General features: G+C 36.6%; 1 pseudogene; it reads left to right on the top strand.

Moving 5' to 3' along the window:
* Window positions 1-817: 817 nt before the first annotated feature.
* Window positions 818-60530, top strand: LOC101145164 (elongin-C-like; annotated as a pseudogene).
* Window positions 60531-72089: the final 11559 nt, after the last annotated feature.

Consider the following 72089-nt stretch of genomic DNA (forward strand, 5'->3'; position numbering starts at 1 on the left):
TTCACAAGCCCCGTATTTCTCTTCCTTTGGCTTTCTTGTTGCCCCTTGATCTTCCTGTCCCCTACTTTCTGAGATGTATGGGGGCAAGCGTGTTAGGGGATTCCAGGGCTTTTCACTGGGCGAAGGCGCTTTACTATGCTCTTTTCTTCCTTTTTAAGGGGGAACATGGGAGTTAATCCACCAATCCAACAAAGCATAACTCATCTCCTCTTATGAGAATGGGGTTTTATTATTCACATAGAGAATTAAAGCTTGGCACACCTCATCTGAGCCAAACTTAGGCTGAAAGACTGAAGGCTGACAAATGGGCTCTTTGGGCCAGATAAAATGCAATACTTCATTATCTTTTGCTTTTCCTTGTCCCTGGTTTGAGGATTATCCCTTCAAACCTACAACGTTTCTCCCCAGTGGGCTATCTGGGAGAATGTCACAAGGGGTCTTTTTAGTTCCCTCTTTCTTTTGTTCCCTAGACCTAGAATTTCTGGTTCCCATTTTCAGTTAGTCTCTGTATCTGAGCTTTACCCTCTGTACTTAACTCCCTTACTGGAGATTTCTTGCACACCTCTTTGTATTCAATCTCCCTGACTGGTGGTTTCTTGCACATCCTGAGTCCTCCAAACATGTCCAACCACCAAGGCAGTACATACAGTCCAATTTTCCTACCTTGGCTAGTGCATGAGATTGCCTGGTTACTGCAGTGCCTGCTTTTCTCCCTGTGTCACTTCTGTTGTCTCCTGAATAACAGTTTCGGGTTTGTCTATGGCTTTTGTGGGGAGCCGGGACTTCCAGAGAGAGCAGGCCACATAAACCAAGTGGGATGCATCTCCCCTCTCAGTCGGAGCTTCACTCCATGCAGGCACAGAGTTCCCCGTATGGGCCATCGGGTTGTGAAAAACAAACTCACCCGTCCAAACCCAAAAATGGACTCAGACCAGAGAACAGCGAAAGTGAGACTTTAATGATGGTCTTGCAAGGTTGGGTGTTTAGTAGCACACCCAGCACAGTTTTAACAAGCAATTTATCCCCTACTGCTCAGGTCTCTCCCCCAGTTCCTTATAGGCTGACTACTATCGGGTTACAATTTTCCCGGACATCGCCTATTGTTGGTTGGGTAGGGGCTTCAGATGGTTTTCTGGGGGAATGTCTTGCTGCATTTTGTTGCAGCCCACAATGCATTACAATCCTAGTTAGCTCAGGGGCTCTTCAAGTATTTGACTTATGACCTAAGTAGCAGGGCAAGCTGATAAGAACAGACAAAGGGAGCTATTTTGCAGACTGATAAACTTTCATTTTAGACTAAACTTCTTTGGTTCAGGTGAGGGCAACTAAGGCTGACAAGCAGGCATTGGCTATCCAAGCAGGGCCTAGTATATCCTGTTTTCTCTGACTAGTTTGCTGACCTAAGCCAATTTAAGGCATTTTGTCTTGGAAACGGAGCACTGTATATATTATTTCCTTCACTTAGTCACAGATAATATTTAATGTAAACCAGTGAAAGACTACGACTTTGTGTGCAGATGATCTAAAAGCTTTGACAGTTTTGAATTGAGATTCCCTTGGCAGAGAATTTTATTGAAGGGTTATGCCTACTGAGGTGAACATAAAGGTCTGGAAGCCAGAAGTCATAACATCTGAAGGGACAACTTTCTATTTTTACCAATAAGTCATATCTATATTATTTTGGTACCTACCACTTAAGAGGCAACTAAAAGCTACCAATATATAGATAAAAAGACAGAAGAGATAGATAGATAGATAGATAGATAGATAGATAGATAGATAGATAGATTGATTGATTTTGGGAGGAAGGGTGTCTTTTTTTTGGTTTGTGTTTTGGCAAGCTAGTGCTAAAATCAAATGTGAAAGCAATTCAGTTAAGACTGTTGAGCATTACTCTGGTGAGTACTAAATACAATACACGTGGTTCTTGCCATGAAAACAAGTGATTTATATTGATTTTTTTTCAACAGCTCCAAAGAATAATGAACTCTTTCTAGTGTCATGTGGACTTCTCTGTTTCTATTTATTTTACATAGGTCTTCACATGTTCTGCTGTGTCTGGCAATATGTGTTGATGAGTTGATTTATTCATCTTGTTTTCCAGTTTGTAATGACAGCTTTTAAATTAAGATACAGTTTTAAAAGGTGGTAAATAAATGGATAAGGAAGCCCCAGTAGACAGAAATAATGCTATTCAAGATCCCAGCATGAAAACCCCTCCCTGAGCTATTCTGCAAAACCAATATGAATAATCTTTAAAATTTCCTCACATCCTGTTTCACCTAGCCTAAAAGGTAATTTAATGGAATGATTCTACAAATGGAATGGACTTACTATTCCCAGCTGGCATCCATGAAAAGTAAAAATCTCCATAGAGTTTCAACTAAAATGTCATCAGATGATTAGACTGAATACTCAGAGGCTAAAAATTTACTCACTGTTTGCTACAGGAAAGTGTTTTTTTGTTTGTTTTGTTTGTTTATTTTTTTGAAACAGAATCTTGTGCTGTCGCCCAGACTGGAGTGCAGTGGCACAATATCGGCTCACTGCAACGTCCGCCTCCTGGGTTCAAGCAATTCTCCTGCATCAGCCTCCTGAGTAGCTGGGATTACAGGCACCCACCACCATGACCGGCTATTTTTGTATTTTTAATAGAGACGGGGCTTCACCATGTTGGCCAGCCTGGTCTCAAACTCATGACCTCGGGCTAACCACCTGATATGGCCTGACAAAATGCTGGGATTGGGATTACAGGTGGGAGCCACCGTGCCCAGTGAAGAAAGTTGTTTTTATTAATTTCTTTTTTCTTTTTTCTTTTTTTTTGAGACGAAGTCTCGCTCTGTCGCCCAGGCTGGAGTGCAGTGGCGCGATCTCAGCTCACTGCAAGCTCCACCTCTTGGGTTCACGCCATTCTCCTGCCTCAGCCTCCCGAGGAGCTGGGACTACAGGCGCCCATCACCACGCCCGGCTAATTTTTTTGTATTTTTAGTAGAGACGGGGTTTCACCTGTTAGCCAGGATGGTCTCAATCTCCTGACCTCGTAATCCGCCAGCCTCGGCTTCCCAAACTGCTGGGATTACAGGGGTGAACCACTGTGCCCGGCCGTTTTTAATAATTTTTTTTTCCCATTTGACATAGTTTTGTTTTCCTGCGTGTGTCTTTTCAGAGTGGCTTTAACAATAGCTCAGGCTCCTGGAAATGAGGTTTAAAAAGTAAGATGGCTTGGAAATGCAAGACGTCAAATATACAGAGGGAAAAGTCTCTAAGAGTACTCTGGTGAAGAGTGTATATTTTATTTCCTAAGAAGTCATTTCTGAGAGAGTACAAAAATAATAATTAATATTAATTAATTGATAAAACAAAAAGTATTTCTACAAACCCCAAGAGGAAACCTCTCGTTACCTTTTTATGTCATTTTGGTGATGACCTAGTTTAAAATTCAAAGGAGATAAAAGTACAGTGATGCTTGTTTTTTCCTTGTCTCTTGCTTCTTTGCACCTCCTATTCCTCTCGTGCTTTCTAAAGCCTCTTTCATGGCTGACTCCTGCAGTTTTACCATTTTGTCTCAGCAGTCCTGTCCCTTTCCTTATTTTCCATATATTCCTTCTTTGTAATACAAACATGTTTTGTTGCTCATATTTGCATTAGGGGTTCTACCATTTTAACAATATCCACAGGATTCTCCTGCTTTTTTATTTTTTTGTCATTTATAGTTCTTGAAGAGCTTTTTTACTTACCCCAGAGGATAATCTACCACTTGTATTACTTCTGACAGATGAGGATTTTAAATCTTTGCTTATTGTTTGTCTTAGTTTTACTTGTAGTTGGCCCCCACAGCCCTAGATGCAATCTCTTGTGTTTTCACTTACGCAGATGTCTGTAATGAAAGGAAACACTTGGGAACACCACAGAGAAAACACAGCTATTCTACTATAACCAGAGCCACAGTGTTAAATGATCTCCAGCAAAAAATAAAAATAAAATAAAACAGAAGGCGAATTGAAAGAAGTGAAAGGCTTGCATTGCAATTCAAAAGAACTAAACAGATGAGGTATTTATAAGGTCATGCACACACCAGCATAAATACTGAAGTAGTCCCCATAACACTCATACTCTGGAATAACTTGTACATTTTCTTTTTGTGAATATGCTTCAGCCTATAATCTCATAATATAATAGGGATAAGAGTTCTAACAACCTTTTTATCTTCACATGTTGGTGGGTGTTACATTAAACAAGAAGAATTTCACTTTTCTGATTAAATGGACAAAAATGATACTATGCTGAAGGGTTGCACAAAATATTTTCAGCATCCCAAAGCCCAGTTAAAAGGGATAGATTCAGCTGGGCATAGTGGCTCACGCCTGTAATCCCAGCACTCTGGGAGGCTGAGGTGGGCGGATCACCTGAGGTTAGGAGTTCGAGACCAGCCTGATCAACATGGAGAAACCCCATATCTACTAAAAATACAAAATTTGCCAGGCGTGGTGGCACATGCCTATAATCCCAGCTACTCAGGAGGCTGAGGCAGGAGAATCTCTTGAACCCGGGAGGTGAAGGCTGCAGTGAGCCGAGGTCACACCATTGCACTCCAGCCTGGGCAACAAAAGCAAGTCTCAAAAAAAAAAAAAAAAAAAAAAAAAAAAAAAAAAGGCGGGAGGAGTGGATTCATGCAATTGTCATCACAAATGCTGTAGAAATTCATTGACTTTTCTTGTTTTGTAGGTTAGACAGAACTGACAGTGACCTACTGAATCACTTTCAAAGCCAAAATCTAATGCTTTTACTTTGAAATATCACCAGAATAAACCGGCCACTATCATCCTGTATATAAAATTTTCTCATCTAACATATAATTCCCTTTTTTCAAATACTGAAACATGTATATACTTTCATTATACATGTAAACATGTAAAAATAATGGAACATGTAAATAGTTCAATTATTTCAGAGGCCAAACATTTGGACAATTTAGGTAAAATTACTCTTCTATATGTATCCTTCTAAAATTAATCCTTAAAGTGGCCTATAGATTTAGTTTTCTTGAAATTTCTGAGTTACAAACACATTCAATGTTTCTTTTGGGCTCTTTGTTTATTGTCATATAGCAATGTAAATTACTTGAGAATGAAATAGTGGTTAGGTAGAATCATGAATACATGTAAATAAAACCAGCTACTGCTACTCATTAGATGTACTGTTCTGTCAAGAAACAACCACGACGTCACATTTATTAAAAGTAATGATAATACTTAGACAATTAATAAGGTCTGGACTGTTTTCAGATACTTTGAAACCCACAAATAACCATTTAAAAGGAAATCTGGGAAAAACTGGAATCTAAAAGACACGCTTAAAAATCGAATATGAAAAAAACAGCATTTTAAAATATACATTCTATCATGACAATTGAAATTATTTTAACTCGTTAATATTCATCATTTTGTGCTCAGAAATATTTGAAGGGTAATGTTCTAAATAGTGCTTTTTGCTATTAATACATTAACATTATTGCTACATCTTAAATATGTTTATCAAAAAATTTCTAATCCAAAAATTCAACACCAATGTTGCCCTTGAGGGACATTACTTCTAATCATACTTATATAATGTGGCCTTAGGAATTACTTCTCTAGCGAACTAAAAACCAGTTCAAGCCCTAAACCATGAGGCAAGTGTATAAATCCCGCCTACAAAAAGAAAAGTGTTTGCAGCTAACTGGTAGACAAATCAATGAGTTCCTTGATCCATGTAGATATGAAACATTAACAAATGATGCAGTGAGAAAAAGGACTTTCTCAGTTAGTTGTCGGTGTATTTTGTGACAAGGCAAAAATAACGTTTAGATGAAAGAAGACCTAAGGTGAAATGTGTGGAATTGATCTCATCCCCACAGGCCTGGCTTGACTTTAAGAGACTTTGTGTGTGAATGCATATGTTTTCATTTGTCAGTGGTGATTCTTAAAAGGTTTGTGAATAAGTGATTTTCTCTCATCAGTAGACTTGAATTAAGTGAAGCATTAAGGAAATAAATTTGTCTCCACTGAAAAGACAAGTTTCTAACTATTTTGTAAAATCTCATCTAAATGAATAGAGTTTCACTTTGGTGAAGAGGTTTATTCTTAGAAAGAACTCCCAATTCTTTATACTCCAGTTCTGTAAAAAAAAAAAAAAAAAAATCAGGTGCTTTACATGTGCTTGACAAATAGTAAATGTTTAATGAATACTGTTGAATTTCATAAAGAAATTCAAAATTCAATGTTGACATAGAATAGAGTTTGGTTAGTGTTAACAATAAATGAAAGAAAACAATGGAAAATGAAGCAAACTTTCTAGATTAAGGAAATGTATAATTGCATTTAATCTGGAATAATGTACAGAAAGTCAGAAAATATATAAAAAATTGCAGTGGTTGCATCTTAAAGAGATTACAAAAAGTGAATATTTAGACTTACAAAATCAATTACTAATATTATGAAACACACCTGTATTTTAAACATAATATATTAAAAATATCTCATAAAAATTATTGCAATATTTCATTAACATGTTTTTTCATGAAGTGTTAATTACACTGAAGAGGAGCAAAAATGGAGGGAGCAATAATAAAGCAATTCTACCATATTAGAATTGATTAAAAATCAATAATGCAATAGATTAAACACCTCTTAAATGGTAATATGGGAATAGAAAAATGCAACATGGTTTGCTAAACTTCCGGTTATACATATTTTTCCAGAGAGGTGGCAGGATATATTGGAAAGGGCACTCTCCCACTACCTGGGTTTGGTGATGTTTCTTGTACCCACAAGAATGGCATGATTGTGGCAGTAGCTTTGCCAACCTCTCAGGGTAATATCTGAAGTCCAAGCTTTGCCGACCTCTCAGGCTAATATCTGAAGTCCAGTCAACTTGTAAAACAAATATTTACGTTTGTCAGTGTCAGGTTGTTGAACCCCAGACAAGTCAGTTAACAAGCTCTCTGCACTTTGTAGGTGTAGCAGTAGAGCCATGACCTACAATAGCTCTTTTTCATAACTGAAAATAATTATTATCACCATTTCACAGATTAAAAATCTGAGCTTTACAGAGGTGCAGTAACTTGCCCAAGGCCACCATCAGTAGAGCTGTGATTCTGAACTCAGGCCTGATTCCCAACAACATATATTAATACTTTCCCTTTCTGACTTTCGATTTTCTTGATGTCTCAAAGTTTGCTGCCTTGTTTGTAAAATGAACAACATATCATCTAATTCAAAACCTTGTCAGGATGAAATTAGGAACAATAGATGATACATAAAGGGCATAACTCAATCCCTGGCATATATAAAGTTCTTTTAAAAAACAAATATTTGTTACTCTAAGATCAAATGGCTAGCAAGGAAACACTACAGAATCATGGTCAAAGGGGCCTGCTTTAGGCTGAGACTCACTGGGCTGGGGCCATGTCCCACCTTTGCCCCTTATTACATATAACCTTGAGCAACACATCAGCTCCCCTGTGGCTCTCTTTTGTAAATGGGAGTTATAACTTGATCTCTCTCATTAACCTGTTTGAGGATTAAATGAAATAACACATGAAAAGTATGTTACCTGAGACATAAGGAGCACCTGTGGTAATGCAGAAATATTTTGTAAAGCATTTAAATGTTCTACATTATTTGTCTTCATTTAAATTTATAATCATAGACAGAAAGCTAAAATAAGATTTCAGAAAACAATCATTTTTCCATGACATGTAATTCAATACAATAACATCCCTTTATGAAAACTAATAGTACCGCAGCTAAAAATAAGGAAGCTGTGCAAATGATATGACACATTTTATAGTGGATACATACAGGGTTCATATTTTAATTTAAAAAATTTCTTTGTGTTTTTTTTAGATGAAAAAAAGTTCCAAAGACCATGTATGAAAAGTCAGTCTTTAAATGTGTTCCAGTAATTACCCAGGCAATCTAAAATTGTTATGATTGATTGAAATAATTGATTGCAGCCTGCCAACTTTACCTTTCTTAATTATAAAATACAATTTCAGTTTCGTGCCTTCCAAACCAAGGTTTACAAAAGCTAAGAGAACTATTCCGTTCAGCCTCTGATTATATCAGCAGTGCCATTTTTCAGGTCCTATCAGATTGGGTTTGGATGATAATTACTTGGAGAGTGTTTGATCTCAATGATGAATACATGATTAGTTTTTCATGAAATCAGTCAACCACACCGCACAGCACTACTCATGTGAGACCTTGTTGATTTAGCTGTTAGAAAGCACACATTTCCCTCGGTTCATATATGGGACATCAGTCTTTGGGGAAAAGAGGGTAGAAAAAGGCCAAGTTCATGGGTAATGATATTGCAGAGTCAGGTATTTAAGATTTGCTAATTTTCTTCTCAGTTATACTCATGACTTACCTCGTTGTCATGCCTACTACATGACCACAGATTCTATCTCAGTTGTGGCATATATTGTTTTGTTTTTTCAAAAGAAAGAAAAAGATTTTATGACACTATTGTTATCTCTCAACCCGTTAGAGGGTTTTGCCTTGATGAATAATATTTTATATGTGAAATGTTTATGTGATTTTTCATGGAGTGATAACCCCACTACTGCTTAACTTTGATGCATTGCAATCACTGGTTTTCTTCACTAAAGTGCTTTTACACACCCCTCCCATAAATTGACTTAAGAGTTAGAAATGGAACATTCGACACAACTTGGATGTTCAATGGAAAATTGCCTAAGAAAGTATTTTATGTTAGGTTTACAAAGTAATACACACACACACACACACACACACACACACACACACACTTTTTCTAGAAGGCCTGGTTTGAGGATGTTGTGTTTCTTTGTTGATTTGTGTCTGTGTATATGTGTGTTTTTCTATGATATAAGCTGTTTCTCTGAGTCAATATAACTTGCATTTTCTTAAATTTCAAGTGATCGTATTCAAAGATCAGATAAAAGGATCCAGTTGTCAGTCTTTAAACAGCATGCATTTGTTTAAAAAGATAGAAGCATTGAACTTTGAAAGAAAAAGAAAATAAATTCTGTTTATTTTCTGTATTTGTCTGATGTTATTGACTTAAGAAAAGTCCTACAATAAAAATTCTTTAGATTATTTTTAATGAAAAGATACTTTATAAATGTAAAGTTTTAAATTTTTAGCTAATTTTCATAATTAAAAAGTCACTTTGAAGAAAGATTATATATACCATGTATTTCTATTTAATTTGGATTATTCTGTCTCAAAAAAAAATCTTCATCACAGTGTCAAATAATACTTTTGCCAAGACATGTCCAGTTTTTTTAGCGTAAAGGAGGTAACTATTTTGGAAACCTATCTGAATGTTTTGGAATCTAAACTCTAGTTTCAATTCCATAACTGAGACATTGGGACATTTTATACCAGGGTTTCTCAACCTGAAAGCTACTGACATTTTAGACCAGATCGTGACACTTCTTTGTTGTGAAGGACTGTCCTGTGCATTTTTACCAGGTTCCCCTCTACCCATTAGATGCCAGTGGCACCCCCATGCCAATCTTATCACGTCTCTAGATATTGACAAATGTCCTTTGGGGTCAGTGTTGCCCCAACTGAGAAATATTTTAGACAAAAAGCACTGGAGAGATGGGCTTAAATTATTCAAATAATGAGAACCTAATTTTTCTTATTGGAAGGGGTGGGGGTGGTAAAGAATGATACAGACTTATATTATTTCTTTCACAGAAATCAGTCACTGGTGCATGTTAATAAACGATGTTTGTCCAATAGATTAAGAATAGGCCCTGAATAATATGCAAATGCCAGTGGCTACTTAGTACCATAGCCTCTCTTCCATTATATAAGGCAGTTCTACATCTGAAACTTAGCATTTTGCATAAAAAAAGATTAGAAAAATAAGTTCACAAAACATAAGAATTAAAAGAGCAGACAGTTTATTTGGATGATAGTCTTTAATAAAACTGATAAATTACTATGAGGTCATTTATTAATGTAAATTATTTAAGCATATTCTTATTGCACTAGGAAAAGATATAATGCCTTTACAATATTGTGAATATAGCCAAATTTATAAAATGAGCAGAAACCCTGATGTAGTTGAGCAAAGATTATCTCAATGCTATAAAATCTTCATTGACTCTGACTTAGCTATTATCTCATTATTCCTTTCCAAAGGAAGAACACTGTCAGGATGACAATACAAACAAACCTATAGTGGAGTCCAGTTTTTGTCATTTGGAACTAGGAAATGCATGTCTGTATTGAATAGCAACCACCATAGCAAAGACATAAATGCCACTGATTTGGAATAATAAATTTTAGGACATGGCAGACTCAGATTGGTGTAATAAACTCAAACATTGATTTAACATTTAGAAAACATATGTCTAACACTAGACCATAAGAGATACCTGGGATTGGTTTCTCTTCCAGCAGAGTCATAGGACTTTGAAAGAGAATCTATAGTACTTATCTTATTTTAGTCTAAAATGAAACTGAAATGCAATTATGACAAATAGATTCTTGTTACTATTGCCAAAGATATGGGTTGACTATCAATGCAATTACTTGTTGTATTAAAAATGATGTTGATAACATTGGTTTGAAAAAGTTTTTCCAGAACTAAAAAAATAAAATAAAATAAAAGTTTTTCCAATGTTCTACTCTAATATTTCTTCAAGATCTTTAAACCAGCCTGTTAGCTAGTTTAAAGAATGGTTTAATAATAGCTAAAATAGGTAACACAAAATAAGCTTTTGCAATGTACCAAGCAGTGCCATAAACTCTTGACATATATCATCTCATTTAATCTTTAAAACAACCCTATGTAGTAGGTCCCTCATTACTACCCTTATTTGCCAATGAGGAACCCGCAGGGAAGAGATATTAAGCAATGCTTCCCTTGGTCAACTAGTTAGAAATGCAGATGGGATTTGAACAAGACAGACTATCCCCAGAATTTGCTCTCTTAACTAATAACCTATAGCTATATCATCTATATTGATATGTCTGTAAAATAAATGGTGTAAAACTATTACTTAAGCCATGACTTTGGTGAACTGAGGCCCAGAAAGATTAAGTAATATGCTTAGATCAAATAACTGAAACAAAGGCCATCAATTTTGAACAGAATTTTTAATCCTTAATTCATAACTAGAATACCACTAATCTACCATGGACACGCATATGCATCTATATCATTCTTCCAAATAGCGGTAATGGTTTTGCTTTGATCCACATCCAGACACACTTTCTTGGAGGAGTACTATTTGTGACCAAGAGCACACATTTGTGAGCTGGCTCTCGTTGAGGAGTTAGCCTATGGCCTGGAAACACAGCAATGCTGAACAGCAGACACAGAATGAACTGCCACCTTGACCTCGTTAGCCATACCAGCTGAACTAACTGGCTGCAGAGAAGTGAAAGTATGCTAAAACAGGGAACTAAAAAAAAAAAAGTGGAGAAACACAGTACATTGTCTTCTTTTGCTGGGTGATGTTTCTTTCTTGGTTATTAATCACAAATTATAATGGAATTCTAATTTCTAACTAGATCCCTAGAGATCAACTCTGGGTCTTAATGAATTGTCACCATTCCACTGATATCAAGAAAAATGGATAAAAGTGCACAAAGTCTTATAATATCAGTACTGTCCCAGGAATGAATACTAGCAAAGGTAGCAGCATGATAGCCCACTCCCATGTCACAAGGAGTTACTGCTAAGCTAAATGCTCCTTCACCTCACACATATTGAAAAACTTTGTGGACAAAACTATACTTCTTTAGTCTGACTCACATTTAAATCAAGTGCTTTGGAATGATGAATAGATTCATTGCTTAGGGTAAGGAGGCAGCTGCTTGGCGCACCATGACTGGAGGGCTGGGGCTTCAACTACTTTTGCCACGAGATGCTTCCCCTCAGGCATTGTGGATCATTTCTGCATAAGGAGTTGCCTTGGGTGGTAGGCTAATAGGAGCAACACCAGGGTTCCCGTGACAGTGTTCATATAAGTAAGTGACTGGAGATAGATTTATTAATAGAAACAATAAGGAGGGAAACAATAAGGAGGTTAGGAAACAGGAGAAAAATTATTCTAGTAATAATGTGGGGTCTCCAATCAAGCCCAGGTTAAGGGAGACTTGTCTTTAAATAACAGTGAAAAATCAGGCTTTCTCTATTTATGAGACCAGAGTAAAGCCACCTTTCTATATAGGAATTTAAAATGTTTATAGCCCTAGGGAATAAACACAGACCTCTGAATCAAGGACAGGTGTGCAATATAAGACTTGCCTACATATCACACACAAAAATAAGAAATTTACATTAAGCATCCTTCTGAGCAAGAGATGATCCAGCTAAGATGCTGCTTCTGACTGCCGAGAAAATAGAGGCTAAAATTACAGACCAATAAACAATCTTCACATAATGAAAGGATGGAGAGGACTCTGTTCCAGCTGAATGAGGATGGCAGTGGTAGAATCTGTAGATCAAAGGGAAATCAGAACCAGAAAGAAAATCAGCTTTTCTAAAACTATGAAAGACAACGCAGTGAGTAAGGACAATGCCAGGTCTTGATAGCAAGATCTCCTTAATTTGAAATTCAGGGAGCCAAACAATAGAGTTTGAATTATCCAAGTTTCAGATGATCCTTTTTTTTAAAAAAAAATGAAGAATAGCATAAAAGTCACCTTGAATTTCACTTTGTTTTAAATAAAATGATATTGAAGTAACAGGGTCTTAACACATTGTTTTACAAAGTAATCAAAGTTCCTCCAAAATAATTTCTCCATTCATGAGTTGCCTACGATGTCACTCCATGGGGTTAGTGATCTTCATGGGTCGGCTTCACCTTTTGAGGGAAAGGCCTCCCTTGTGCCAGCAGGATAGTGACTCAAAGTAGGATCTGATGAAGTTGAGGAATATATTTTTTCTTGTCCTGACCTGACCAGACATTCACCATGTCCACAAAAAAATAATTTACTCACAGGAATTAGGAACAAATTGCTGCCAAAAATTCTGTGCTTCAGAAAGAAACAATATTCATTCACAGAATTGGTTATTTTTACTTCCTCTTCAAAGAGCATGTGGCCCAGTGACTGATAGAAGAGGCTTATCCAGGGTCTGGTTCTTGGGGACAGACCTGAAGAGTCGTTTTGGCAAATGAATGGCTCTGAGAAAACTGTAGGGCTCCCTAAAGGAACTGTCAAAGGTACCGTAATGTTGCCTACAGAATGTTATATGCAACTTAAGTGCGCACTTTAATTATCATTCTTGCTTAGGAATAAAATGACAGCAAAGTTTTAAATGAATTAATTGGAAAATAGACAATCAAAATCTAGGTATCTCCAAGACCTGAATAGCCTAATACAATAGCCATTAATATCAACCACTTGAAATGTGACTACTCCAAAATGATAAAATACACACCAAATTTCAAAGAATATAGAAAAGAATGCACAGTATCTTATTAATAATTGTACATGTTTTACATTTTGAAATGATGACATTATGAACCTGCTGTATTGGATTAAATAAAACCATTTTTTAATTAACTTCATCTTTTTTTTTTTTTTTTTTACTTTTTGATGTGACTACTAGAAAAATTGAAATTGCACATGTGACCCATATTGGTATACATCACCTTTCTACTGGATAGCATTATCCTGGATAAGTCCATGAAATATAGTACACTGTGTTTTTCTAGTTGAAAGGATTCCTTATCTTCTTAAATCCACACTACAACCCAAAGGCTTTGCTATCACCATTCTTCATTTTATAGGTGAGAAAACATAGAGATGTTTTGAAGCATGCCCTAAATCACACAACTAATAACTCATGGAACCAACTAACCCTGCCTCACACTAAAATCCATGTTTTCTTGTCATCCTTGTTCAGGCACCTAATATTCTATTGAGGTGGTCTTTTAACTTAGAAATGTGTAAGATATGTTGAAAACAACTGAATATTCTGTGTGGAATTAAATATGTACAACTTGTTAAACATATTTAAAACAACTACAAACAGCACATAATTAAGAGTAGCGTATCAGTGTTTCCTGAGAACTGCCCTTCATGAATTAATAGGAGGGACTAGAGTGTGTGGAAAGGTGGGAGTCCCATTATGTGTCTTACAGATTCTAGGCATCTTCCTTGAGTCATTTCATTGACTCCTGAAAATAACTCTTAAAAGTGAAAAAAATGAAGGCTCAGAATGATGAAGCAATTTGTCTGGGATCTCAGGGTTTAGCTAGTAAGTAGTAGAGAGAAGAGTAAACTCAAGTCTGGCTTCTTTTCCTATATCAAACTTTCTTTGGTCCTTCTTTTGATCTAGGCCAACATTTTAGTATCTTTCCTAGATCGTGTGTCACTGGCTGCTCTGTTTTCATCATCTACTCTCTAGCCCATGGCCCAGACTGATTGGGTCATTCTCTTCAGTCAGTTACATCCCAGGGAAGGGAAGACACCGTCATAGCTTTCCCGGAGGTGAGCAAGATACAGGAATCAGACCTCTCTTGCCTATAGTTGTGGTATTTAGAGGTGGAAGAAAATAATGAATCTGTTGTCTTGATGGAACACAAAGGTCAGAGACAAGATAAACAGGAATTTTATCTGAGGAATTCCGAAGGCAGCAAGCAGAAACTGGGGATGGCCTTACATGAGGTTTTCCCAGGCTGACTTGAATGGACCTTTCAGATACATCTAAAAGGTCCAAAATGAAATGGACCCTGGTTTCAATACTGATCCATGCTATTTACAATGGACCGATCAGTTTCTGTGGCAGAAGTAAAACACCAGTAAGAAAGAATTTTCCATCTGTGTATGGAAACTATACTGTTCCCCTTTGATTATTCAGTCTTTGTTATTTCATATGGTTCCTTAACTCTGCCTATTTCAGTCCCCATTAGCACTTCACAGATTTCAAAAAGTGCTGGAAGTCAATCATGCCCTCATTGCTGTCTAATACTAGTGACAATGCTCCACAGCTGCTCTTTCCAGATTCAGTGGGAGTGTGAAAAATGCTGCTCCACCCACAGCCCCTAAGCCTTTGGCAACTTAATATTTTGAAGTTTAAGCTCTGCTCCCTGAAAGGCTCAATCCCATTATCAGCGGATTCCTTACTATATGGCATAACATATATTCCTTACAATACTCCTTACTATATAGCATAACATACTATACTAACATATAGTGTGTTATGTTATTCTGGCTGAAGTCATTTCAGTCTACAGGAGCTATGGTTGGAACAATCCAATGCTCTCAATTGCACTATTTGCATATTGCCCCCTCATACATAGGCCTCAGGATTATATTTAAGGCTCTGAGCTAGACTGGGAGGAAAACAAGGAAATCTAATAAATGGTTTCTGCCCTGAAGGCCTCTGTTCATCTAGTTGAATAAACAGGCAAACTTTAAACCAAAGGAGCGGGAGTTCTGAGAATGTTGTTCGAATGCCAATCCTAGGTACACAACCTTGATTGTTTTCTCTTTGTCCCCCATTAAATGTTAGAAGGTGGCACTGGATAAATGACTGTAAAAATTTTATATAATAATGGAATTATTTTGTTGGTGAATTCTTACTGGAATCTCAGTATTTAATTTTACAAGATGGGTTTCGATAATAACAGTAATGATGAAGAAATAGTTGAAAGATTGCTGTTTTAATAAGTATTGGGGATGAGACTCAGAGCCTTATTTACTTGACATCCTCCAAAAACCACTACACTTCACCTTATCCTACCATGATATCTCCCAAGGAAGCTCCAAAGGACACAGTGTAGGATCCACTTAGTCTGATCATGCGTTTATTTCCTTCTAGCTCCTATCCACAGCTTCTTAAGCAGCTAACCCTGACCATAAAATAGCTACATGGAAAGATAAACTATGAGAGAAGACCGTCAGAGATAATATAAGACGATACATTTTTACAAGAATAGTACAGAAAATAAGAACTGTGAGTTCAGAGAGCAAGCAATCATTGTACTCCTGCAAAGCAGGCTTTCAGGGCTTCACGTAGAAGGAGAAGCTTTAAATGATGAGTAGACAGAAAAATGGACTTTTCAGGGAGTTCCAAGGAAGGGCACAAAGATGCCGAGGCTGAACTTAAAAGGACATGCTTTGGCAGGATGCAGTGGCTCCCTCGTATAATCCCAGCACTTTGTGAGGCCATGGCTGGAGGATCTCTTGAGCTCAGGAGTTCGAGACCGGCCTGGCCAACGTGGTGAAACCCTGTCTCTACAAAAAATACAAAAATTAGCCGGTCATGGTGGTACATTCCTGTAGGTCCAGCTACTCAGGAGACTGAAGTGGGAAGATCATGAATCCGGGAGGCAGAGGTTGCTGTGAGCTGAGATCACACCACTGTACTCCAGCCTGGGTGATACAGCAAGACCCTGTCTCAAAAAAAAAAAAAAAAAAAAAAGACACGCTTAAGGAATGATAATAGTGCCTTAAATTATTGGAAACTCCCGACTGCCAGGGACGATGTGGAGTTTTGACATAACCACAATCCTCACAGCCATCCAGTGAGATAGGTACGATTAACCCAAGATAGGAGAACTGAGGCTCAGGAAGCTGAATAGAAACCTCTCCAAAGTCACACAACTCTAGGAATTAGTGGTTTCTCAATTGGCTCTGCCTGACTTGAGTTCACACTGTTGTAAATCATTCTGCTGTCACACCGGGTGTGCATATCAGATTAGACAAAAATAAAGCTATGAAGACCGGTTGGGGTCAGAGTGCAGAAGAACATGATTTCCTGGGTGTGGAGTTGTTTGCTGTTTATCCTCTAGGTGAGGAAGAGACATCAAAGTTTTGTGGACAGTGAAATAGCATGCTCAAATTGTATTTTAAGATGATTTTGTTCTAGTTTTGTTGGACTTGTTTTGATAGGATGCATGCACTAAAATCAGGAGTGTTGTTAATTGTACTGTGTTGTTTTACTAAAATCTAGTTTACAATGACATTATCTGTCATAGATTACCAAGCACACAGTGATTACATTGGAAGGACAAAATCAAAACTTTCTACATTGTTAGCTTTTATTTCTCTTTTAGAGAAAGTTCTTTTCTGTATATAACACATTAAATTTTATTTATTTTTTATAACTTCAACTTTCATTTTAGATTCAAGAGGTACACATATAGGTTTGTGTAATAGTTACTTTACACTGCTAATAAAGACATACCTGAGACTGGGTAATTCATCAAGAAAAAGAGATTTAATGGACTCACAGTTCCTCATGGCTGGGGAGGCCTCACAATCATGGTGGGAGGCAAAGGAGAAGCAAAGGCATGTCTTATACAGCGACAGGCAAGACAGAATGAGAACCAAGGGAAAGGGGAAATATAGAACCATCAGATCTCGTGAGACTTATTCACTACCATGAGGACAGTATGGGGGAAATTGCCCCATGATTCAATTATCTCCCACCAGGTCCCTCCCACAACACGTGGGAATTATGGGAGCTATAATTCACGATGAAATTTGGGTGCATATTGTGTGCTGTTGAGGTTTGGGGTACAATTGATCCTGTCATCCAGATACTGAGCATAGTACCCAATAATTATTCAACCTTTCTCCCTGCACCCGCCTAATACTCCCCAGCATCTACTGTTGCCATCCTTATGTCCATGAGTACCCAATATTTAGCTTCCACTTATAAATGAGAACATGTAGTATTTGGTTTTCTGTTCCTGCATTAATTTGCTTAGGATAATGACCTTCAGCTCTATCTAATGCTTGAAAGCTTTAAAGTTAAGTTACCATTGGAATATATTGAGCTAGAATTGTTCGTGTGTCCTATATTTTCCGTCAATCAATAGCCACATTTGCTATTTGTTTCCTAAGTCAAAATGATCATTGAAATGAGCCAATTCTGCTCTTTAAAACTTTAACATATTCTAGCTAGATGAAAAACTTTATAAAAGTTTGTGCCTATTGTTTTTATATCCTATAATTATAGAGAAATAGCTAGAAATTATAGTTTATTTAAACACTACCATATTTAAACAATAATAGGGAGGTAAGTAAAATAGAAAGTCCTAAGAATCTATGGCAGAATTTTTGCTGTCGAATTTTAAAGAAATGCCAAACACATAAAACCAGATAACCACTGAAATGTGTACATACCAGTTTCCCAGACTTCAATGATACATATAATGTTTTTAGACAGCCTTTGTGTACACTTGTTTGGAATCCTTTTGTCACTTTTAACAAATATCATGTTCAAAAATTGTCAGTTTCATAATAGCTGATTTTGACTAAGCTTATGCTATGATCCAGATATCATTAATTCATTCATTCATTTGACAAATATTTGTTGAAAATTTAATAGATGCTAGGACACTGTTAGCAGTATCTAAATGCTGGGTAAATAGTACTGAATAAGACACATAAATACCTTGGCATCATGGGGCTTTCATCTAATAAGGGACCCTGGCAGGTATGTGTCTCATCCAGAGCATTTTCAAGATATGAAGTCAGTATTACATGTTTTATGCTGATGGGAATGATAGAAGAAACTATGATGGGGGGCAGCAATTGTAGGTATTGATGTCTTGATTAGATAAGAAAGGAGGAAATTAGAGCATACATGCATTTATCTGGCTCTAAAATTTTCATTCTTTACATACCATTATAGCAATATTTTTTTTAAAAAGATTTAAGTGTTTGGGACTTTAGGAAATATACATATATATTTTATATTTTTAAATATATATATTTTTCTATATATATATATGTATGTAAACTTCCAAGGAAAATGAATACAGAATGGTTTAGCATCTAGCTCAAGAGGGATGCCATTCAGCATGCATGAAAAAGAGAACAAGCATATGTTAAAATTTGAGATACATCATGATGAGAGTCCAAGTGGGACTATGTGAATGGAAAGATGGAGTTGAAAGAAAGCAGAGAGACACAGACATGAAAGGAGAGAGAAGCAGATGGCTAAATATCCCTAAAGTGGAGAAGTTATTTACCAAAGTGAGTCATTTAACAAAGGTCCATTCATTTACAAAGGACCACAATGATGTGTTTTAATTTTTTTTTAAAGTTGTCCTTTCAAAGCATTTTGAGCTTTCACCACCTCAAAAGGCACATGTTAGTAAATTAAGCATAAATGTTATAGATGCAAGTATAGTCATTTTAAACACAAAGTTGTAGAATGGATGATTCTATGATTTACGCATTTGACATTTCTATATAACATTCATTGATAGAACATACTCATTTGAGTTGATACATAATCACATGATATTTGCTTGTTAGAAATAATCAAAATTCTATTATTATGTTTACACTAACTAGAGGTGAAGATTTAAGAAAATTCTTCATTTTCCAGGTAATAAAGGCAGTACCGATCTGGATCCCTTGATACCAGAAAAGCTTTTTGCAAGATTAAATGGGATTACCATCAATAGGCCCTCAGGGTGTTTGGATTTGAATTAAAATATGGAAACCTTATTAACAAAATTTACATTCCTCCCTTAACCTTAATCTAATTTTACTGGTATCTTGGCCTCTAATATACAGCAATTCTGCAGAAAGGTGCATGGCTTATAACCCATTTTTGTCATCCTAATCAGAAGTCACTGATCATTCCAGAGGAAAATAGATGCATGAATTTTAAACTGGTCATCACGTTCACGTTTTTTAAAAAATGTATTACAAACCAATATTTTATTCATGAAAACATTAAATATTATATTACTAGCAAAACATTTTCTGGTGCCTTGAAATTTATTCTAGAAGGAAGAGTTTTCTTTTACTTCTCACCTAAGTGCTGTTCTTCAGCTGACTATGCTCCATATTCCCCAAGACCACTGACAGTGGCTTCATTCTCTAACAGGAACAATTTACCTGGACCCTCTGCAGACAAGGCCTTCACCCCCAGGGAATTGCATTAATAGTGATAATTTCATGCACTGACACTGGCAACAGGCTTTATGGAGAAGACAAAGGGGCCTTGGAATTTCACTTTCTCTTACAGGGAATTACTTCTACTGTCATTTGTAGGAGCCAGGACAGAAAGGGTGGGGCCCCAAGGTGAAATATGGAAATAAATTGCTTGGAGACATTCTCAATGATCCATGTTTCAACAGTCACGGAAATAGCCACTTATAAATAGTCACTCATATTTAAATGGCCAAGCAAATGAAATAATTGAATCTGGAGAGGGAGGCCACATTATTGAGTCCAATATGCTTATCCTCATAATTTAAGTACTGCAGAACAATATACTGACAGTTACGTCTCAAAATCAATGAAAATATATTCATTTTACAATAAAATTGCCATAGATTCTAATTCAGAATTCCAATTCAGAAAACATTCATACAGAATATCTTCTAAGTTTCAAAAATGTATCCATCCAGAATTTTCTACATGACTATCCTAGCCAAGCTTTTATAAAGCTAAGAAAAATTAGATAGAAGACAATATCCTCAGCTTGTTTGTTCTCTAGAAAAGAGGATAGTTTTGTGTATTCTACTCTTAATTTATGGTAGAGACAGACAATTCACCAAGTTTTTTTTTAAGTATATGAAACTGGAGGTGTATATGTGCACTAAGATATCTTAGATATATTCTCCCAAAGCATGAGTGCCATGTGACCATATCCTTTGGAGGTGACATCTTATAATGCCTGGTTCTCAACAGAGAATTTGGAAGAGCAGTTTTTGTGATTATATTAAGAGTTACAATTATCAGAATGAAAAAGTCTAAGAATTGGGAGGGTGGGGATGGGGGATCCTGCCAACTTCTGTTTTGCTACAGATAAGCTTTGTCTACAGCTAACTCAGAGAGAGAATATGAGGTCAAAGGAAAATTCGTTCTGAAAAATTGAAAAAGCAACTCCAGCTTATTGTGACGTTACAGAATAGTGCTAAGAGACATATAATACAAGTCATAAATTGAGTCACACATCGTTTTACATATTCTAATAGTCACTTTTTAAAAAGTAAAAAACAGATAAAACTAACTTTCATAAAATCTATAACCCAATGTATTCAGAATAATATCATTTTAACATATAATTCATATAAAAATTAATGAGATATTTACATTATTTTCCCATACTAAGTCTTCAAAATACATTGTATTTACACATACACCACAGCTTCATTTGGGCTAACCATCTTTCAAGTGTTCAACACCCCACGTGTGGCCAGTGGCTACCAACATAGATAGCACAGTTTTATAGTATAAACACACACAAATAATTTCTCTTTCTTTTGTTCTGAGTTCATGCCTTGTTTCCTCCCTCCCTCTTTTCCTATCTCCCTTCCTTTCTCTATTTTATCCCTTTCTTCTTTCCTTCCTGTCTCCTTCTCTTCATCTTCCTTCCTCCTAGTCATTCTTTCTCTCTCTCTCTCTCTCTTTCTTTCTCTCTTTCTCTGTCTCCTTCTGTCTATGAGTGCTCTATATGCTAAGGATACAATAGTAATAACTACAGGCCTGGACTCAAAATCATGAAAATGATTTTTTTAATAAAAAACACTAAAGATACCATTTAAAGACACATGAAATCATACTCACTAGTTAAAAATCCAGCCACAAATATGGCTACAAGAGAAAGTGAGCAGCATGACCAATTACACAATTCACAGTATACATGGTCCAGCATTGCTAAAATAACTCAAACCAATTGCTCTAGAGAACTATCCTCTTCTGTCTTTATAAATCTGAACTATTATACCAAGTTAAAATATGAATACAAAATGGTGGCCTACTCTATAAAGGGTGTCTGTGGTGCTTTTTTCAGATTTACTTGAAGAATTAAGACTCTGCTCTACAACACACTAGAAACCAGAGTCTATCAGTACTATCTGAAACCTTTATGCAATATCTGTGATAAAAACTGATCTTTATGAAAAGACTTGGATCATGAAAAATTTAAGAAAAATTGAACTGGTAGTATTGTTTTATTATTCCATGCTTTTTCTGCAATTCAAATTATCTAACAGGTGGCCAACCTTCTTATTATATGTCCAAAACAATAAGCCTCTTACTCTCTAACCCCGAAAGATTACAGTGGTATCATGGAGCCAGAACTAAACTTTGTGAACATAAAATGATGAAAATCCATTAAAAATGTAATGCAAAAAATAAACTATAAAACAAAAATGTCATAACTCCATTCAAAAAAGAAATGCACTATATTTTTAAAAATCAGTAAGTAAATATATTAGAGCAAATTTTATTTACCACACAAAATATGAAGAACTCAACAGTAAAATAAGAAATGATAAATTCTTGGGGTGACAGATGCCCCATTTACCCTAAAGTGTCTATTACACATTGTATGCCTGTATCAAAATATCTCATATATCCCATAAATGTATGCATCTATTATGTATCCATACAAAATAAAAATTAAAAAAAATTTAAAACAGAACATTTATCAAGATTTTCAAAAATAATGATAGCAATTTTAAGCGCATTGGATGTCTTCAAACCAATATTCAGGTTCTTTAAAAACTGAAGCTTGGCTGGGTACAGTTGTTCACACTTGTAATTCCAGCACTTTGGGAGGCTGAGGTGCTTAAGGCCAGGAGTTCAAGGCAAGCATGGGTAACAGGGCAATATCTCTACATTTTTTTTTTTTTTAGTTAGTTAGTAGGGAGTGGTGGCACATGCCTGTGGTCATAGCTATGCCAGAGACTGAGGCAGGAGGATATTTGAGCCCAGGAGTTCCAGGCTACAGTGAGCTATGATCATGCCACTTTACTCCAGCCTAGGTGACAAAGCAAGACCCTGCCTCTTAAAAAAAAAAAAAAAGAAAGAAACTCATCTCTTACGTGACATAAAGGGAAAGATTCATATACATTTAACTATAAAAAGTATTAGAAATATTTACTTATGCTACAGAATATCATTTTTAAATAGAATGTTAACACTTCTAAACAAACTACATTAACATGTACTTCTCTAATCAGGTAACCAAGGCTGAATATGCAACTCCTCAAAATGGGGAGCTACCTTAGGATCAGGACTAGACTCTCCTTTAATAAGAAAAGGTCTCAGATAGATAGTCTCAATCACTCCTAAAAATAAAAATTTAGGATTTTAATAGATCCTAAGGCTCACAAAGTGTGGCCATCCTCCCCCATCCCAAGCACACACAATAGACCATGAATTACTCTACCTTGACTTTAGTCTCATCCAAAGGCGAAAGGGACAAAAGAAAAGAATTGCAGGCATTATATTTAAAATATATATATATTGATATTATGTACCATTATGTTCACTAGAAGACAACAACTAAAATATCAATACTTCCCAAAGGCAAAATGAAATGGCTAAAGATGTATTTATTGATTTCTAAAGAAATATTACTAAGACACTGGAATAATAACTCACCACCGTTGTCATTGAAAAGGTCTTGGCTCTTTCCAAAGCTGGGGACAGACATCCAGAATATATGATGGTGTTCAAATGTTGTGTTGTGGAACATACTTGAATTGAGGACAGAGAGATTTAACCTGAACCCAATCTATTCTTTATATTTTCTCTTATTGTTGTTCTCTATTTCTTTTAAAACACTGAAAATTGTAATTAATTACTTTGAAATCCAGTGTGAAGCCACAATCACTATCCATCAACTTGTGTTGACATAATGCATTTATACATTGAAACCTTTCTAAAAATACATGCAGGATGGGTATAGAGAAACTTGTATACACAGGAAAATTGCCACACACTCTATGGGGAACTGGAATTTTTTTCTCAAATAAAAGGAATACATGTAATGACATATTTTTTTCTTTTTGGTTGACAATTGTCTCCCTTTGCTGTAGATCCTAATGGTCAAATAATGGATCTTGCCAACCATTATGAGCTTCACCCCAGCTGGGGACCCATAACTTTTATTGTGGTCCATTATCTGGCCATTAGAGGCCACAAGTGTCTTCAACACAATTGTGTAACATTTTGCTGAGGAAAAGGTGTGGAAAGTGTGGAGGCAGCAGGTTTTCTAGTATCTAAACCCATGGAAACTCCAAAACCTCCTATATTGAGACCATTCATTTTCCTTATGCTGAAATTTTTACAGTGTATGCCTCTTAAATAAAGTTTGCTTATCCAGCCTTATCGGGAAACCAAATATTCAACTCAGAACTGGCATGAAACCATTCCCCTTTTCCTTTTTTGGAGCAATTCTGATGCTAAGTGGATTTGTTATATCTATTTAGCTTTTAAGCTCTAATTAGCTTAGAAACAATATTCTTTTGTTTCATTTGTTTCCTATTTTTGTTGTTGTTGTTGTTTGAGACAGGGTTTCACTCTGTTGCTGAGGTTGGAGTGCAATGGCATGATCTCAGCTCACTGCAACCTCTGCCTTCTGGGTTCAAGTGATTCTCCCACCTCAGCCTCCCAAGTAGCTGGAACTACAGACATGTGCCATCACACTCAGCTAATTTTTTTGTATTTTTTGGTAGAAATGGGGCTTCACCATGTTGGCTAGGCTGGTCTTGAACTCCTGACCTCAAGTGATCCACCCGCCTCGGCCTCCCAAAGTGCTGGGATTACAGGCATGAGCCACCATGCCCAACCTTGTTTGTTTCCTGTTTTTTAAGCTTTATTGAGGTACAACTGACATACAAAAAAATTGCACACATTTAATTTATTCATCTTGATGAGTTTGGACATATGCATACACACCCATGAAATTATCACTACAAAGATGGTACTAAGCATATCCATCACCTCCAAAAATTTTGTGTTCTTTTGTGAGTTTGTCCGATTTTTAGTTGTTTTTGCAAAATCACTTAACATGACATCTATCCTCTTAGCATATTTTAAAGTGCACAATGCCATATTGTTAACTGTAGGTATTATGTGTACAGCAGATCGCTAGGACTTATTAGAGAAGAGAAACTTTACTACCATTGAGGAACAATTCCCCATATCCCTTGCCCTCATCCCCTGGTGATTATCATTCTATTCTCTGTATCTACAAGTTTGACTATTTTAGGTACCTCATGTAAGTAGAATGCTTCTGTTTTTGTCCTTCTGTGACTGTCTTTTTTCACTTACCATTAATGTCCTCTAGTCATAACCATATTATTGCAAATAGCAAGACTTTTTTTCTTTTCAAAGACTAAATAATATTCCATTGTATGTACATACCACATTTTTATTCGTCTGTTGATGGACAGTTGTGTTGTTCCCATATCTTGGCTACTGTGAACAATGCTGCAATGAACAAGGGATAGAAATACCTTTTTGAGATCCTGATTTCAATTATTTTGTATCTATACCCACAAGTGGGATTGCTGAATCATATGGTATTTTTTAATTTGGAGAGAAACATCAAACTTTTCTGTGGAGGCTACACCATTCTACATTCCCACCAACAGTGTTTAAGGGTGCCAGTTTCTCTACATCCTTGCTAACATTTATCTTTGGTTTGATTTGTTTCTTGGCTAGTTTGTTTTTTATAGTAGCCATCCTAACCAATGTAGTTTTAATTCACATTTCTCTGAAGTGATGTTGAGCACCTTTTCATATACCTCTTGGCCATTTGTATATCTTCTTTGGAGAAATGCCTGAATAGACAATATGTTCTGACCTTAGAGAAGATCACAGTTAGGTCAGTGGAGTAAATCTGCTGACCTGACTGTGAGTGAAACAGTTAGAATGAGGATGACTTGCAGCTCTCAAGACCAGCACTAAATACACATGGCCTGCCCTAAGATTTTATGACTGCTGCAAAAATAGGAGAAACTCAAATAACATTAAGTAAAGCCTCTTGTCTGTATGTATTTCCTTGTTTAAGAAAACAAGCACACCATTTTAGCTACTGTTCCCTTTGTTAGCTATTGGCAAACTCTTTGTTACACCTTCCAATCACCAACGTCATGATTACTTTCTATTTGTATTACCCCTTTGATCATTTCCACACACTTTGATTAACTTAAAAAGAAGCATAGTTCAAGATGCTGCATCTTTCGATGCCGATTTTGGCCCATCTTTCATCTAGAGCGTGGGAAGAGCAGATTGCTGTATTTTTTGAGCATAATGTAGAGTATATGGAGCTTAGTAATAGCTCAAGTGCTTCATAAGTAATAAAGTAAATGCTTCTCACTTCTCTTGTCATCCATCTCCCAATTCTCTAATAATTTTGAAAAGCCTTATGGCTGGCAAAAATTGGTGATTATCCCCAGCTTAATTCTTACATCAAACATTACATCTTCCATTAGCAGGAGCGTAAGTGGGAAGTCTTTAGGTTAAGCCCATTCTCTGTAACATCCTGACCCAAGGGCAAAGAGACCATTACTGACACTGCTCTAATGGTTTTCTCCTGCTTTCTGTGAAGCTAAAAGTCTGGAAGCTTAATTAGGAAAGGGCCAACATATCACTTCATGGGTATTCCCCAAAGAGGGTCATTTGTGTTTTCACTGTGAAATACCATCTATATCCAATGGCCATTCAAAAATATGTAATCAACTACATTTAGTAAGCAACTACTGTGTGCCAGACCGTGTTTTGGATGTCAGGCTATTGTGTTAAAAAAGATGGATAAAAATTCTTCCTCTACTAGTGTTTTCTCCCAGTGAAGAAAAGCAGAAAAAATAGAAATAATTAGATAAGAAATATCAGACAATTGCTATAAGGAGAATGGAAATATTTTATTGAGGGATGTCCATTTTATATTAGGTAGATAGGAAAGACCTGTGTTTGAGATGGTGACATTTATTATAAGAAGCAAGCTGCCATAAAATATCTGATAATAAACATTTCATGCAGAAGGAAGTTGGGGAAAAGGCTCCAGGACTTCATGAGTTTAACATCCTCTGGGAATAGATAGTGTGGCAGGAGCAGAGAGACCAGACGTGAAGATAGAGGAGGAACAATCATAAAGTGGGAAGAAAGCTAGATGGGATGGTGCCAGGCAAGGTTAGCCAGGAGGGCAGGAGCCAAAAAATGGTTTCGATGTTATTGCAACTAAGTGTAACTGAAAGTCTTAGAAGTGTTCAAGCAGGGTTGTAGTTTTGTACAATTTTTTTCTTTTCTAAAAAAGGCCATTCTTTTCACCTTGTGGAGGATTAATTTTCTGAAAGGGGATGTGGTTAAGACTGGGTATGAAAGATCGGTTAGGAGACCACTGCAATAATCCAGGAACTACTAAACTCATCCTGGTTTAAACTGGGGTAGAAGTGATGATGACGGAAAAAAGGGTAAGGGTTCAGGATATAGTCTAGCTATAAAGTTGAAAGAGTTGCTAGAGTTTTAGAAGTGAATAAGATAAAAGAAACAAGAAAATTATAATTTGTCTTTAACAACTTGGTAGTTTATTGAGATGAGGGGAAGAGTAGCATGGAGGTGTGAATTCTGTGCTTACACATTCCATTTAATGTGGAAACACACCCACAGCCACCTAGTCACATGTGCACATGTGTGGACACACACACAATCTCTATTATGTTATATATACCATATACAATATGGTATGTACATGTTTATGTATATATTTGAGAGACAGATATAGGTCTGCACTTTCACAGAGCCCAAGGTTTCAAGGCATTTCTTTCCTTTAAAATGCATTCACCAAATTTAGTGGTTATATTGGTGTTGACAGTTTATTAATCCATATATATACACACATATATAATTCTATATTGTGGCAGTTATATTATTATCCAGAGAATGAGAAGTTATTCAAAGAGAATTTTCCAATAATTGCATTCAGAGCCTGTGGCATAACACTTAATATATGCTTCCTAATCACTTTTCCTTAATATGAGAATGCCTGATTAAATTATACACACACAAACCTGCATATGTATAAAAATACATTCCCATATGTATATACATATGTATGTATTATGTATACTCATATGTACAAATGCATGAAGTATTTTTTATTAAAATACATTTATACACTTTACTATTGGACAAAAAAATTTTACTTACACAGTTTTTAGCCCTTTCTATGGTTCTATGCAATTCTTGTTTATTTTCTTTATGCATAATTACTAATATTTTCTGCCCATGCCTATATCCTGAATGGTATTGCCTAGGTTTTCTTCTAGGATTTTTATGGTTTGGGGTTTACATTTAAGTCTGTAATCCATCCTGAGTTAATTTTTGTATAAGGTGTAAGGAAGGGGTCCAATTTCAGTTTTCTGCATATGGCTAGCCAGACTTTATGAAAAAAAAAAAAACAGCAAAAGCAATTGCAACAAAAGCCAAAATTTACAACTGGGATCTAATTAAACTAAAGGGTTTCTGCACAGCAAAAGAAACTACCATCAGAATGAACAGGAAACCTACAGAATGGGAGAAAATTTTTGCAATCTACCCATCTGACAAAGGTCTAATACCCAGAATTTACAAGGAATTTAAACAAATTTACAAGAAAAAAAAACCTCATCAAAAAGTGGGCAAAGGATATGAACAGACACTTCTCAAAAGAAGACGTTTACATGCCAACAAACATGTGAAAAAAAGCTCAACATCTGGGCACCTGTAGTCCCAGCTACTGGGGAGGCTGAGGCAGGAGATGGCGTGAACCCAGGAGGCGGAGCTTGCAGTGAGCCTAGATAGCGCCACTGCACTCCGGCCTGGGCGCGAAAGAGCGAGACTCCGTCTCAAAAAAAAAAAAAAAAGCTCAACATCACTGACCATCAGAGAAATGCAAATCAAAACCACAATGAGATACCATCTCATGCCAGTCAGAATGGTGATTATTAAAAAGTCAGGAAACAATAGATGCTGGCAAGGCTGTAGAGAAATCGGAACACTTTTACGTTGTTGGTGGGACTGTAAATTAGTTCGACCATTGTGGAAAACAGTATGGTGATTCCTCAAGGATCTAGAACCAGAGATACAATTTGACCCAGCAATCCTATTACTGGGTACATACCCAAAGTAATATAAATCATTCTACTGTAAAGACACATGCACACATATGTTTACTGCAGCACTATTTACAATAGCAAAGACTTGAAACCAACCCAAATGCCCATCAGTGATAGACTGGATAAAGAAAATGTGGCCCATATACACCATGGAATACTATGCAGCCATGAAAAAAGAGAACATTTCTTTTGCAGGGCATGGATGAAGCTGGAAGCCATCATCCTCAGCAAACTAACACAGGAACAGAAAACCAAACACCACATGTTCTCACTCATAATTGGGAGTTGAACAATAAGAACACATGGACACAGACAAGGAAATGACACACACCAGGGCCTGTTGGGGGGTAGGGGGTGAGGGGAGGGAACCTAGAGGATGGGTCAATAGGTGCAGCAAACCACCATAGCATACATATACCTGTGTAACAAACCTGCACGTTCTGCACATGTGTCCCGTTTTTTTTGTTTTCTTTTTTTAAGAAAAAAGAAAGATGTTTTCTGGAGAATGTTCTTGCTTTTTTTGAAAAGGTACATCTAGAACATCTGGCTCTATCATATTTTATTGTCATAACTAGTAAACCAGAGTGTTCATACCTACCAGAGTAACTTTTCTAAAACACATACCCAATCACATTTTCACCATCAAAGCTCTTCCCTGTCTTCTTACTGCCGTGAGACCAAGTTCTAACAATACTATAGGTTATATAAAGCCTTTTCTCACTCAGACTCTGGCTGCTTTTACAGCCTCTTCTATCATCAGACAAGCTAACATCCTGTGTTTTAGTTGTGAGAATCCTATGTGCCATTTGTGCCTAAAGATGCAGATGCCTGATTCTGTTTTATACCATTAACCCTTTACTCAGCACCACTCTTTCTTCTTGCAAAGCATTTCCCTGTCCCTCAGCATTCCCTGCCCTTAGACCATTCCCAGTTTTATTTTATGTTATTAATTTTTTTTAGAGACAGGGTATTGCTTTGTGGCCCAGGCTGGACTATAGTGATGCAATTGTAGCTCACTGGAGCCTCAAACTCCTGAGCTCATGAGATCCTCCTGCCTCAGCCTCCCATGTAGCTAGGACAACAGGCATGCAACACCATGCTCAGCTAATTTTATTTTTTATTTTCATACAGACATGGTCTTGCTATGTTGCCCAGCTGGTCTAGAACCACTGGTCTCAAGTGACCCTCCCTCCTTCACCTCCCAATGTGCTAGGATTACAGGCATGAGGCACCACTCCTGGCTTTATCTACAATTTTATACTTTTTACTCTGTACTCTGCTACTCATAGCTTATTTATCCATCTCTGTCTTCTCAGAGCTTTGGACAGTCCTTGACCCATAATATGCATTTCAGTATATGTACAGATGAGCCCTCCATATCCCTGGGTTCTGCATCTAGAGATCCAACCTTCTACATCTAGAAAATGCTCAGGAAAAAATAATTTCACATGAGAAATAGAACTACCATTCCATCCAGCAATCCCATTACTGGCTGTATACTCAAAGGAAAATAAATTGTTCCACCAAAAAGACACATAAACCCGTATCTTCATCACAGCACTATTCACAATAGCAAAGATATGGCAACAACCTAGGTGCCCATCAATGGTGTATTGGAGAAAGAAAATGTGGTACATATACACCATAGAATACCAGACAGCCATAAAAAAGAATGAAATCATGTTCTTTGCAGCAACATGGATGCAGCTGGAGGCCATTATCCCAAGCAAATTAATGAAGAAACATAAAACCAAATATTGCATGTTCTTACTTATAAGTGGGAGCTAAACCATGGGTACACATGCACATAAAGTTGGAAACAATAGACACTAGGGATCACCAAATGAGAGAGTGAGGGAGCGGGGGAAAGGGTGAAAAACTTCCTATCGGGTACCATGTTCACTAGCTGGGTGACAGAATCAATAGAAACTCACAAGTCAGCATCACACAATATATTGTTGTAATAAACCTGCACATGGAACACTTGAATATAAAATAAAAATTTAAATGAAAAAAGAAGTTTCACAAAGTTTCATAAAGCAAAGCAAACTTGTCATGCATGAAGTATCACATTGAATCCATATGAATGAAGTGATATGCGGCATTATGTCAGGTACTATAAGTAATCTAGAGGCAGGACTGTATATAACATTGAAATGAACTGAAACAGAGTGTCACATCTTCCATGAAGATTTCTTAAACCTCTTTCCTGTGTACTCTCCATCTTGTGTCTCCACTCTATCTCATGCATAAGCTGACAAAGCACCTCAGTCACACTACTGTCTTCTCTGTTAGTCTATGCGTTCCTTAAAGAATCCTGTTTTATGCTTTCATCTTCTGTGCCTAGAACAGTACCTAGCATAAAGTATCATGGAAGACACAAAATAAGAAAATAATTACATAGTGATATAATTTGACAAGGTCATCAGAATCAGAAATGAGGTAATGTGAAGTTTTCAACTGTCTTTAACAAAATAAAAGACTGAAAAATATCTCATCAATGACCACTTTTATGACACTAACTTTTCTATTTGGCACAACAGTAAAGAAAATAAAAGAAACAAAAAAGGGCTGTACCAATACTAAATTCATTCAACCAAATTTTATTGATCACTTTTTCCATATGAGATGTGATTTCTGAATTCAAAGTGATTACTTTGATCCCAAAGAGTGGGATGTATACATAAATTACCACCACACAGGGGTCATATGATAATTATCACTGAAAGGCTAGAAAAGCTCACAAGGAATAAACCAGAAGAGTTTCAATCTGAACAGACCATGAAAGGCTCACAACAAAGATGGCCTCTGAGCTTGACCGGGAAAAGACAACAGGAGTTTTAAAGATAACAGCAAAATGTGGAAAGCATTTCAGTAGGAGGATAAAACAGCATTTGTAATCACATAGGAGAAGGAAATAGGAACTTGAAAAAAAGAATTGTCACCAAGCAGTTCTAAACCAGAGATGTCCCTCTCTTGCCCAGGCTGAAGGGCAGTGGTGAGATCTTAGCTCAGTGAATCCTCAACCTTCCCGGCTCAAGTAATCCTCCCACCTCAGCCTCCCAAGTAGTTAGGACTACAGTTGTGGGTCACCATGCCCAGCTATTTTTTTTTTTTTGTATTTTTTATAGAGATAGGGTCTCATTACGTTGCCCAGGCTGGTCTCAAACTCCTGGGCTCAAGTGATCCTCCTTCCTCGTCCTCCCAAGATGCTGGGATTATAGGCAAGAGACACTGCTCCTGGCCCACACAAGGATATTTTAGATCAGTAGGACTAGATAGAGCCAATGGTGTAGTTTTTGAAAAGGTTCCACTGGTGATCTGAGGCCAGTCATTGGCAGAGGATGTGAAAGGCAAATAAAGGCGACCATGTTAGAGATGCAATTAATAATCTGTAGAGGTAGGAGTCAACTCTTCTTTTTTTTACTGAAAAATAGAAATGAATATATTTATGGTGTACAACATGTTTTGAAATATGTATACATTGTGAAATTGCTAAATCAAGCTAATTAACATATGCATTACCTCACATACTAATTATTTTTTGTGGTGAGAAAACATCAAATCTACTCTCTTAGTAATGTTCAAGTATATATACTACATTTTTATAAACTAGAGTCACCATGTTACACAATAGATCTCCTGAACTTATTTGTTCTATCTAACTGAAACTTTTTATCCTTTGACCAACATTTCCCCAATCCCCCACCCTCAGCTCCTGGCAAACACTATTTTACTCTCTGCCTCTGTGACTTCCACTTTTCTACATTCCACATGTAAATGACATCATGCAGTATTTGTCTTTCTGTGCCTAGCTTATTTCACTTAATATAGTGTCCTCCAGGTTCAATCACGTTGTTACAAATGAATTTCCTTCTTTTTTAGGGCTGAATAGTAACCCATTGTATATGTATGCTACATTTTATTTATCCATTCATGACAGGCATCGATTCTTAAGCTAAGCGTTTGGAATTTTAAATTGGGAGCCATCATTCCTCCAGAAACTTAAAATCTAGTTAGAGAAATCGGACACTACTTCAAGACAAGCATTATCACACTTTGGATTAAGTGCTAAATGAGAGATATAGACTATGTTTGCTATGGAAACTCAGAGAGGAGCTAATTTAGTTAGGGAAGACTTGATGAAATGGTACTAACTGAGCCTGGAAACATTAAGTCTGGGATGGCAGATGCTTGGCCACGATTGAGCCCACAACTCCTTCCCAGACCATACAAGACATACATAAGCATGGCAGAGTCTTTCCAATTTAACCCAGACAGAGCATCAGAATCCTTCTCAACATAGTCCACTCCAATTGGGTAGAGTTGGCCTTCAAGGTAAAATTCTTTGGCATCCCTGATATAAAAAAGCAGAGAGGAAAGTTCAATGCATTTCAAGCAGGAGTAAGAAATGTAAGCCAAAGTGGAGCCAGCCAAGTTCATAGCATGTTTTCAGCTTGGAAAGCAGAAATCACACAGGATAGAAATAAGAGAAAACTTTAGATTGCTAAGGGCTGTAACAATTGCCTCATTTTTATACTGCTTTCAGGTTACTAGGGTCTATTATCCAATTGCCTACTTATGTAATGTTCTCGTATGCGTACTTGTTTCATTCCTTATTTCCTAGGCTATAATTGAAGCTGTATGTAAAGAAAAAAAAATGCACTGCCCTCTTTAGCCTTCAGCCTATGATTTCTGCATTCTATCTTTTCCTACATGGTGCCATTTCTCAATGCAGTGTCTCCAGAAATCTCCTCTCTCTCTTGAAGCCCCACCCCCACCCCATCAAAAACTCTGGCCAAAAGTAAGGGTAAATTCACACTAAAATGTAAATGACTGATATGACTCAAATCATTAGTATTCCCTGTTTCAAGGGTACTGAGCTTTTTTTATTTTATTTGTGCAAATTTATGGAGTACATGTACAATTTTGTTACATGTATAGACTATATCATAGTCAAGGCAGGAATTTTAGGGTATCCATCACCAAAGTAACATACATAGTACCCATTAACCAATTTCTTATCATCCTCACCACCACTGTCCCCCCGCAACTTCCTCACCCTTCCCAGTCTCCATTATCTATTGTTCTACTCTTATGTTCATGTAAACACATTTTTTAGCAGCCACTTATAAGTGAGAATATATGATATTTGTCTTTGTGCCTGGCTTGTTTCACTTAAGATAATGACCTCAAGTTCCATCTATGTTGCTGCAGAAGACATTATTTTATTCTTTTTTATGGCTGAGTAGTATTCCATTGTGTATCTATACATGCCATATTTTTTAATCCATTTTATCCATTGATGGACATTTAGGTTAATTCCATACCTAGGCTATTGTGAATAGTGCTGAGATAAACATATTAGTGGAGGTATCTTTTGATATATTGATTTATTTTCCTTTGAGTAGATACTCAGCAGTGGGATTGCTGGATCAAATGGTAGTTCTATTTTTAGATCTTTGAGAAATCTCCCTACTGTTCTCCATGGAGGCTGTACTAATTTACATTCCCACCAACAATGTGTAAGCGTTCCCTTTTTTCCACATCCTCATGAACATGTTACATCTTGTCTTTTTAATAATAACCATCCTAACTAGGGGAAGATGATACCTCATTGTGGATTTGATTTGCATTTCTCTGATGATTAGTGATGTTGGGCACTGTTTCTTATACCTGTTGGCCATTTGCATGTCTTCTTTTGAAAAATGTCTATTCATATCCTTTGAAGGGCACTGGCCTTTTAATAGAAAGGCAGCGCCTTAAACTAAGCAGACTATCACAACCATGGCACTATTACATTTTGAACCAGATAAGTCTTGATTGTGTGGGCTGTCCTATACATTGTAGGATGTTTAGCAGCATCCCTGACCCTCTTACCCATTAGATGCCAGTAGCATCCCCCAGTCCTGACAACCAAAAAAGTCTCCAGACATTACTACATGTCCCCTTGGCAACAAAATCACTCCTAATTGAGAACAACCAAGTTAATGTAATACGTCTCATAATATACAATTTATTATATTTGGATACTCCTGAAATCTCTTTATCAGGCAACTAACAAAGCTGACCCAGACTCTATAAATCAACCCTTGCTGGTTGTCAAACTAGCAACATCCAAGGAAGCTTTAAAAACTCAATGATTTTTTTTTTTGAAACGGTTTCTTGGCATCAATTCAAATAGAAACCAATGTAAATTGACATTCGTACTGACATTCCATGCATTATCATTGGCTTAACGTTTGGCAAGACAAGTTTTGCAAAACATTGTGGTAAAAGGTGCTTTGTATAAATAAAGACAAATAGAGGGTTTCAGGCAAAACACAAAGACTTTGTCAGTATTTCCCATGAGCCATAAATAGTCTGACATTCTAGTCTGACAATGGAGAGCCTAATATCAAATATATTTCAACATGTGTTTGAAAGGATTTCCTGTGCTTTTAAACATCAGGCAATATATTTGCTACTTTTCAAGAAGTGCAAATATAAATACTAAAACACTATTTTTTTTACTTCCTAGCTTTCCCTTTTTATATTTTTAAGAGCTTGACACACATTTCCAATGGTTAATTAATAGAAAAAGACATATGTCAGAATGAAATAACAATTTCATTTGTAACACTAGAATTTCATGTTGATGAATACCAAATTTTCATTTGATCAGAATTATCTAAGAAGTAACAGCCCTGATATGTCTAAAATAGTTTTAGATTCTTAACTATACTTAACAACATCTTAGTTTTTACCTTCTATATTCTTGGTATTAAAATAGAAATATTCATCCACCCTGAATGAACATATGCAAGTCATTTTTATAAGTTAGTTTATACTATGAGTATACCATAACATCTCTGGACAAGTGCTTCCACTCTTAAGCTAAGGATTCGGGATTTAAAATTGGCAGCCATCTTTCCTCTAAAGCTTAAAATCTAGTTAGAGAATTTGAACGCTGCACAAAAAACATTAATACACTTTGGGGTAAGTACCAAATGAGAGGTATAGACTATGTATGCTAAGGGAATTCTAAATATTATGGGGTAAATATTATGATTATATTGCTAGAAAACTTGACTACCTTATTGAGAGAGTATTATTATTCCAGAGTGGTTGAAAGCATTGACTTTAGGGCCAGAGGGCCTGGGTTTTTACCCTAGTTTCACCCTTATTGGCTGTGTGGTTTGACACATCTTGCTTATACTCTCTAGGCATCCATTGTCTTATCAGCATAATGAGAAAAATACTAGAACCTCCATGAGAAGGTTGATAAGAGAAGATATGAGTATTGATTGATCTATGCAATGTGCTTAGAACAATAGCTGGCAAACAGTAAGTGCTACGCAAGTGTTTGCTACTGTTATTCATTAAAAATCAAACAGTGCAATGTGTCTGTCTGAGAGGCAGACTAGTAGAATAGTTAGGAATCTGACCTGGGTCAAAACATCAGGTGCTTCACCTCTTATCAACTTTTGGCAAGTCATATGACTTTTCTGAGCTTCAGCTTCCTCACCTCTGCAATGGAGATAATAACTGTATCTACTTCTTGGGGTTATTTGAGAAATAAAAGTAATAATGCACATAGAGTGCATGGCAACATGCCTGTTGCAGTACTCAATAAATGTTTCTTTTTAATGTTTACATGTACATTAGAAACAGAAGGGAAAAAGGAGGAGAAAGAATTCGTCTTCTACAGTCATTTCAACAAATTCTTACTTAGTGTCTCCTCCGTGCCAGGCAGTCGGCGATATGAAGGTGACCAAAGCTGAGTATGGTGGCTCAAACCTGCAATCTGAGCACTTTGGGAGGCCAAGGAGGGAGGATCACTTGAGCCCAGAAGTTCAAGACCAGCCTGGGCAACATAGTGAGACCTGTCTCTATAAAAAATGTAAACCTTAACCTGGCATGGTGGTGTACACCTGTAGTCCCAGCTGCTTGGGGGATGGAAATGGGAGGATCACTTGAGTGCAGAAGGTTGAGGCTGAAGTGAGCCACGGTCATGCCACTGCACTCCAGCCTGGACAACAAAGCGAGACCCTGCCTCAAAAAACAAACAAACAACAACAAAGGTGAACAAGACATGATTTATGTTATAAGAAAGGCAGGCTCTGAAAAGAGTTCCCAAATTCTCTAAAATTTGACAAAGGTAGTAGTTGTCGCAGTGTTTTCTGTTCATTTATAGAGAGTTTTATCAATAGCATCTAGTCTGCTTATGGCTCTCCTTTTGATTTCTAGTGCTTCTATTCACTCATCTGTTTATTCCTGTGACTGGTATTTATTGAACATCTGTTCTGGGTCAGAGGTGGTGCTAGACCAGGGTACACATACAAGAGTGGGTAAGAGAAACATATTTCTGAAACAAAGGAAAATTAAAATCAAAAACAATATGTGATTAAATAAATCCATGTAAGCATATTAGGGGACTACTGGAAGAAAAGGAGGATATTCTCAGTAGGAATAAGAGTTTAGTTAGTCACCAATTAATAGTAATGTGTTAAGTGAAGAGAAGATGCAGCAAACACTGTTTCTATCCTTGCTAACTTTAAAATGGAACAGTAATTGCTGAGATAGGTTATGAAAGTATGGCAATTCTAGAATGAGGTTACCTAAGACAGCATTCAGTCACGACTCTGCAAGTGTGTAGTTTTGGTGTCAGAATGGTTTATTTCTGGTTCTGGGATAAGAAAGTCAGACTAAAAGATAGGGTGCTTGAGTTCTAATTCTGATTCTAACATTAATTATCTTTACGACCTTAGACAATCTCAGAGCCCCTGTGTGTATCTTTGTTTTTGCATTCTTTATATGGGAACCATGACACTTGGACTTTCTACTTCACAGGACTATTTTAAAGCCTCAAGGCACATGATATATACAACTGTCTTAAAAACATCATATAAATGAAAGGGACTGAGACATTTTAAGGTCATAATACAGGGTTTGCAAAAAGAATGCAAAGGTATCACTCGAAAATAAAATAATTTTAAAAAATTCAACTCAAATCCATGTGCTGGTTGTTCATGATCTAAATTATATTTAAATTAGTGCATGTTCTATGTGCTGTGTTGCAGTGAGGCCAGCATTGTAGAAAAAGGCACCTTCCACGCTAGATAGAGTTTGCATTTTCTTTAATGTAGAGGAAGGCAGCTGTAGCTTCCTACTGCAAGTGCAAGGCTAACTTTTGTGGTGCCTGGCAATATTAGAAATCTTCTTTTCTTCTCTTCCCTGAATGTTGAGTGATCTGGAATGAAAAACTAACAAGCGCCTGTCAAATCTGAAGCCTCAGCTTTTCTGACAGAAGGTCCACTGGACTTTCTTATCAAGAGAGCCTTTACAAGGAAGCTGGAACTCTCTCTCTCCCAGAAAGGAAACAGAGCTCATCAGAATCTCTGGACCCTTGACTTAGAGGGCATGCTGTCTCCAATGAAGGTCTTTTTTATTCAGATTTGACTTCACATTATGGCTAATCAATACCTCACAACTGTCCATGCCCCAGTCAGATGCACGTCTCTCCATCAGGCAGGGAGGCTTCCTAATTGAGAAAAAGTCAGAGACCCAGGTACCAAGCCCTCGGGCCATAGTCCGGCACCCACTCTCTTTTCATAGCATTCTAGAGATGGTGGAAATAAAATTTAGAGACATGACAGGCACAGCCAAGGAGGATCAATTCCTGTCACTTGCCACCAGTGTTTACTGCTTCCCCAGGTCTTCAGAGGGCGTTTTTCTTTCATAGCTTAGAGGAACTTAACCTTTTAAAAATGGGAAGATGGTGTCTTCATGAATTTTAAATTATTTTTATCTCCGGTGACTAGGATTGTTGATTAGATTAAAATGATTTTTTGTTTTCTCCCCCTACCCCAATACCAAATTTTGTTCAGTCACACATGGCTGGGGGAAAATGTAAATGATAGTACTCATATTTGTGGCTACAGATTGAGGGAGACCTATTAGTAAGTACTTGTGTAATAATGTGCCTAAAGAAAATAGCACATTTTCATAACTCCAGTATTGAAGAGGAAGTAGACAAATTTTATTCTCAAATTTGTGACTGATGTTATCCAATCTATTTACTTATCTAGAAATGATTAAATGAGGTCCAATATCTTGGTGAAACGTAAAGCACCTGGCTATTATTTCTAGTTATTTGATAATATGCAAATGCTGTATAATAAGAGATCTGCAGAAGTAAGATTATTTTTAACTTTTCATTTAATTATTTGAGTATCTTTCAAGCATGGCTTAATTTCTCTGTATTTAGACCAGAAGAGAAAATATAATTTTGAAAGTATTTTTGAGACAGTTACATAAAAATGTCTGCATCATCAATAAGTCTATGATTTTATTGCATTTTTATGACTAGTAAACAAAACTTGTTCAAAATACTAATATTCCTTGTGGTTTATGATAGCCTTACAAATAGATAAAAATCTTCTCTCGTCAACCCCAGGAATACTACAACCAAAGAATAAAAACATTAGCTGGTTAGCCAATCAATATGTGTTATAGTTTTGATTAGACTGATTTAGTTGTTTCCTATCCCCTTTGCTGTATATTTACATGCATATGAAGTTGACTACATTGTTGGATATTGAGTAAATAAAAGTGACAACATTTTGTAGCTGACAAAAATGTTTTACAAAGCAACTTTCCAGAAGGTAATATGTAAGAAGAAATTTAGATGAGGTCTCTATTCTTTGCTATTACCCTAAAAAGAAATTCTTACCCACACAAAGAAACTCACATTTAAAAGACAGAATTTGGGGCTTAATGAAATTAACCAGGATGTTTAAGGAATTAAATATCTAGATTTTCAGATTACGTTTTTAAGCAGAGTTATTATTCCCCCCAAGATTTTTAGCTATGAAATCTTTCTAAGCCATACTACACATTCCTGCTTTAGTTAGACCAGTGCGCTGAATGGAATCTATTTTTCTTTGATGAATCATGAAAGAATTCAAAGTCCTTTGGGCCTCGGGATCATTATTTTTAACATCAGTTCTCCCTGAACAGAAATGTGGGGATAAAGATCTAAAAAATTTAGTAGCATGGATATCAGTCCTCAGGACATATCCCATAAGCTGCTCTTTAAAAAAATAATAATAATAAATAAATAAACCCCTATTGCCCATTTAATTTATTTCCACTTGCCTCTTTCTCCTAGGTTGATTGCAAAAAAGTCAATTGAGTGAAGTTTCTGGTTAACTACCCACTCATCAATCTAGACTTTTCCTATGCTATGTGTCTACATTTTAACCAGCATTTGTATGAGCTGAGCAATTTTTATAAGTTGAAAAATACATACAGCCAAACTAACTTCAAAGAAACCTGACTGTATGTTGAGCAAAACACCTTCTGGGGAATCTCACTGGCATGAGATAGCTGACCTTGTGTGCCCTGTTCCAATGATTCATAGAAGATACCCATACTTAATAGAAGCTCTTCTTGAAGTCCTGGAATAGGTCATCTACCTCCTCTGGGTTTAGAAAATATCTATGTATTCTAACTCAAGTACCTATCATTATTCTCTTACAGAAACTTCTATGTGTTCTTTAATTTTTTGAATTGTTGCCTTGCTGAAAAGAGTAACACAAAGAGGCCTTTTGTAACGAGGTGTTATCTCAATATGGTAACCTTCCCTCCCCCCAGTGTGATTTTGATGTTCGGTCTCCTACTTAGCTCTAGAATTCGGAAGATTGCATTGTATTTTGAGGCTTTTGTTATACCTGTCTATCTTTTCAATAAGATTCCATTAATTATATTCCATTCTTTCCACTTTGATATCTCATTAAAATCTTATAAATGATCATGCAGTGACCTTGAAGGCTATGCATAATACATGAAAGTAAACCTGCAGTAAAATGTATTCTTTCACTCCTGACTGGCTACATCCCATGCTTCTTTTCCTCTCCCAAGTGACTCCAATTGGGAGAGCTTTGCTAACTGAGCCAAGGTATGCAGGGATGCGCACATCTCCCAGCTCCAGTATCTTTCTTAGTCATGACAGCTGCAATATGTTAATGGCTTCTGTTTGGATGTGATGGCCTGGTTACTACTTAGGGCACTATGCTAATTAACATAGGATGGTGACAACAGGTGCAAATGTCATTTTACATCAGCATCATGCACATGCAAAGATAGCTAGCAGCCCAGAAGCAAGCCAAGAAAATGTTAACTTGAGTCAGCAGCCTTGCAATCTCTGAACAGATCATCTTTAATGCCTATGATTAAAGGATTCACAGGCTGCTGATGCTTTTTTTCCCCTGCAAGAATGATATTTCTGAATATATGGGATGTCTTCATAAGCTTTTTAAAGTTATGTTTCAACAAAATGCACTTCTATGGCAGATAAGTAAAATGCACAAGGTGTGTATTTATGAAGGTTTCCTTCTTGAATAAAAGTTCTGCTGAGCCACATTTATTGCACTGAGCATCATCTGAAATGGACATGGTTTTGCACAAAGTGAAATCCTATCAGTTGGCACTGGATGATTTTCCCAGCAGATTTACTGCATTTTACTTTATGTATTTGTATGTTTATTTGGAGATTTGGTTTTTTTAGTCATATTCTTCTTACATTTTAATGAAATTGAATAAAAGTGGAAACATAGAAATTCCTCTTAAGACATTACTGCATATATTCAGCTTAACAATGAAATAGGTTCTTTACCCAAGTAAAGGGAAAATTCACATACTAACATCTTAAATAAGTAACAAATAATCTTATTCTCTAAAACATAATTTATTATCATTTATACCAAATGATCTAGCTTATGTTTAATAAAGATCACTGATATACTTTACAAATTGTCCCAAAGAGATTTGTTCATTTACTTCTCTTTAACAATTCAAATTCTGAGATTTATATTTATTATACAATCCAAGAACATTGGAGATTAACAAAGACAGGTGAGAAAATCATGGTAATAACACAAATACATCCTATGGGTTGAATTGGCTACCCTCGTTCCCCACTCACTAGCTGTGAAACCTTGGCCACATCACTTTCTCTCTGAGCTTCATTCAGGTTCCTTATTTGTAAAACAGGAATGCTGGAATTACCTCAGGTATTACAGAATCGCAATTGGGATGCTGAATTAAATTCAATTTAGAAGATTTGCATTTTGTTTGTATCTCTGCAATAGCAGTACTAAGTATACCATGATTATGTTTACATGTCATTAACAGGTAAACTTTGGAGCTACTCCAAGCCTAAGACTATGTCAGATTTACCTTTTTATTTCCACCTGGCACAATGCTTGAGCATAATGGGTGTTCAAAAGTACACTAAATGGATTTGTAAATAACTATATCAGTGGTTCTCAAGCCTTTATGTCTGGGAACCAAAAAAGCTTTTATTTACATTGATATTTATAGTACTGAAAATTAAAACTGAGAATTTTTAAAATACTAATTTATTGAGTAATTAAAATGACTTAATAAATAAACTTACTATACAGTAACATACTAACATATTTTTATTAACAATTATATTTTCCAAAGCAAAAAAGTTTGTAAGAAAAGAAGCAGTTTTAAATTTTGTAAATTTCTTTAGCATCTATCTTAATAGAAGACAGCAAGATTTTAATGTCTGCATCTGCAGACATGTGGTGTGGGGACTTCAAAGACCTCCTAAAATCGTCACAGGGATCTCAGAGTTCCCCAACGACACTTTGAGAACCACAATGAGTCTCTAAAAAGGCAGAATCCAGAAAATCCAGTATGTTGGCAACTTATGTAACTGCAATCCAAGTGCATTTTGAAGAGCACAAAGGGATAAACAAAAATCATGTGGTATGAATCATTAGCCGTATCATAGAACAGAGAGCATCAATTCCCAGTAGTTTCATGGTTGAACTTTATTATTAAACATTTTTAATTAATATCTTCAAGTGTATTACATAGAACTTAAGAATCTGAATTTTTGCATTAGGTGCAGCTATGGTCAAATCCTGTGTCTGTCACTGTGTGACTTGGATAAGCAACTTTACCTCTCTCAGCTTTGTTTTTCTCTTTGGAATAATATAAGTAATAATTTCTGCCTCTGAGTGTTACTGTGAAAACTAAATATGATCATGCAAATATTTAACACAGTGTCTGGGACAGAGTAAACTTCAATGAATGTTAGTGACTAGCAGAGAGAGGAAAAGAAGATGGGATCTTCCTATAAAGGAAGCTCACTCTCTTATAGCCCTTTTAACACATTACAACTCTGTTAAGCCATGACTATTGTTTTAAAGAAATTTAGTCAAAACACACAAAGAAAATATAAATAAAAAGCAAGGAATGCCATTTTTCACTTGTGTGGTTTAAAACTTTAAAGAGAATTCTGTTCATAACCACCAGCCAAACTTCTCGTAACTATTCTTCCTAGTTCATTTTTTGCACCTCATATGCTTGCAAACCTGGATTATTCCAGCCACCACTCCCCACCAATTCTACTGTCCATCCAGCCTCTGACTCCCTCCCCCACCACTTCTGGTCCACCAACTTTTTTCTTCATCTGAGACCTCTCCCTCAACCTCCAGCCTCTTAGATCTATTGTTTTCCTGCCTGTGCTCGGTTTTGGCATTCCAAACTCCAGGAACCACTGTGGCCAAGACAGATATCCACGGAAGGGAAAAACAAGGAAGAGGAGGAGGAAGGCAGACAAGCAGGAATGAAATTGGATTGAATGAGAAAAAAACTATAATTCTCTGAACATTCCTGTATTCATTAATTTTATGATTTCCCAACATCCAGATATTTATTGCACGCCTCCTATATGTCCATTGCCATGTTAGATGCTGGAACAAAACAGACACTGTCTCATTACTCAAGAAACTGAGTGTAGGAGGAGGTAAGCTGAAAACCTGAGACCACAATGAGCCCTCACCAAAATTCATGTAAATGCTTTTTTGAGTTTTATTTTTGATATTAAACAGAGAATAGCAGAGGAAACAGACAGAAGGTAAAGAGAGCAGACAGGCAAATGCCTTTCAACGACACTCAGTAGAAAGCTTGTATGTATTTAGCCCAAAACACAGAGTAAACTATCCCCACACACTCCTTTAAATGAGGCAGGATAGTTTCCAATATATTTTTTACATTCTGTCAATCCTGTCTCCCTGTGAGTTCCCTTTCATTAAATCAATGGCATTTCTCACTTTCAAGATGAGTCACAGTCTAAAACAGAGCAGTTCTTGCCCAGTTTTAAGTCTCCAATTAGACTTTTTTCTAAGATTATAGCCTTAAAAGTCAGATTTGTTAAAAAAGAAATGGATTTTCTAAGTTCTAATAGCTTGAGAGCAATACAAATCCAAAACAAACCTGGGAGATTAGAGCACAGGGTAGTGTAGAGAGGTAGAGAGACGTAACTTCAGACCAACTTTCCTACAACAGTAAAAGGAAATAGAAGTTTAGTCAAATAGAAAAGTAAAGATGACTGGAGGGGGCAAAACAGCCTTAGATTCTGCCAGGATCCTCAAGAAGAGACTCTGTCCTAATGCCACACAGCACCCCTCCCTCTTTCCTCTGCTGACATCTGCCCTCACTTCCCAAAGACGTCTGTTCCTCTAGGCCTTCGTTTCCTCATCATGAAGTTCAGAAGAAAAGACTGACCTAATTGGTAGGGTTGTTGTTGTGAGGACTGCATTCGATAAGTGCTTAAAACGATGCCTGATATGGGAATCACTTAAAAAAATTAGCTGTCATTATAAACAGTATTATGATTATTGTTGTTGTTTTTATCCACATTTAGTTGTGTGTAATCAGCTCCAGTGACCACACTGAGAAGAGAATCAGAGACACTGTGGGAGGAAAACATCATAAGGTGTCGGAAAGGGAAATTAGCATGTTAGAGGACACCTTTTTTTAATTTTATTCAACTGAATATTAATTGAACACCTATTAGTGCAGGTCCCTGACCAGGATGTAAACATAACCACAAAGAACCAGCTGAATCCTAACCAAACCCATCTGCCCTGAAGGAAACGAACGCTCCCGCAGACTACAGATAGCAAATGCTGCTCTCTTCCTTCCTGCAGCAGCATTTACCACTGGTCGGATGACCAGTAAGAACCAACAGAGATTGTCAGGAAGCCTCATCCTTCCCTTCCCTCCACACTGGGGCTCACTCACTGCACCCTCCATTGGTCCCCTGTCACCAAGAAAGCAAGGCAGCAGTAGAAAAAAGGGTCTGTTTTATGAAAGTTGTGTTGCTATGGAGGTAGATTATAGACAATAATGACTCATGTCAGGCATTGCAGGATTTTGAAGAAAGAAATAAAATAAGTTTTAAGGCTTTTTGTAGAATATGGAGTTTCCTTTATAGGCAAGGAGAATTTGACACAGAAGTTACCCCCCAAATTTGTTCTAACAGTTTCACTATTTTGAAGCGCACATTTAAATACACAAAACTGAATGAGGACCTCACACGTCTTTACTGACTCCTCAACTTGCACAATTCTTTTCTTTTTGTATTTTTATTTTTATTTTTTTATTTTATTATTATTATACTTTAAGTTTTAGGGTATATGTGCACAATGTGCAGGTTAGTTACATATATATACATGACTCGCACAATTCTTAAGCCTATGTGCTCTAGAGTTGTAGTAACTTGTATTACCATTCCAATCCTAACTGGCTCCCAAAATTCCACCCAATCCATTTCTCACTTGACTATCATATAAATAATGTACAGAGGACTGCAGAAGCCTCATGTCTACCTACGGATACATGGGAATCACTTGGAATACAGGAGCTATTGCTGAGAATTGTTTTCTCACTGCAGCTTATTTCTTTATCTTATGCTTCTGTTTTCCACTCCTAACTATTTATTCCTCTTAGAATTCTTTTTTCGTCCATTAAATATGTATATTATATACCAGAAAGTTATTACTGTGCTTTTCTGTTGCACTTCTCTAGCCATGGATCTGTCTTTTCATCATTAGCATTAGGCACTCTCAGGTTCAAAATGTTTGGTGAAAAGAATTTATTGGCTTTTTCTCATCATGACTTATGAGGTGAAATTAAAAGTTCATGTTTATTTCACATATAAGTAACTTTTCCCATGATCCAATACATGTAGGATGAGAGGCCAGACATAAGTCACTTTTGTTTTGCAATTTTTTTTTCTTTCGAGACAGAGTTTTGCTTTTGTTGTCCAGGCTGGAGTGCAACGGCTCTATCTCGGCTCACCGCAACCTCTGCCACCTGGGTTCAAGCGATTCTCCTGCCTCAGCCTCCCGAGTAGCTGGGATTACAGACATGTGCCACCATGCCCAGCTAATTTTTTGTGTGTTTTTAGTAGAGACAGGGTTTCTCCATGTTGGTCAGGCTGGTCTCGAACTCCCTACCTCAGGTGATCCACCCACCTCGGCCTCCCAAAGTGCTGGGATTACAGGCGTGAGCCATTGCTCCTGGCTCATTTTGCATCTTATCACACATGGCTGAACACCACATACATGCAACAGCCACTTTGTAAGTGGGCACTGGCTAGGAGAGAAAAGAAAGGGGATGAGAAAGGAAAAGAAGAGTGAAAATGGAATGGGAGCAGCCGCCCCTGCATCCACATATACTGGCAACCTGCCTGTTGGCCAAGCTCAAATTATGTGTTTTCCAAGGGCACTCTGTGCAATGAATCCCCTAGTCTATCAATTTATTAATGAGATCTTTTAAAAAATAAACTTTTGTATATACTTTTTTTAAGCTACAACATTTTTAAATAGAGACTGTTGACCTAAAAATAATTAACCTGTGGAATTTCTCCCTGGAAAATTATCAAATGCCACTGGATTTTGGAAATGAGTAGCTCAACATCTTATCCCAAATGGACTCTGAAATATGAGATGATACTTTCTGACTGTTTAGATTTGAACATTTTGTCTCAAGTAATTTGTTGACAGTTCTGGTTACTACTGCTACATAACAAATTATAGTCATTCCTCTGTATCCGTGGGTGACTGGTTCCAGGAACCCCTGCAGATACCAAAAATCTGCAGACATTCAAGTCTGCTATATAAAATGGTGCAGTTTTTGCCTATAACCTACACACACCCTCCTGTATACTTGGCATTACCTCTATCTCTATAGCTAATACAATGTAAATGTTGTATAAATAGTTGTTATACTGTAATTTTGTAATTTTTTTTTCAAGTGTTTGATCTGCAGTTTATTGAAACCAGAGATGTGGCCCATAGATACAGAGGGAGGGGTAACTGTAACCCAAAACTTAGCAGGAAACATACACCTTATATTGAGCTATTAGGTTCTGTGAGTCAGTAATTCAGGCATGGCTTCCTGGGAATGGCTTGTCTCTGCTCTGTAATGTCAGGGTTCCCAGCTAGAAGACTCAAAGGCTGGGGGTGAATCAATAACTGGGGGCTGAAGTCATCTGGAGGCATCTTCGCCACATGCCTGGTGGTGGATGCTGGCTGCCACCTGGCACCTCAGCCTGTTGGCAGGAGCACCTACAAGTGGCCTCTACCTGTCCCTGGGCTTCCTCATTGCATGGAAGCTTAGGATGATTAGACTTCTACATGGCGGATCAGGGTTTCGGGAGTTGAGTGTCCTGGCCAACAAAGCAATGCCGCAATGTCTCTTCTAACTCAGCCTCAGAAATCACAAGCGTTACTTCCACTGCATTCTCCCATCGATAAGCAACTCACAAGTAGCCCAGGTTCACAGAGGAGAGAATTTGACATTCTTTCCTGAAAGGACTGTGGCAAGGTTCTAGAATAGCATGTAGGATACGAAGTTGCGTTGCAGCCCTCTTTGGAAAATTCAATCTGCCACCTCAATTCAAGAAAATCACTGATGAGAAATAATGGGGAAAACGTCATTTGACTCACTCGTTACTCAGTATATACCAATTCCAGTTGATTGATTCAGTTTTTCACTTGTTAATCAGTTGTTTTGCATTTGGAAGGTCCAATAAAATCTCCCTTTCCCCCTTGTATTCTTTTTCATTTAAAAAAATAGTGTTGAGAAAAGATAAACAATGTATAAGAAAGCAGAAATTCCTAAATGATACTTCAGAATAGCTTAACTAAGAAAATTATTTTGTGAAAATGCAAATTGAAAAATACATTTTAGGATTTTGTGCTTGTGTCATGAAAGGCAAGATTCAGACTTCAGACTCTGTGAGCTGGGAGGTTTTAAAAGATTCTAGAACAATTAGAGAGACTGGAAGTCACTTCTTAAGCCATGGCTAGAAGATTTCTGGCAAGAAGAAATTAATAGATTCCTCAAAATATGGATATGTGTGTGAGCATAGCTATAAGACATATGCAGTAGAATACTGCACTGGTAAAATGGTAAATAGATTTCCTAAAGTATTAAAATATTATGTGTCCTCTGAGAGGAAGTTTGGCTCTGTGTAATTACTAATCTTTGCTAATTTTTGTAATCCTTTGCATTTCAGATATTATTTGGCAATATAACCCTGAATGTTTAAGCTCTCACTTTTGTTTTTCATAACTATATAACCTTTCCAGTGACACTTTAAGAGGAAATGGAAAGTAGCACCGTACATCTCAAACCCATAACATATTAGTAAATAGTTCAGAGCCAAAAGTTAGCTTATACCATATCCTAGTAAAATGTCGCCTTTTAAACCATTCTGCAAGTCCAAGTCCTTTAAAAAAATCTATTGTCTTCACAAAGGGATATTTAGCTAGTGGAATTATAACTCCTTGGCTTGGCTCATGAATTGTGCTTGCTAAATGAAGCTTCCTCAGAAATCCATGCGGCATTTACAGGGCTTTTAACTCCAAAAAGGCAAACCCTGGCTGGGCCCACTAATACCGAGCACATATTATTTTCATGCACTTCCATTTGCGTGTGCAAATACCCATATTTGCTCATGGAAATTGCCCAGGCAAGCAGATGATAATTTGGAAAAAGGACAGCCCTATTCAGCATGCACCAATGCATGAAGAAACACACGCTTTCAGTGCGTGAAGATTGCCCAATCTGTGGGTAGTTCAAGGAGAAAAAAAAAAAATGAATGTTCTTGTATGCTTGGCAGGTGAATTGACAAATAAGGAGGATGCACTTAAAGGAGGCTGCTAAAAAGTTAGCATTATTTCACAGTAATTTTATTCTAGCTTTGCTTATATAATTTGCAGTCGTTTTTCAGCTTGGGGAAAAAGACTAGGCTGAAGACAAGAATTAACTACTCTATTTCCTCCTCTTTAATTTCCAGTGTCGGTTTTCATGGTTATTTTTGTTCTCTGTTTCTGCCTTCTGTGAATACATGTATGTGAATAACTCTCCTTTTTGCTCAGTTGAAATATATTTGGCAATGTGAAAACCAGCTTCTCTCGCTTCTGCTACTTTAATTACCTTTGTTAATTCTGCTGGCTCTTTTCCACCCCCACGCTTCACCATCCATCCTCTTCCTTATCAAACTGGTGACCTATTTTTCTTTCCGTAAGACTCATTATTCTATCTCTTAAAAAGTGGGCTGAATGGAAATGGGATGGGGAACTAAAATATTGATGCATGGCAGCGTATTGTGTGCTGCTTCTGTGGCCCAGTTTCTTCAGGAGTCACACTGGTAGCAAGTAGAGTCTGTAATAATAACACAAATATCACTCTTTTTCCCCTCCAATAATTAAGACCTCTGTAAAGCCCCTCACCTCCAGGTATTTCAGGTGCCTCCAATTGGCTCATACATGGGTGTGGTTCCCCAGCATGCTATACCTGCTGACTTCAGCACCACACATTGCATCTGTACAACATGCCATTGCCCCTCCAGAACATACATCTGTAGTTGCCAGACACTGCGTCTGCTGGATACGGCACTAACTTTGGGCACTAATGTCCTTACACACACTGTAACTTACTACTACTGCTAATACATCTGAGCCCATGAAGAACCAGTTTCATTGGCTGTTGACCTGTAAAATGGATAAGATTGTCTCTCTCTCTCTCCTCATGTATTACATTATGTTAAACGGCTGCAACCAAAACATTATACTGTGTCTCCATTCTTCACTTTGTCAAACATGTCTTTTTATTTTAACTTACAGATCCTGTTCAAGAGTCACTGTAAGACTCAGGCATGAGTCCAGTTGGTACAGGGGGAAGAATTCCCCTGGGTAATAGACACTGCCACCTGAGAAAGGCCCAGAGACTCTCTTTCCTTCAGGAGTCCTAGGTGTTGTTATTGGATCAAGCTTCTTATGCATGGCAACTCCTTTGCATAGGATGAGTTATCTATTAGTAAGATCCCTAGTCCCTCTCAAAAAGAGATTTTTGGGGGACCACCCCTTCCAGTCCAGCTGACAGGCTCACACATCTTTGAACCTCAGCAATCAACACAACTTGAGCTATAGCCAGGACCCCTATCACACTTTGTATTCATTTCTATTGGTTCTTCTGTCTAAAGTGATCATTTAGCTCATTGTTTCTCAGAGGAACAATATTAGCATTAAAGTTTTCATGGGAGTTTTGTCATTTCATATGTCATTAAGAATTACTTTTTTGGCTAAAAAGAAAAGAAAAGGGAAAAGGAATAAAAGAGAGGCAGAGGGAGATAGATAACTTGCAGAGTCAGCATTAGGAGTAATCTCCCAGCCACCCACTGTGAGGGGATTTACTCACTGTACCTTCAGATTCACAAGTCACTTCAGAGAGAGAGGCAAGAAGATAGCTCCTGTAAATGTCAGTCTCTTAGATTACCCTGTTGTTAAAAGGGTTATTTTACACGCTGAATATTTTTTTAATCTGATTAAGATAAAATTAAGATTGAGATTAAGATAAGACTAAGTGGGTATCCACTTGTTTAAAAGAAAATGGTAATAAGGGAAGAAAAGATTTAAAAGGTTAGAAGAGGGGAGAAGAAGGGTGGAAGAGAGAGAGATTTTTCTTTTTTAATTTTTCTTTCTTTCTTTCTTTCTTTTTATTTATTTATTTATCTTTTTTTTTTGAGACAGAGTCTCCCTCTGTCGCCCAGGCTGGAGTGCAGTGGCGCAATCTCAGGTCATTGCAACCTCTGCCTCCAGGTTTACAGGCCTGTACCACCACACCCTGCTAATTTTTGTATTTTTAGTACAGACAGAGTTTCCCCATGTTGCCCAGGCTTGTTTTGGGGTTTTTGGTTTTTGTTTTGTTTTGTTTTGTTGCTGTGACAGAGTCTCGCTCTGTCACCCAGGCTGGAGTGCGGTGGTGTGATGTTGGCTCACTACAACCGCTGCCTCTTGGGTTCAAGAGATTCTCATGCCTCAGCCTCCCAAGTAGCTGGTATAACAGGCGTGTGCCACCATGCCTGGCTAACTTTTGTATTTTTAGTAGAGATGGGGTTTCACCATGTTGACCAGGCTGGTCTGGCCCTCAAGTTACCATAAGTGATCAGCCTGCCTCGGCCTCCCAAAGTGCTGGGATTATGGGTGTGAGCCACCACGCCTGACCTGAGGCTGGTCTTGAAATGCTGGACTCAAGTGGTCTCCCACCTTGGCCTCCAAAGTGTTGGGATTACAGGCATGAGCCACCACACCCCAACCTTGAGGTATTTCTTTGATAAGGTATTTATCCAAAAAAGTTTGAATAGGTACATCAAACATATTAGTTTAAAAAGGTCATAGTTTTGGTCAGGGTACAAAAACTGTACCATAAATAGGGCAACCATTAGGCTGGCCAAATTATCTCAGCTTATACGGGAAAATGAAAACAAAAGATAAAGAAATATATAATGACTTATCTCTGAAACCAACGTAAGCTGTCATCATGCAAATTTTTAGTTTCTTCATGGAGGTGGCCCAGTTGTATAAAAAAATGCACAATTTTATTATAAAAATAACTATAACTCTGATGCACAAATGTTAATAAACCATGTCTTATTGGTAACAAATAAAGTTCCCTTCATCCAACTTTTCAAAATTAAGGTTTATTTAAAAAAGGAGGATATTAAAAATTACCTATTTAAATCATGTTTTATTTGCTGTTCTTAATTTAAAGAATACTTTCATTTAGCAATAATAGTCTATTTTAAAACTATTACATGGATATATCAACCATTCCAAATTTCTACTAATGGAAACCATAGTTATTTTGACTGAGCATAATTTGTTCTAACTTTGATGAAGAGTGTGTGTATGTGTGTTTTAATAAAGTCTGTATCATAGCTCTAATATTAAAACTAGGACTAAAACAAGACACACATGATTAATAAATATCCTTGGGCAACTGGAAAGCTTATTTCATATATGAGAATGTGTACTAAGTAGACATTCTAAAAGTTGCTCATAGAAGGACTCTATCATTCCCAATTGTTGAACCATTAAATCCATTACATGATGATACAGCATTTTAGATATTTATTATAAATTTTCCTTATATTTTTCCGTATATATTTTATATATATATAAATATATATTTATATATATTTCCTTATATATTTCCTTAACATACAGCATAACTTTGGGCAATCATGTAAATGTGGGTGTTTCACTTCTGGTAAGAAAATGTAAAATATGAAATGTGTTTAACCATGCTGGATCATTTTCATGTATTGAAAAGAATAAACAGTGAACTTCTGTTTCCAAATTGCTCACTATTTAAAACTCAGTGTAACTCTTCATTTATCAGATTTATCTTGCTCATTCTTTGTTAATTAAGAAATGCTTAAAAAAAATCAATCTCTGGTCAAATTCATTTTGCAGTTAATAGGTGCCCATATAGCAGCTTACTGTCTAATTACTCCATGTATGTGTTACCCGGCCTATGTTCCATTAGTAAACATTTAAAATTTAAACAGGGTAATTTGTTCATATTACAATAAAATCTTTACTTCTTTTCACCTGAAGCATATTCAGCATGGGTCAGAGGTTAATGAAAGTCTAGATGAACATCAATAGTGAGGTTAACTTCAGTTAAGCTGTAGAATCTGAGGTCCAGGGTCATGTACCCTTTGGTAGCTTATTTTTCCTACCTGCGTAGTGGGGTTATAGAAAAATTATAATTTTAATTGAATATAAAATTGACCATGGTAAGGACCTGTCTCATTTTCAGCTTCCCCTCTAAAAACCTAAAACACTCTAAATTTGCTATACTTTAACCAGGTAACCTCCCCGGCATTCACCAAAGTTGCCAATGGTCTGTCTTCCTAAATACCTGGCACTAAGATATAGTAGATGCTATATTAATATTGAATGAATAAATGAATGGAAATGTCCTGTTTAAAAGGCCAAACAATTCCTTCCTAAAATCCAGTCCAAATTTATTTAATCCAATCCTGTTTGTTTCTCCTGAATGATTTTTGGTACCTGAGTGATGTGTTAATATTGATGCTGAAAATAAGATGTTATTGCTATCTTTATTACTTTCTGACAGCTTTCTCAAACATTTGCTCCAATGTTTTCTTCTCCTCGTTATGTTTTTCCAGCAGCCCACTTTCTTGGGTCTTGGACTGTCCATCCTCTCAGTACCATGCTTAACCCAAAGACAAATCACTGTCCCATTTCCTCTCATATGTTAAAAAAAAAAAATCTGCTCAAAAAGAACACACTCTGCGTTTTTATTTATCCCCATAGTTTCAAACATGTAGCAATTTTATGTCCAAAATATAAGTTACTAGAAATTCTCTTTGAAGAGAGAAACATTAAAAATGTGATTAAATCATTTTATTAATCCACTTTACACTGGGATTCTTTTCTAAAATCAGACAGATCACATGAAAAATTTTAAATTATAAAGTATCATATTTCATCCACTTTATTCATCTATAAGTGGCACTGATCAAAATAATTAATATACTTTATTTTTAATGTTTTATAATGTAGGCTTGATTATCTCTCTTTCAAAGTGAATGTGCAAATGTCACCGTTTTATTTTTTTTTCAAGAAAATTGCAGCTATCATTATCAACCCAAAAGAAAGATCTTGGTTCTAACTAGTAAGGGTTTCTTTGCTGCCCATAACTTTGCTTGCCCTATAGTTACCCAAAACTCTGATTAATCTGAGTTTTATCTAGTTTTAAATCTAGGTAATATTTATCTAGAGCCAAGGGGTCACACCTAGTTTGCCAGTCTCTGAAAAGAATCATTCCCAACACATCTGTTTCAGCATCATTATGCTGAAAGAAAGATTAAAAAGAATTAACCATTTTGCTTCCACAACTACTAGGAACCTTCTCCTCCTCCCACCCCAGAAAATGCACACTCAGACATGTACCCCAGACCTGGCCTGAAAGCCCTGGGGTTTCACACACCCTCTGAAGTTCATCCTCCAAACATAGATTTTTTTAAATCCCAGCTTTAGTCAGAGGGTAACAAACCCCAAGACAGCGGTGCAAAACTTGTGATGGGGAACTATGTCAAGCTGTATGGAGATTTTTAGAAACTTCTGTTGTTTGACTGAATGGACTCATTCTTTCAACAAAAACTTTTTAAGCCATTACTATGGACTAGATAGATTCAGGGATATAGCAGTGAACAAAATCATCAACGGGTCTCACAGAATTTACATTGTAGATAAAAAAGATTAAGATATCTAAAAGAAAGGTCCAAAAAAATTAAGAAAACCATAGTAAGAAGCGCAGATGCTATGGTGGGCAGAGAAACAGATGAAGCGATTTGATCAGGCAGAATTATGGTGCCTTTCCAAGGAGAAGGAGCTAAGGTTAAAACGTCTCTGAGGAGCACAGCCACAAACAGCAGCACTAAAATGTTCATGTAGGCTTAGCAGTTGGCTTCTTCAGCAGAGAAACGGAGGGATATTAAACGAATGCTGTCTTTACCCAAGTTTCTTCTCCAGGGACTGAAAAATGCCAACTTTACCCTCAGTCCTCAGGCTTTAAATCCCATCTCTAAAATCTTCATGTTAAATGAGGTGGCGGAGCAGGGTAGGGTGGGGACATTTTTTCCATGGCAATGTAAATTCTCTTTTAAATAAAAGTTTGTCAGTATTTATCGAAAGCCTTAAAATTCTTAGAATTCATTGACACTCATGTTTGTGCAAAAAGCCATATGTGCAAGAGTATTTGTTTTTGCTGTGTTTATCTCAACAAAAGAAATAGCCAAACTCCATCAACGGCCCACTAATTATATCAACTTTCATATATTTATACTTTGTTTACTGTGTGTCCATAAAAACAACATGAGTTAGATCTATGTGTCCTAAACTGAAAGAAGCTCCAAAGTACATTTTTTAAAATTTCCAAAATAAAGGTACAGAATTATATATATATATATATATATATCCATTTGTATAAAAAGAAAAGGATATACTCCATATATATATCTGCGTAGAATATTTCCAGAGAGAAATAAAAGAGCTATACAAGACTGGTTGCCTATGGGGAGAAGTAGGAGGCTCAGGTGGAAGGGGAACTTATTTTTCACTATATGCTATTTGGAATTTTACAATGGACATACATTCCTTTTTTAATAAAAATAAGCTAGATCCAAAAGTGACTAGAGTTTTTTTAATGCATGTCTTTGACTTGGATATTCTAAGAAGCTTTCAAAAATTGTTGATGAGAAACATATGTATTGTAAGGATTCCCTATTAATTTAATATAGCAAAAATGTGTAACAGTAAGAGAATGTAAATAAATGATAGTTTATTCATAAAGTGATAAAATGATAGTTTATTCATAAAGTGGAATGCTTTCCAGACACAAAGAAAAATGTTATGGAAATACATTTACTGACAGGAAACATTTTAATTAAATATTGTTTAAATTGAAAAAGCAGGTAATACGTGTAATGTGTGTGTATATATATGTGTGCGTACATGTGTGAGTGTATGTACATGTGTGTGGGGTTAATGGTGGAGAGACTTTGAAAACATTTTATTCTCTTGTGAATTATTATCTGTGTTTTCTCTGTGTTTTGCAGCAAGGCATTTTCTTTGTTTCTTTTTTTTTTCTTTTTTTTTTTTTTGAGATGGAGTCTCACTCTGTAGCTAGGCTGGAGTGCAGTGGCACAATCTCTGCTCACTGCAACCTCTGCCTCCCAGGTTCAAGCGATTTTCCTGCCTCAGCCTCCCGAGTAGCTGGGACGACAGGTGCACACCACCACGCCCAGCTAATTTTTGTATTTTTAGTAGAGACAGGGTTTCACCATGTTGGCCAGGATGGTCTCAATCTCTTGACCTTGTGATCCACCCGCATTGGCCTCCCTAAGTGCCGGGATTACAGGCATGAGCCACCGCACCCAGCCCAGCAAAGCATTTTCACTTTCACATACATTTGATTTATGAAAAAGGACGCAGGGTGGGGAACATCACACACCGGGGCCTTTTGTGGGGTGGGGGAATGGGGGAGGGATAGCATTAGGAGAAACACCTAATGTAAATGACGAGTTAATGGGTGCAGCAAACCAACACAGCACATGTATACATATGTAACAAACCTGCACGTTGTGCACATCTACCCTAGAACTTAAAGTATAATAATAAAAAAAGAAGGTAAAAAGGAGAAGCATAGTATAAACACATCTTGCATTAGAAAAATTGCATACATAAACATATTTGCATAGTTTGGTTCTGGAATCAACAAATAATCTTTGGATGGCAAAGTTCAGGATACCAAGGAAAATAATTAAAGATAGAGAAGGCATGACCAAGCATTACTTAATGACATGCAGCATAGCCCAAGGTGGGGATCTATAGCAAATGGTCTTAGGCCACAGGGCCAGTGTGTGGTCACTGGCAATTCTGGTAGGAGTAAGAGAGAATTAGATACAGGGATCACCAAGAAAAAGAGAGCTCTAGAAGGGTTCTGAAAGTGCTTAATAAGTTTTGCCTTGGCTGGCCTCAAATATCACCAAGTAAGAGCAACATGAAAAAAAATCATGCTTATGATATAGTTTGTCTGTGTCCCCACTCAAATCTCATCTTGAATCCTATAATTCCCAGGTGTCATGAGAGGGACCCGGTGGAGGGTAATTGAATCATGGGGCGGGTCTTTCCCATACTGTTCTTGTGATAGTGAATAAGTCTCATGAGATCTAATGGTTTTATAAAGGGGAGTTCCCCTGCACACAATCTCTTGCCTGCTGCCATGTAAGATGTGACTTTGCTCCTCATTCGCCTTCTGCCATGATTTTGAGTCCTCTCCAGTCATGTGGAACTGTGAGTCAATTAAACCACTTTCCTTTATCAATTACGTAGTCTCGAGTATGTCTTTATTAGCAGCGTGGGAACAGACTAATACAGTTTTCTTTATGCTTACACGGAGGTTCAGGGGACCTCTGAGTTGCTTTACCTGAAATGAGATCTCTTCATTGAGTTTGTTGTACAATTACAACATAGATGGCATATTTTTCCTGATATTTTCTAAGAGCAAAAGCTAAGCTAAAAACTCAATTTCTGACCTGAAAAGAATGCAAAAAAAAAAAAAAAAACAAAACTATTTTCCTTAAAAGTTATCTTGTTTGGCAGACACGTATATCTAAACTCCAGCAAATCTATATGAACTTGCTATTTGGAGATGCATAAAACTAGAGTAAGTCTAATTTGTTCTGTGGATGTTTTATCCCTCAATCAACCTTTAAGAGTATTTTATTTCTTTTCCTCTTTTAATCTGTTTAAGGGGTATGGGGAGAAATAAGATCCCTTAAGTATACTATTTAGGTCTTTCCCCTCTCCTTTCTAAGAAGCTCATAAATCAAAATAGAAAAAAAAATTCATACTTGTTCTCTCTCAGCAATATTTATTGAGGACTCAGACTGTGTACACAGCTCAATCTCCCAGATACTACAAAGAGAAATAGTAGAATTATCCCCTGCCACAGGGCACTTACAGAGAGAAACAAAAACATGTGCTCCATAGGCTGTATGCAAAGGAAACTTCTAAAATATAAAACCAATTGCTCCCCGTGTGTGAGTTTATATATTTCCAACTCAAAGCCATAGAGATTCCACAGAACAGGACAAATGAGCCTAAGACAAAATTGAGATCTTAAATGGCATTTAAAATCTGATTTCTGAAAAGATTCTCATATAAGAAATGAACAGAGAATAAACAAAACAAAACAAAACAAAGCAAAATACATTCGATGCCAAGTGCTACACTGCTCCATATAGAAATTAGTATCATAGGACTGACATTAATATCATTGGGTTAGGAGTCTTTTTTTTTTCCTTCTTTCATTGAGGTCTAGTATGCACATAGTAAAATGCTGGAAATGCACTAATAAGCATATGGCTGAATAGAGTTTGGCACGTGTAACCAACACCCACATCATGATCTAAAACATTCCAGCACTCCAGCAGGCTTCCTCTTGCTTCTTCCCAGTCATATTGCACACTCCATACCTAAAGTTCATCATTGGCCTGTCCTCTGCCAGACACAGGAGACTGGCAAAGAAAAAACTCTCTAGTGTGGCCATTAAGAAGAAAGAGAACGTAATTTCATGAAAGCCAGCAGATGAGAATAGGAGATGGTAACAACATGGTGGCACTAGGAGCGTGTCAGGAGAGGTATTTGCACATTTCCCTCTCCCAGTCTGAACACTGCTCCCTCCACCACCAACACTGGCCAGTTCCCACTGTCTGCAGAGCCAGCTCAGAGGTCCTTTGTAAAAAGCCTTTCCTATTCCTTCCAGCACAGGGAACTGCATCTACTATGTGCTCCAGAGTTCCCTGCATTTAGCTCTGTCAAAGTCGTGTTTGCACCATTTTGTTTGTAATCACGCATATGTCTCCCTTTGAAACTGTGTGTCTCTTGAATAATGAAATCCGATTTTATTTGTTTTTGTGTACCCCCCACAAACTCCTAGCAGTCACATGCAAACAAATATGTATGTTCTATATATATTATGTTTCATAGCTGAATTAGTTGAATGAAGAGCCAGAAAACTAGTGATTAAAAGACTATGTCCTAGTTCTTTTTCTTCCACCACTACTAGAACACTTTAGGAAGTACACACAGTTTTTCTGTTTCTTCCTTTTATTCTCATTTACTACAAATTAAATTTGACGATTTTGCCCACTGATGTACTTCCAGGGCCTAGACTACATCCTGGAACTCGATAAGCCCTTAATAGATATTTTCTAAATACCTGAATGAGTGGGTGAATGAATAAAAGCCTCCCCTTGCACAGTTATTGTAAGGTCATGCCTTCTTGATCTCTCAATTATAAGGGGATATAAATATTCAGCTGCTACATACTGTATTAAATGTGAAATCAAATGTGATGGAAGAAGAGTTCTATGTGTTATTGATATTGAAAAGAAGACATGAGTGTCATTTTACATGACTGTCATCACTGTCATTATTGTACTCCTCCATAGACCTGCAAATCTTGTGGGTGAGCAACATGCTGGATAATTTTCATGTAGCAACTCATGCATCCACAAATCCTTTCAGCTTTGGGAAAAAATGTGGACTCACAGAAATATTCATTTTTTCACTCTCTGATTTAGTATGTTTTCTCTCTTGTGCACACATATTTTCACACTCCTTCTCTTCATCTCTTCACTTCCTTCTAAAGGTTGATTGCCATTCCCCAGTGCATTTCCATAAATCTTGTAAGTACACAATATCAGTCCTCTTCTCATGATAACTGCCAGCTCAATGTGTGTCTTAGTGGGACCCTGTGTCCCCCTCCCATCCTGACACACCCATCTTGACACACCATACCTAGATTCTAATCCAGGCCTCTCAGAATCTCATCTCTATTGGAAAAAAGTCCTAATCCTTTCCAGAAAGTTCTATGAACTTCTTACGTTAAATTAAGACCTGCCCTTTTCTAACACATCCTTAGTCCCCAGAATTCTGAGTCAGGGTGAAGATTCAGAGGTCTCTAGCTTAGCCTGCTGATTTAGAAGATTGTTCTTCCATTCTGTATGGTGCTAGCTCAGTCCCAAAGATTTACACAATTGCTTTGTGTCCATGCCTACTCGCCTCCAGTTTCTCCTCCACCTTTTGCTACAGTGACCCCAAATTTGGCTTCTGGTCAAGATGACACAATAGTCACACATTGATGCAAAATGCAGAGCAATAACATAGGCTTAAAATATATTTTTAATGTATTTTTAAATATATATTTTAAATATATATTTTAATATGTATATTTTTAAACCTATGTTATTACTCTTCATTTTGGATTTTTTTTTATATATTGTATTGAATATTCAATAAATATAAATAGAATATATGTGTATATATATACACATATATGTGTATTCAATAAATATAAATAGAATTTATATTCAATAAATATAAATAGAATATATGTTGTGTGTGTGTATATATATATATATATATATATATATATATATATATATCAGGAAAAGGAGAAGAGCTGGCCCTTGAGTAGGGGCTGTGGCCAAGCACAGGAACCCAGCTGCAGTGACTGACAAGAAACTATTGTAGTTCCTAAGGCAATGAAATAGGATTTCACACGAACATAATAGATGGAGAGAAACAACCCTATGGAGGTTGTGGAGGCAGAGATGCCACATATGTCAAGTTAAAATCTTCTGACAGTCATAATTTTATTGTAAAAAGAGAATATGCCCTAACATCAGGAACAATAACACCCATGTTGAGCGACCCAGTTCAGTTGTGGAAAATAAAGCCATTGAAGTGAATTTTAGAACGATCCCTTCACATGTGCTGTTAAATGTACTTATTCCATCTACAAGGTTTTCTATACTAACAGCTCTACTGAGAATGCCAAATTCCCAATTGCACCTAAAATTACATTGAAATTGCTGATGGCTGTGAACTCCCTAGAATGTTAAATAAAATAAAATCTAATACAACGCCAGATTTTTTAAACATGTAATTCCCATAGTTAGAAATTCTTTCATATTTTCTGTTGCCTCTATGCAGTTGCAAACTATGAAGTTCATTGAAAAGCTGATTACTGTCAGAGTTGAAATTTGGTCCCTGTATAAATCAGTTCAAGATATTTTCACAAACTAAAAAATTAACAAATATGCCAATTTGTTATACCTTATCCCTTGGTGAGACTTTTTTTAAGTTACAGCAGTAACTGTACAGTAAATGCTGAGAATTAAGTTTAAATGTGTAAGTACCGCATATAAACACAGACTACCTACTGACATGTTTGTAGTGCTTTTTTAAAAAAACTTGTTCTGAATTTATTATACTTATGGCTAGCATTGCTCAGCTTATACAAATATTTCAGCATAAACGTGCTTTAACTTAGTTAAGACATTGATTTTTATGACAAATACATAAGAATTGATCTTCTGTAAGTGTCATTTGATGAAAACAAAAAGGAATGGTCAGGCTCACAAACATAGTAAGAATGTTATTATAATGTTTTTCAACATTGTTCTGAACATCCTCAGCAGCATGAATAGCAAATAAATGAATAAATAACCTCAGAAGAAGGAAATCAGACTGCCATTATTTACAAATAGTATGCTTGTGTACATAGAAAATACAAAAGAATATAAAAAAAGTATTAGAATTAAATATGAGTTAAGGAAATTCAAAAACTTACTGTAATGGTTAAAGATGAATAATGGGCACATAAAAGTTTGTTACACAAGTCTATTTTCTATATGTTTGAAAATTTCCAGAATAAAATTTTGGAGAAAAAAATGAATTTTGAAAGTTCATGAATAAAGGCTGTTCCACCATATTCAATTAAATTTGCGTATACTAGAGATACCAAAAATGAAAATTTAAAAGATAGCATTTACAATAAGAGCAAAATATATCAAATACCTAGAAATAAACATAAGTGAATACAAAATATCTAAGCATGAGACTATAAAATAATATTAACAGAAATAAAAACAAATCTAAATGCTTACAGGATAATCCATGCTGATGGAGTAAAGAGTTGATATTGTAAAGATGCCAGTTCTCCCAAATTTATCTATAGATCCAATGTAATTTAAATATTGTGTGTGTGTGTGTAACTTGACAAACTGATTCTAAAAGTAATATTAAATGTATATTTGGATATGCAAAAGGTCAAGAATGATCAAGATAACCTTAAAGAGGAAAAAGGTAAGACAGCTTGCTCTACTTATATTAGCGATTATTATAAAGCTCTATCTACTTACGTTAGTGATTATAAAGCTCTAACATTAAAATGGTGTGTTGATGGTACACAATAGACAAATAGATCAATGGAAGAAAATAGAGAACACAGAAACAGATACTTATTTATGTAGACATTGATTTATAATAAAGGTGGAAAAAGGGTAGCTTTTTCAATAAATGGTGTTAGGCTAACTGAATATTCACAAAGGGAAAAATGCTCTCTACATTTTACTGTGGGAAAAAAAATCTATTCTGAGTAGTTTGTAGATATGTACATGAACGGCAAATAATAATAATGGAAAATAATGCAGAATAGTATCTCTATGACCTTGGAAAAGGAAAATGATCTTAAGCAGGTCATTAACGAAAACAATGATGAATTGTGTTATATTAAATTAAGAATTTCCGATGATCGGAAATAAAAGAAACTATCAGCAGTATGAAAAGGCAAGCTATGACATGTGTTAAAATAAAATATTCTGCCTAATTAAATTTAAAGGTGTATAATTGATTCTAAATGAACAATTCGTGAATCGGGCAGCCCCCAGAATCACAGCAGATTCAGAGAGACTCCAGTGCAGCCACGTGGTGGAAGAAGATTTATAGACAAAAAAAGGGAAGTGGGTACAGACATCAGAAGTGAGGTACAGAAACAACTGGATTGGTTACAGCTCAGCGTTTGCCTTATTTGAACACAGTTTGAACACTCAGCAGTGTACGAGTGGTTGAAGTACGGCTGCTGGGATTGGCCAAGACTCAGCTGTTGTTACAGGCATATACTCCTAAATTAGGTTTTCAGTCTTCTCTACCTGTTAAGTTAGGTTGCAGTTTGTCCACAAAGACTCAAATATAGAAGTATGCAGTCCTTCTCAGGCCATATTTAGTTCGCTTTAGCACATGGCAGAAGACATTTTCAGCAATTGAGTCAACAAAGAGCTCACATCCAAAATGCATAAAGAACTAACAAAAACCAAGTAGAAAAACAGACAATCTAATGAAAAAAGGAGTAGGACACTTAAACAGGCATTCTTAACCGATGCTATCCAAAGAAAGGATAAATATATGTAAAGGTGTCAACCTCACAACGAGGTATCACAGCACAGCTAACAGAATGGTTAAAACTAAAAATCAACTAATAATATCAAGTGCTAACAAGCATGTGAAGCAATAAGCATTCTCATATACTGCTCATAGGAATGTAAATTGGTAAATTAACTTCGGCAAACAATTGGCATCATCTACTACAGCTGAAGACATGCATATTATTTGAGCTAGCACTTCTACATACTTACCTAACATAAATGTATGCCATGTGCACCAAGAGACATGTACAAGAATGATTATAGTAGCATTATTCATAATAAATCCTGACTAGGAAAAATCAGAATGTCTATTAACATTAGAATGGATAATTAAATTGCAGTTTATCAATACAATTGAATACTAAATAACAATGAAAATTAATGAACTATAGCCTTCAGCAACAAGATAGAAGAATATCACAAGCATAAATTTTAGTGAAAGAAACTGGATACCAAAAATATATACTGTATGATTTCACTTATACAAACTTCAGAAACAGGTAAATCTACATGATGATGTCAGAATTTATGATAGTGGGTTTTTTTGTGTGGAAAAGACAGGGTGGTGATTAGAAAGAGGCCTAAAAAAAAGACTCTGGGATGCTAGCAATGTTTTATTTCTTGACTTACGTCAGAGTTACAGAGATGTTTGCATTGGGATAACTAAGTTATATATTTGTGAATTATAAACTTTTAAAAATATTAGAAATGGAAAAGAAATATAAAATAAAATCAGGCAGAAATGAGAAACAACAAGTTGATATAAAAATAACTTGCTAGATATCTTAGAATTTTTTTTAAATGTTATTGAAGTTTGTTTTAAACACAAAGGATAAGATCTAAACACTGAAAGATAATACTGTGAAAATTATTTTTAATTCATCATCGATAGACAAAAGAAAAGACTTCAAAAAGTCATAGAAGATAGAATAAGGATATGCAACATTTGTGAAACGGCATTCCATTTTTTCAATTACAGAAAAATAATATTTAAAGATATACAGTCAAGAATTTTCCAAAGTTGAAGAAATACCTGAGTCCCACAATAAATGAAAATATGATACATTGAAGCATATGATTTGAAACCTGCAGAATATCAAGGATAAGAATAAGACCTTAAAAGCTGCTGGAGAGAAAATACCAACAAAAGAGCAACAATTACAGTAGATTTCCCTTCAGCAACAGTATATGTCAGAATACAATGGCATTTCTCAAATTTCTGGAAGAAAATAAGTCAACCTGAAGTTTTATACCCAGCTAAATCATCAAATCGAGCACAATAAAGACATCTCCAGACATCAAAGACTAATGTACATTTCCTTTACGACAATCACTACTCTCTTTAGATTTCATTTCTCACTTCCTTTTCCACTGTTTTTGAAACACATTGTCTGCCAAGTAAAGAATTCTATTTCCAAATTCATTAATATGTTTGCCCTCTTGTCATGTTCCTGAATCCCCTCCCAAATAGTCACCAGTGCCATATGAATACATAGAATTTGTCTTTCTGCTCCTGTGTCCAGACTGCTAAGTACTGTGAAAAAAATGAAAGAAGGAAGGAAGGAAGGAAAGAAAGAAGGAAGGAAGGAAGGAAGGAGGAGGAAAGAAAGAAAGAGAAAGAGAGAAATCAGCTAACTGAGCTATCAAAATTATACACCACTAGGGGCTTCAGGCTGCTTAGCATTGCTTTTACTTACACTCAGTTATCTCCACTTTACATTACTCATGTTACTTATTCCTTATTTCTTGTTCTATCCACAAGCCGTTCATTTTTACTCTTTTTATTGTCCACAAAATGCCTCTTACTTCTCAGGGAAAAAAAAAGATGAATGGCCTTAACTTATTTATTTCTGGGAGGTCAAAATCAAAATGTACGTAATTGACAGTGTATGTCTCCTCTGTTGTTGAAGAAATTGAAACTATTTAATTCCTTAGTAGATTAGTGCTTACAATTTCATATCTGCTCTATACCATCACCATCATCACATAAAAATAACTATAGCAACAATACTGTACTTTTATTTAAAAACAAAAGTCTTCCACAGATATTCTCACTATTGATAGAATGGGTTTATTATCTCCAATCAACAGAGAGTGATTTGCCCAAAATCAGTTATTTGTGTGCCAAACTGAGACTAGAACCTATGGTCCTTCGTTCCCAAAACGAGTTCTTTGTTCATTGCTCTATCCTGCCACTGTACTTTGAAATGATACTGTTTTACTCAACTGTGTCAGGACAGAATAACCCTCCAGGTAGTGTGAATAAAGTTCCCTATAAAAAAATATTTCTTTACTATGTTAATCATTTCCCTTAATAAAAATATCAGTCAGAAGAAAAGACACAGGAAAAAATCTACTTAACAACTGTAATGCATATTTGGTTCCCCTTCTCACCCCAGTGAAATCCTTTCTCCTACTCAATATTGCTTGTTATCTTTGATACCTACAGCTATGTTTGCTTATTTGTAAGAATGCATCTTCAGGTCTACTCATGAAATGAAGAAACCCTTTGCTGTCAACTTCAGTTATAATACTGTACTTGACCCAGCTAGCTAGAATACTTAATGTTGATACACTCTAAGCAAACATACTATTTTTGTTATCTCCTGCTGTAAACAAACAGGAAATTAAAATTCTTCAGGCTAGATTCTATCCTTGGATTCTTGACTCCCACTGAAATCAATGGGAGCTGTATATGCATTTATAAAGAGAAATTTAACTTTTTTAATTTAAAGGAAATCGCAAGAACTTTAAAAATGACTTTTTGAACAAAATTGAAAGGAATAATTTATTCAATCAATTATACTTTTTAGTACAAATGTTTATATGGCTCATAAAATTGTTGGTCTGCTTCTATTATGATAAACAACTAGCAAACTAGAGTTAGGAATAAAAAAATGAAACACTGAATTATGAGAGACAGGATTATACTGGGAGAAAAGGATGTGGTTTTGAGGTCATAAAGGCCTGATTATAACTTCCAAATAAGAAATTACTTAGCCATAACATAATGGTTAGCCATTTAGTGAGTATGTTTTAGGTGACAGGCATAGGTTAAACATTTTACCAAATCTCAATAAGTTCGTACTACTATTAGCCTCATTGTTAGTTGATGAAACTGAAGCTTAGAGAGGTTAAGTTGCTCAAGGTAACACAAAATGTGGTAAAGTTAGGATTCAGGCCCAACTTATCAGGCCCAATGGCCTGTGGTCATCACCAAGTTTAAAGACTGGTAGCCTGGGTGCCAAACCTAATCCACAACATGTTTCATTATTTTGAAACAGTGTTTTTAAAATTAAAATATTTCACCTAATGTCTGGATTTCTGGTTTCTGATAAGTTGGGAACCCAAGCAATAGCAAGCTGATACTTGAATATGGCAGTGGTTGGCCACCTGGATAGCAGCTGTCCCTTCAGACAAAGCATGCACTCATAGGTCCCCATGGCTCCAGATTGTATTATACCCACCTGCTTCATTCATGGACATCACTTGACTCCTGCAGGCATCACTGGCTGTAACACTGTACACTCCCTCCAAGGAAGGTATGTCGTCTCTTTGAGGCTTATTGTTACTATCTTATTAAGTGGAAATATTAAGACCCACCATGCCTGCTACAAGGAAAAAATTCAACAATGTACATAAGCACCCAGAAAATACTAGGCACTTATTAAATAGTAACAATTATTATTTTATTATTAAATAGTAATTATTATTTTATTAATAAAACCATGAAAACTAAGTAATTTATTTTAACCAAGGAGTCAAGTTCAGGCACCTTGAAGACACTATTATTTATACTACAACTGACAATTCATTTAAGTTGAAAATGTGCTGGTCTCTGAAATAGATACTTTCTAAAAGTAATCCACTACCAAAACAAACAAACAAAACAAAAAAGACAAAAACAAAGTAAATAAGCAAACAAAAAAAAAATCCCCCAAAGGGTGTTTAAACTAGGAGATAGAAGCAGACATTCAAGCAGCTAATTCTAGACAATCAACTGTGAAAGTGCAGAGGGTATGCCCTACTGACATATGTATTTATATCTAATTTTTTCTCAAAAGATATGTACATGCAAGGTCATCTGACAAAAGTTAATAGGAAATCAGAGTGAAGAGGATTTAAAAGTAGGAAAATCTAAAAGTGGGTAGAGATAAGTACCATCTACCTCTCTACAGAGGATGACAATCTTTGGCTCAGCATATTCTAATAGCCAAAGCTAAAGAGGAAACACAATCCATTATGTGATTCACAGTGCTCCTAAGATTACAAACTCACCAGTGGCTTTCCTGATGCTGCATTCTGAGAGAAATATATTCTCAGAATCAGACTTTGAGCAATAAATGGATATTGGAGAGTTTGCATTTATGGTTTCTGGCAGAACTCTGGATTGCTGTCAGCAGTTGGCAAACTTTCCGTGAAGGACCAAATAGCAAATATTTTAGCCTTCATGGGCCACACAGTTTCTTTTGCAACTACTTCATTCTGCCATTAAGATGTGAAAGCAGACTTGGACAATATGTAAATAAATGACATGAGCATGTTTCAACTATTTAGGAAAACAAGCAGCAGGATGGATGTGATAGAGAAGCTGTGGTTGACCAGCCCCTGGTCTACGTCGTCTATTCAAAGCAGAGTTGTCGTTTCCAAAAGATATTTTTTGGTGGTTCTATTAGTGAAAAATAAAAGCTATTTTTCAGATTGATGATTGCTTTCTGGAGCTGACTATCCACTCCTTACAGCTTGGAGTAGAGTGTAAGAAGTGGATCAAAATTCCAATAGGCATTAAATAGTGGTACTTCTTGTGTTATGCTGGTATACTGGCTGTTACCTACGACTGTACAGGAAGGAGTGAATGAGTTTGAGGAGTTCATAGCTCAGGTGGCCATCTAGACAGGGACCAGGCAGGGTCTGTGCGTTGACACTGGAAGCCCCCAGAGCTCACACAACTGTGATAGTATAATGCAGCTTCCAAAGAGACCTACGAGGAAGATTATTTACACGTGTCTTGGAGTTGCAGAGGCTCTCTGGAAGTGAGGCTCACAATTTTCCAGAACATCTTCCAAAGGGTGTTGAGAAAATCAGAGATTTTACATAACAAGGATTTTTGTTGTTGTTTTGTTTTGTTTTGATCATTACCAGTGACTAAAATTGTCCTTCATCTCTCCAGTCATACCTTCTTCTGACGAGTCCATAGTAATTTCAGAATGCAGTAATATTAATAGTTCATTTCCATCCAAAGGAATCATTGTCTCTAGTTTTTTTTTTTTCAAATAAAAATTTAGAAACGCTACATATAAAAATGACCATTCCTATGCCAGGCACTTAGTAGTAAGTGAGAAAACAAAGTACTGAATTTGAATCTGTACTTCATAGAAAAGCAAATTAATTTCAACTCAACAAAATTACTGAAATATGCAAAGAACAAAGTTATTAATTGAGTCTGTGGAGGTCAGGGAAGCTGGCACTGAGGAGGTTACATTTGAACTCAGTCTTCATGGAATCAGACATGCACCAAATGGGAAAAGAGTGTAGGCATTGATGAGGGGCAGAAGGACACTGCTGGCAAAAGACACAGCATGAGCAAAGGCATGTGACATAAGGGAACATGGAAGATTCTAGAATGGAAAGCACTATATTTTCACAAATGTGTGATGTGAAGAAGGCATAAGAGATGAAGCTGGAGAAGTAGGCAAGACACTATCAAGTTAAAGGGAATATTGAAGCAGATTAAGACCAACAGTGGTAGCCTTCATCAATGAGCTAATGCGTCTGTGGAAGGCACATCCCAGAGAAAGAAATCACACAAGTATCAAGGGGGTCTGCCCTTATTTGGGGCCTAGAACAGAGAAACAGAGACTGGCTTGGCAGCAGGGGTCTTGTAGCTCTCATAACACCAGACGCACAACTCTGAGAAGGATAAAGTTTCCTGAATCACATGAAAAGATGCCCTGCAAAGTAAAATGTGAAAATGTCAATGTTCTCCTGGCACTAAAGATCTTAGATACAGCATCTTCAAGAAGCTCCTCAGGTGGAGGTCCTCAGGCTCCCTGTCCTCTTGAACCCTCGCCAGGTTTTAGAGAGAACTGCAGTAATTTGTACTTTTTTTCTCTTCTTTTCTTTTTTCTTCCCCCCACCCCCCCGCCCCCGGAAAAGAGGGAGGGCTGAAAAAAAAGTAAAAGTCTTCCTTTGTTTTCTTCACTCCCCTACTGGGTTCTTGATTCATTAGGAATTGGTTCCAGTTCCTGGAGCATCCCTGGAGCCAGCTACCCTGGCTTTCACTGGCAGCCTTCACAGTAACACAAGCAGCCTGCAGCCCCACTCTGTACTCAGCTTTTATTCATGCTAGGAAGGCCTTCTCGCCTTCGGAAAATTCACACTGCTCCCTGATCCAAATGAGAAGAACTGCCTTTTAAGCAACGCTAAGACTTTCAGATAATAATCACCCTCGAACTTGAAAACATAACGCTCCTGTTTCATTGTGATCTCTTCATTGGTTTCTAGACCTCAAACTCCCCAGGGAATGTCACAAATTCACATGCTATCTCTGAAAAATGGATACAGCACTTGCAGCTCTGATTTACCTAAGAAGCGGTGTTAGAAAAAAAAGAAAGAAAGAAAGAAAGAAAGAAAAACAACATATTCATGTAGCCAGACAGCTCCCTGTCACAGACACAGATAAGAAAGCTCAAACTGTTAAGTTATTCTAGGAAAAGGCTGAACATTTTATATTAACAACTTGTTTCCTTCCAGGTTTTTTTTTTTTTTCAGGGAGCTTGAGAAAAAATTTTACCTATTCCCTTTTTTACTAAGCAATTTGTCATCAGATAAAGTAGCTAAAAAAAAATAGTGGTGAGTACAAGAAGGCATCCTAGGCAGCATGGTACAATGGGAAGTGTCAAAGGACCATGAGAGCAGACAGAGCTGGGTTTAAAGCCTGTCACTACTAGTTAGCTGGGTGACCTGAGCGAGTATTGCAAATGCCCTGAGGCTCAATTTCTTATCACCATAAATAGCTCACGAGATTGGGAAGGTTAAATTAGATAATGTGTTGATTTAACTCCTCCAGGAAGCAGGCATTAAGAGAGTTCATTCAGGGAAACATCTGAGAGATAAAACGGGAAGGAAGCGGAGTAGGCTGAGAGATAGACCACAATGCAGTCTGGCTCCTGTGAAGGCGAGAGGGAAGGCCTGGGCGAGAGCCTCCTGACTGGGGTTCTAAGAAAGTTCAGCAAGGCCAATGGGAAGTACTTGTCAAGCTTAAGTCACTTGTCAGCGAATTCTCCATTTCCCAGAAACAGATCAGCCTTAGCATCCCTGCCACACTCAATCATCGGCTGGGAGCAGCCGTGGGAAGCTTGGCCTCCATACAAACTTGGTGATGGATTTCAGAACACAACAGCTGGGGCCAGACAATTATGCTCCCTGCTGAAAGAGATTTGAGAGACATGTTCTCATAACAGATAACATACGAAAAGCACTTGGCACCAGTAATTGGCATATAGAAGTTATTCAATACATGTACTTTCTCCCTTAGATGGAGTTGTTCTGGTGGTGTTTTTGTTTTTGTTTTTTTGAGACTGGGTCTCTCTATGTTGCTCAGGCTGATCTTGAACTCCTGGGCTCAAATTATCCTCACACCTCAGCCTCCCAAGTAAGCCAGGATTACAGGTACACACCACTACATCCGGCCTGATGTCATTTTGTTAAAAGTCTTCATGATTTAAATCAACTTTGAGATGTAAGTTGATCTTCAGTTTATGAAATGCAGTATACAAATTGGTGACATCTCATTCATATTTGGAAAAATAATGTTTTTCATCATAAACTTTGAAGGAAGAAGAGGATGAAAGTCTTGCACTCTTCCAGCAGACACGAGTCATCCATCCCTGCTTGCTATCAATGGCAGAGTTCCCAGGATAGCAGTGGCATCCCTGGTTTACATGTCTGGGGGTAAAATTTTTCCATCCAATTTACACAAGCTTACATCATAATCTATGCTTTCAGGCATCACACTCCTACTCTTGTGGGTTTCATACATTGCTAAAACATTTCATTTCTTGACATCCAGGAAAATCACCTGCTGCTTCAGGTTATCATTTCCTAAGGGGCTACAGCTTCCAACTGAGAAGACCTCAAGCTTCAGTCTCCCTTGGATGAAAGTAGAAGTCTACAGTTTCAAATCTATATAGCTTTCTAATTATCACACAAAGATCTTTATATGAGAATGTATAAGTAATGCATACTTATACAGACTTGGTTTCAGGTATCCAGGATTCCAGCAGTAGGTTTTTACTAGCTTTTTATTTGGAAACTACCTAACCTCTGTGAATCTCAGTCTCTTCATATTACAAAATTGGACTAGTGGTATCTTAGGTTGAAAAGTTGGCATGAGGTTCAGAGACATTAAACACAAAACACCTAGTATAATGCCTAATACATAACAGGCACTTAATAAATTATAACTAGTAATATCTTTTCTAGCTTCTGAACTATAGGAAAATATACAGGAAATGTGTTCTGATATGAACTGCATAATGTTATGCAACTTATCAATAAAGAACTGCAACCAGAAACTCCAATAATAGTTAATGCAATAATATCTGTTTAGTAAGCATATGATTATGGGTTGAAATCTAGCTGAAAATAGGAACCATAAAATTAAAAAATTATAATATATGAATAAACCTCATAAAACTAGGAGTAGGGTTGTTCTCTGTCATAGATTCAGCCCCATAAGGCACAGTTATGGAATTGTATATGTAAAATTAGAAGGTAAAAGTTACCAAATATTTGCTACTAGTTGCTTCATAGCATCTTCCAGATCAAAGCACTGCTAATCTTTACAAACCAGAAGCAGAGATCCAACATTAGATATTTTTCCTAGATATTGTTGGATATTTTCTTCGTTTATTTCATACTTTGATTTCATATGCCTGAGATTAAGTATACACTCCTTTTCAACCAAATTGACTTATTCTTTCCCCGAGGAAACAGGGCCTTCTCTGAAATGTATGGATCCTCTCCTGCCAAGAAGAGAAAAGTCTTCCTATCTTAATCGGGTCAAGGCCCCTCCTTGCTAGGCCCAGAGGTTGCTCAGCAGTAGCGGATAGAGAGAATGATTCCCGCTCTGCAACTGTCTGTTACCATGGAGACATGCTAATTAGTGGATGATGAGAAAGCAGAGGAGTTCAG

This window comes from Gorilla gorilla, chromosome 14 (genome assembly GCF_029281585.2).
Source record: "Gorilla gorilla gorilla isolate KB3781 chromosome 14, NHGRI_mGorGor1-v2.1_pri, whole genome shotgun sequence".
Classification (NCBI taxonomy): domain Eukaryota; kingdom Metazoa; phylum Chordata; class Mammalia; order Primates; family Hominidae; genus Gorilla; species Gorilla gorilla.